The 60,948-nt window shown below is 37.8% G+C and overlaps 1 protein-coding gene across 1 annotated transcript; it reads right to left on the bottom strand.

Annotated features, from left to right (window-relative positions):
* Nucleotides 1-711: 711 nt before the first annotated feature.
* LOC130014268 (heparanase-like) lies at nucleotides 712-13,827 on the bottom strand. The gene is made up of 2 exons (XM_056103246.1): nucleotides 12,741-13,827; nucleotides 712-716 (listed from the first exon to the last, which is right to left on the bottom strand). The coding sequence occupies exons 1-2, from the start codon at nucleotides 13,825-13,827 to the stop codon at nucleotides 712-714; spliced, it is 1,092 nt and encodes a 363-aa protein (XP_055959221.1).
* Nucleotides 13,828-60,948: the final 47,121 nt, after the last annotated feature.

Raw genomic sequence — 60,948 nt, 5'->3', positions numbered from 1 at the left:
TACTAACATTAGTGTATAAATGTCGCAATAATGCAGCTCATCAATACTTATCTGAACTCTTATATGACTACAACCCTATTAGATCACTTCGCTCTCAAAATAAACAGTCACTAGTTGTTCCAAGATATAATTTGAAGTCATATGGGTATAGGTCTTTCAGTTCAGCTGGTCCTAGATTATGGAACGAACTTCCACAACAGATCAAGAATCAACAAACTTTTAATCAATTTAAATCCGCACTAAAGACTTTCCTGTTTCAACAGTTTTACCAGTAGAGCCATTACAAAAAGCGTTTTGAGCATGTGTCAACATGGAGAAGACGCTATATAAAACTTCATTATTATTATTATTATTATTAAACAAATACAAAGGTATAACACGCAGAACTATTCAAAGATAGAAAACGTTAGCTCAGAAGCAAATGTTTATAAGTATATATGGTATGTGCAAGTATAATGTATCTATCTGCGCTGTTTCAGTCGAGAATTACAATAATATATGATCCGTGTTAGAAACTTTAGCGCAGAAACAAATAGATATATTCCAAACACGGTCTATAAAAAAAGTATAATTGTACTGTATACGAACGCTGTTCCGTGTTAGATGAAAACCGGTATTAATGATATTGTATTTACAGAATGTCAGCTAGTCCAGGGTGTATAATTATTATGTCGTTAAGAAAAGCCAGGAGTTTATCCTAAAAATAAATAATTATACTGTAATCAATCACAAGATTTTCTCTAATCATTCCATTAATTACAAATCCTTGTCTTTAGACGAAGTCTAGCAATTAGCTGTTGGATCGTCCCATGTTGAGTTGCTGTAAAAGAGAAGAGAAGAAAGTTTACTTGACCAAAGGCAAGAGGGAGAGAGAGAGAGGGGGGGGGGCAATAATTTGATTGTGTGTAGGGGTCTCTAGCAATGGGGGGAAACCGGAGGACCCAGAAGAAAACCGACATGGTTGGACAAGTGACCCTACTTCTTACACGTAAAAGCGGGAAACCGAAACCACGCCACTTGGGTCAATGACAGACGTTTCGATCACACGATCTTTAAGATGTATTATGTACCAACTCAATTTGTCTACTCTATTTTTTCTGGCTTATATTACTGATGCTATATAAATTATTACTGAGATATTCATTTACATGACAAGCCTTTAATCAACTCTCTAGATCACCGGATGGCCAAGACATTAAATGGATTAGAACAACAGTGCTATTTGATAATTTTACGTTAAAATCGATAGGCGGGGCTTTATTTATTATCGTAGCAAGAATACTTAAAACTTGAGACTATTTATGTTGATTAATGAAAGTAATTTAACATAAATGTTCAATATTATCTACTTTTGAACTATTATATTAAGAAAGACAAACCCTCTAACTAAATCTTACATCATGTATTGTTAAACTAATATGCTTTGAATATTGAATCTCTTTAAATAATATAAGGCGGGCCACGGTGGCTAAGTGGGTAAGACGCTGACTCGCTAGCCTGGAGGTCAGGTGTTCGATCCTTGCATTGGTCCAGAAAGGTCATCCAGATTTTCCGGCGGGGGTCCCCTTTGACAGTTGGAATTCGATATAAGAGTAGACCGTAGTGCCGCCGTCTGGACAAAATTCCCTTATAGCACAATATATGGCGTATGCCCGTCTTCATTATCCCAGTTCGGAGCAGAACAGTAGGACGTTAAACCCCATTTCATTTCATTTCAAATAATAAAAGTCCAAAAATGGCTCAATTCCGTTCAGTATTTACAAAGATGTGGACATTTCCACAAAACATGACGTCGCCACTTATTAGTGTTAGCAATAATCTTTTGACGGACTTCTTATCAATCCGACTGGATTCAAACCCGAAGATTATCCACCATTAGATTTGTTGGTTCCCTTTTTTTAAATTAAATGTTAGATAATTAATTTGAGGACATCTTAGGATGGATTGGATAGTAAAAATATAAATGATTTCCGAGAAATGCAAATGGCGGTCAGCGGCTTTCTGAAAATAGCCAAATATCATTTGCTTTGGAGATATAAGATGTATGAAAATTGTTTTGACTTTTTGACCGGACAAGTTCTTACAAGTATGACTGTAATATCTTAATTATGATAAAATGATTATTGGGGTGTCCATACTGATCCAGCTCACGCTAAATATCTTCATAGTAATCTCGGGACAGCAGAAAACAATTTCTTATCGCGCAAAGAATAAGTGGTTCGTCCTTGAACCAACCCCACGAGAAATCATCTAATGAGTATACAACGATGTCACGAGATTATCGGAGCATTAAACAGCTATCCCAGCATCAGAGAGCGAACACAGAACTCCTTAATAACAGATTACTATGTGATATTAAATAAACACTACAAATCTCTTTATGGAATAACTCACATGTAATTAATGTCAACCTTCAACATTCGCCAGTATTTTAGAAACCAGAAATAAAATGGGATTTAACGTGAAATGAAATGGGGTTTAACGTCCTACTGTTCTACTCCTACTGGGAAAATGAAGACGGGCTATGAGGGAAATTCTAGCCGGGTAGCGACACTATAGCCTACTCTTATAACGAATTCCAACTGCCAAGGGATCTTGTACGTGCACGCCATTGTTAACACGGATCCTCGACTTTTCGTCCCATCCTAATGACTAGACTGTTGTCCTTGTCATGCACTCCGTTCTGAAACACTGACGAGGGGGAACCACGTCGGAAAATCCCTATGAACTTTCTCGGCCAATGCAGGGATCGAACACGCGACCTCCAGGCTAGCGAGCCAACGTCTTACCAACAGTGGCTCGGGGAGGGGGGGGGGGGTTAACGTACTACCGGCTAATGAAGATGGACATCATACTATACAGTGTGCCATGACGGAAATCTTACCCGGACAGTGGTACTACGGCTTACTTTTATATCGAATTCCAACTGTCAAAGGTTCTTTTACGTGGACACCAATGTGTACACCGGACCTGTAATTTAGAGCGAATCTTATTCTATTCTTAAACCATTATTTATTAATATACCTTTAATATAATATATAAATCTGAAAAAGCTTTTATCTGTGGTAAAAGGGTATAAACTTTCTGAAATGATACATTAGTGAAACCAAAAATTACAGTCGAGTCGAACTCAAAGATTTTTAATAAGATTCGACATTATTATTTTTTTTATAATAGCTCAGCGACTGTCGAGCAACTTCATTCCCTCCGGTAAATTGTAGACTATAATATAATGGGCACTTGACCAGTACTGATGGTGATCTTGGTAGATATCTGCCATAATGCTGTAATAGAACTAAGCTCAGCTCATCGACGCATACGTACGCGACGGAAAAATCTGCCCAAACTCTAAAACTACTTTGACGCAACTTATCACATACGGATACGTGATACGGATGTGAAAATTCGGCTTGGCAAAAGTCTCTATTGAGTCCACGATCTGGGGCCTGTTTCACGAAATTTTAACTAAGATCAAATCCAAATTTTAGTAATTTGATTGGATAATATTAGATTGATTTTAGTGCTTAGCCAATCAAAATTGAAGTATCTACTAAATCTGGATTTTATCTTTAGTTAAGATTTCGAGAAACAGGCCCCAGGTACGTGCAGATAAGTTCGAGTATGTTTCGATACGATCAATACGATTGCTACTATCGGCTTCCATACATAGGATCACCACGATTACTCCACGATTAAAACCACGATTTCAATCGTAGCGCGAATCGTGATAATGGGAACCTGACATTAGGCACAAACTCACGAGTTGATATAACACATTACGTTGCTGATGGTGCGTAGTTATATGGTTACGTGTTCAATAGTGCCTGTACTGTGGTGCACGGTCATTCGAATTCCTGCTGCCAGGGTGCACAGTGGTTTGGGAAATGAACGATCAATCTAACCTTAAAACCATTCCATTTCCTTAGCCTATTGTGGTTTCTATACGCAATTAACACAAGTCGAATCCACAGCTTTTTAGAGGATTTACAAAAACACGCCTTTGTCTATGTTTTCAATCCGCCTCTAGTATCTTGTCTAGAACATTAATTAGATTGGTGGAGACTGATTTTAAGATTTATCTGAGAGGACGGAAAGGTCGGAATGTAGGGTCTTATGTCTTCAGACAGAGCCTTGGGCAACCCAGTGAAGCCAACTTAACGACACAAGTATATAATGCACGATGAAATAACTCGATCACCTCATAGATAGAGTGATAAATTAAAATATATACATATACATGTATATCATGTTATCAATGAATAATAACTACGTCAAAAAAACTTTCCTAAAGCAATCTTAAAGGGATATCGCCAGACAGTACAGTTTTGGTTAATGTCATATTTCCTACGTAGTGGTAAAGGGCATACACAGGGCATATACATGTATATCATGTTATTAATGAATAATAACTACGTCAAAAAAACTTTCCTAAAGCAATCTTAAAGGGTTATCGCCAGACAGTACATTTTTGGTTAATGTCATATTTCCTGCGTAGTGGTAAAGGGCATGCACAGCCCATAAGCAATTGTTACGAATACAGTTGTGGGCAATTGTGGGTGTGTCCATTGGTAAAATGTTGGCCTGTTGACCAATTAAAATAGTCAATAGAACGCTTATCGTTGTTACGTTGTGGTTCAATTAACCCTACATCATAATAACCATCCCCGAGTAGTGTATTTCAATCAGCCGGCCAAAGAAATTATGAAATGAAATGGGGTTTAACGTCCTATTGTTCTGCTCCGAACTGGGCTAATGAAGACGGGCATACGCCATACAGTGTGCTATGAGGGAAATTTTGCCCGGACAGCGGCACTACGGCCTACTCTTATATCGAATTCCAACTGTCAATGGATCTTTTACGTCCGAAATGCTAGACAGCTGTCCTTGTCAGGCCCTCCGTCCTGCATCACTGACAAGGGGGGAACCACGCCGGAAAATCTGGACGAACTTTCTCGGCCAATGCAGGGATCGAACACCCGACCTCCAGGCTAGCAAAAAGAAATTATGAGATTAGAAACGCCACATAGACCCGGGTGAACTCCTACATGTCATTTCGAAACAAACTTATGGTACAATTTTATTTCCTTAATTCTCTGATAGGGTCATTAGCAGTGTGACGCAACCGCAAGACCCGTACAAACCCACGATGTTGGGCATTCGACCATACTCCTTGTCACGAAGAAGCGTGGGATCGAAACCCTTCCACTTCCTGAATTATCTTATAGTAAGTGCAGGGGGACTGCACCACACAAAATTTACACAAAAAACAAATACACGGACAAGACATCATACTCAGAAAAAAAACAAACAAGCAAACAATTCAATAGGGTTATTAGCAATATGAGGTAACCGGAAGACCCGTGAGGTAACCGCATGAGACCATACTCCTTGTCACGCACTAGCGTGGGATCGAAACCATGCCACTTGACAATGACAGACGTAGACCTCTCGACCACCCAACGCAATTTCCGTGTAAAAGCTTCCCATATCCCATTGTAGAAACGTGATACCATCGGTGCTTGATAGAACTACCTTGATCATACTAGCTTGAGCTATCTCCGCCGCCCCAATACGTGTTGCAGTAGAAGAGGGGGCTGGAGTAACCAAGACTAGTTACTTCCGAGTAAATAGATAACTGGGAGGCAAATACATATAATACCCGTGGTCGAATCCATCTCTTGAAAACAAGGAACACGATTTTGAAGTAATAACGGATTTAGTAAACATTTCCTTTCTATTAAGTTAATTGAATTTGAAGTTGAAAAACATGCCATCCTGTAGACTGTTTCAAGAAATTTGGCAATTTTCATTATCATCTTTCCTTCAAGGATCACGCTATTGGTTGATAGTAATTTATTAAGGAAATCCACAAACATGTTTTCCTTCTTCACATGGCATCTACACATGGTAGGCAATTTACAAAACTAATTTTAAATTGTTCAATTTTTTTCTTTTGAGATTGATTTGAAAACTAAACAACTGGTTATTTTTTACAGATGAGAACGACTATATATTTAGATTAAGGAAGACGTGGCACCACGTACCACTGTATGATTGTATGATTTATGTGCGCAGACAAAAGAGAGAGATAGAGACAGAGACAGAGACAAAGAGAGAGAGAGAGAGGGGGGGGGGTACGGGGAGGGCAGAGAGGTGGGTGTTTGGGTATATGAGCAGCGGGAGGACAAACACCAAAACACACTAACATTACATAACCCAAACCCATTAACATTATATTACCCCAAAACACACTAATATTATATAACCGCAAAACAGCCTAATATTGTATAACCGCAAAACACCCTAGTATTATTTTACCCCTAACACACTAATATTATATAGCCCTATAACACACTAATATTATATAGCCACCCACTAATATTTTACTAATAATTCACTCGTTAAGAACTACAACAATTCAAATAAAATTAAGCATGTCCCCAAGGAATATCTAGTTCGTGTTTAGGAATTAACTATTCTGACCCACTGTGGCCATTCTATCAATTATAGACAGACTGTTTGACCTGATTTATCACTAATTAGACAAACACTTGGCAACTCAGACACAACCACTAAAATATATGTAATAGGGTTTAACGTCCTACTTAATGCAGTAACCAATTGTGCACGAGCAGCGAATTCCAACTATCAAATGATGTTTTACGTGCTCGCCTTGTGCTACCCTGTATGGCATAATATGCCCGTCTTCGTTTTGCCGGTTGGCGCAGAAAACACCATTTCGTGTGAAAGTAGGGCTTGTCAGCCCCCCTCCCACCACTAATATTTCGGCCTACAATCACTAAGATTAACCTAATATTGTTTGCTGGCTGCGAGAGTCAAATAGCATTGGCGTTATCAAGAAATTATGGTATGATACAACCAACAAATTATCGTACTGATGTATATTAGAATTACATATTGTGGTAAGGGACAACGAACGAAGATAGAAGAATTTTAAATAAAATAATTTCTTGAATGTGTTGTGATATGAAAAATAGTCATGGACACTTGACATGCTCTGAGAGTATTTTCACAGATGAAGAACTTATCGCCCCAACAGAACCATTGAGCTGCACATTCGACACGCAATAGCGCCATACACGTGGGAGAGGTTCATTGTCAAATTTGACACTTCAAGGAAGGGTTGATGAAAACTGCAGTTTGCTGGTTTATCCTATCCATGTTTGCTTTCCTATCGGTTCTTGCATAAGATTTACTGTTTGGCGTATCTGTGCTTTAGTGTGTTAAGTTTAATTTGATCGGGAGACGTGTTCGTTGACGTCAACGTCAACCGACAACACTGCAAGAATTGGCCGTGGCACTGCAAGAGGAGTGGGTCAGATTGCCCCAAATCGTGATTGGACGGTTGATTAGGAGCATGCCACGGCGAATTGCTGAATGTTTGAGGATTGGTGGAAAAATTACTCATAATTAAGACAAAAATCAAAAACGTCCATTTTCACATTTGACGGTGTATCTCTTTGCGGGTGAAATGGGGCCGTCAGATAAGCCGCCCATATGAACTGTTTATATGTAGGCAATTGGCCGGTTATTAACATACACTGGTTTACCTCTAATAAAAACAGCAATGCATTTCCGTAGTTTTGTATTATTTCTGAATACCCCCTACTTTTTTTTTGAAGAGTACGTTTCACATGTACATCAATTAATAAATATCTGTATAATTTTCACGGGATTTTGTGTTTTTCTAAGAGTTAGCCGGTTGAAGGGTTATTATTTTGATTAAAGTATGTTACAACCCTAATCCGACTGTGACATGTTCTTGGCGTGTTGTTCAGGTATCAGTATATAATAGTCTGTCTAATAACATACTTGATTTAAGCTCCTTATAGAATATTAAAACAAATAGCACACAACACGAACAATCGATACGAGAAATAAATATAATGTTGACGCAGGTAAATGTTAAGTCCTTTTATCTACATGTATTGTAAACACATCACATATTTTCAACGGTCTTCATTCAGATATGACATGGACACGTGATTTCAGTCCAAAATATTCAGATGATTTCAGTCCGAGATGCTCAGTCAGATGGTTTCAGTCCAAAATATTCAGAAGATTTCAGTCCGAGATGCTCAGACAGATGATTTCAGTCCAAGATGTCCAAATGATTTCGGTCCGGGATGCTCTGATGATTTCAGTCCAAAATGTTCACATGATTTCAGTCCGAGATGCTCAGATAGATGATTTCAGTCCAAAATTATTTCAGTACGAGATGCTCAGACAGATGATTTCAGTCCAAAATGATTTCAGTCTGAGATGCTCAGATGAATTCAGGCAGATATGTTCATGTCCAAATGACCCAAAAGACTTCAATTAGTGGTCTTCATGTGATTCCAATCAGTCACGCTTAGTTGTTTTCAGAAAGTATTGTCCATAAGTTCTTCACAGAGCAATCCAGCGTATAGTTTTCTGAGCAGAGGGCATCAGTAAATGATGTTTTTTGTATATGTCATTTATATTGCGCTACATTAAATTAAAATCTGTTTTATGTGCTTCCGGGGATCCTACTAGTAGTTTAAGAATAATATTCTCTAATTAAAGATTGTACACAAAAGTTGGGAAAATGTCCACATATCTCACAGCAATTTGTAGATCGGCAGCATACAGTGGGTGGGGGGGGGGGTATTTTTTCCAATTTTCTCAAGAATTTCATTACAGTTAATGGACGGATAATTGGTCTTCTATTAGAATAACGTAAATATTTTGTTAATACACACGCGATCTGATACATAAATTAATGTTTAACACAGTACCAGTTTTAAAAATAAGAATGCCAATCCAGTTTTACCGGTAGAAATGTCATATCCACTGTTGTGGACTATAACATTTCAACTATTGTGGAACATCTCACATTTAAACTTGACATATTGGTCAGGCATCTGCCTTAATTCCAGTTAATAAGAATCTGGACATCAGACTGACCAATTGATAATTACACTGGTCAGTGACAAGATTTACAGACGTTTATCTTTAAATATTTAATTTGGCCAATCTGCGGACAACTAGTCGCCGTCTGAATATCCCCGGTCAGATTATTGGTTGACCTTTCCGTAGCTAAATCAACAAGTACGGCTAATAATTAAGTCCGATGAAATAAAATGGGGTTTACTTCTCTGCACTACCTCGATTAATAACACCGGGCATTGACAGTGGTGCTGCGACCTACTCTCCTTTCGATTTTCAACTATCTTTAACATGTTGCTAGTGTTATACACAGTGTTCTCGGGATGTGATCCCAACCGTAAGACTAGACGTCTGTCGTCACCATGACTCCACTAGAGGACCCGGAGAAAACCCACGAGGTTGTACGGGCGACCCTACCCCTTGTCGCCACGCCACTTTACTCAACAACAGACCTTATGATCCAACGCGCACGCGTTAACCATTCGACTACCCAACCCTCTCAAATCCGATGAAGTGGAATTTGTATCTTATAAACAAAACCCATAAGATAAACTATAAAATTTGCAACAAGTATCAACCCAAGTGAAGTATACAAACAAAAAAAACCCAATAAAAACGGTTAGCTATGTGAACGCCCCAAAAAGCATACCCTCTCCTTCTTGTACAACACCAATCAATACTATATCTCAAGTGGCATCGGGTGTTCAAGAAAGACTAGCATATGGTGTCTTTTGTATACAATCGAGGACATTTCTCGCGTGTGTCCGTGTGTTAATTTTACTGATTTTCCAGTCGTATTTCATGTTGTGTTTAGACTGTCCACTTATATCTAAAAGTCAGAAATATCTTACCCCCGGCTCTCCTTTAAAGGAGAAGTTTCACTATATTCTAACAATAGAATATAAAATGGGTCATAGCTACTTAAAAATGTCCTAGAGACCCCCTTAAAATGAAACAGTAAATTAAAATAGTATGAAGATAGTGTGCCGGAAATTAAAACACTTTATAATGCAGTTTTATGTTATTAGCTTTTTAATACCCCAAATAATAAAATCCTGTCACGTGTACTTGATGGATCAGAACAAGATAAACAGCGATGGTGGCGTCTGAATGGTGGATGTTAGCTATGGAAGCTTATAGGGGTCAATTATACCGCGATATTAATATGGTGATATGCCAAGATATTGTAATTGTTGAAATGATTTTAACCCTGAAAAGGTCGTTTTTGCTGAGTTAATGGAATCAATGCATCATGTGTGCCGTTATTTCGTTCTAAATGTGCACGTTTGCGTTAAGATATTTTTATTCTGAAGCATTCCTTTTCGATATAGTATAATTATGTCGATTTAGCGCACGGTGATAATGGAATATGTTGCCAAACGTGCACATTTAAAAGGAAACGGCAACATACAACATAGCGCGTTAGTAAAATTAACTCGCCAAAACAGTCTTTAGAGTGATAAAATCATCGCAACAATCACAATATTTAGACATATTGCCATATTGATGTCGTGATATCTTTCGCACTATGTTAGCGGCCATTCGAATTCGTCGCCGTGACGGGTTATGAAGTTGACAAGTCGCGGCACGATGAGTCAAGAATACTGCTGACATAGCTGACCCGAAAAAACGACAAAATGAAGGTGACTATTTTAGGTAATTTTCTCGGTTGTCGGGTTGATTTTGTCGAAGATTTTCTCGACTTGTCGTTACGTATAGAAGCCTATTGAGGCTATTTCATAATCTTGACTTCTCGAGGACGAGAAGCCAACCCAACCAGTGTCAAACATTTACCATAGGTCAGATCAACTCACGGACAATCCTCAATGATATTATTTGATCGCCACAGAGATAACAACAGAACGCACATTTCAAATGCATAATTCCCAATACTTAAATGTATCAGATTCGTCGTTTCATGAGAACCGTGGCGGATTATTTTACGCCACCATCTTTCAAACATATACCATAGGTCAGATCAACTCACGGACAATCCCCAATAATATAAATATTAGGCTTTTGTGTCTCCAAAGAGATTTCGTACCCAATACCATCAGGCCAATGCCTAACTATGGTTTCATTAAAAGGTTTTTAATACAAACGAGTACATCAGATTCCTTAAAGGTTATATAGTAACATACATTTAGCACTGTTTATAGCCACAATAACGGCTTATAAAAGTACACGCGTTCAATCATTTATTTTAGACCTCTATCGTTTTCTAATGATCCAACTATTCATATACGTTACTCGATCGAAGTCCTGTTAAAAGATATAAGGCGAACACGCCGGGCCTTTCGTCAATCTGACTAAATAAGGCCCAAAATAAAATTAAATATCTGTGTTTACGGTTATCCGATGGACCCTTATTTTTGGGAACTATAATCGCCGGCCATAAATTGGTTAACCCTTTTCACAGGTCCATTAAATTTCTGCAGACAAATTTCAACACTGACATTTCGGCATTACGAACAGTCTGACTAGGTGGTATTTGCCAGAACCCTAATCAGTAATTAAAGGACAATATTGGTGTTAGCCATTATCACATATGTGATAGAACTCGTTAAACACGTTCCAAATATAATTTTAACACAATGATCATTGCTACGGAAGTGACAGAAAAAATGGAAAGTCAGACATATCCTTCTATATATAACTGACTGAAGTAACGAACGATAATAGATACACGGTCGAATTTCTGCTCACTGATAATTCCTTCGAAGACGAAAAGTTGTTATATGATTGTCACAAGATAAGAGAAAACGATAAAAATAGAAAAGGTCCGTGCATTACCATGATTTTATTAAGTATAGAATGAATAAAAACAAGTGAATGTATGGGCCTTTTCTATTTTTGTCGTTTTTATCTAGTGACAGTCAAATATGTTTGTGAATTGTCTCACAGTCTCATAGACTATTTAATCCTACCGACGTTGAAAATGTAAAATGTTCTAAATCAGTATATTCACATGGAGTAAATATAAGTTATAGATATATATTGTTAATAATTACTGAAGTGACATGTTTAAATAAAACCCTAGCTTTTATTTAACATTTAGAGTGGTTTCTCGTCGAAAACATAAAGATACATGTAAATTATTAAAGATACATATTATGTAAGACACCAATCAGCCTATTGAACGCCCTTTTAGGGTGTAATTTAAATTATTATTTAGATATGCATTCACATTACAAGCCAATAACTATACTCTCTAGCTCAGAAATTGTCAGTATATTCATTTTTGATTATTTTTAAATTATTTTAGCCATAACTACCAGCTCGTTATCTAAATCTTACATAATGCATCTTTAAGATATTAACTTATTATTTCAGTTACTTAATCTTATCCCACAAACCCCCACAAGGCAAGGAAAGATAACCCGTCCGAGGGATCTTATTACTGTGATTATGTAACCACGAGGCAAGGAAAGATAACCCGTCCGACTGATCTTATTACTGTGATCATGCAACCACAAGCTTTGTTGATCGTTTTGTTTTTCCTTAATGAATAATATATTGTACAATTATATTTTTACTTCATTTTATTCCTTTTAAAAAATAGAATACGAGTAGACAAGATTTCATTGTCTACATACATTGAGTTTTATTCGCATTAGGAAGAACTATAAACCCCAAGTTATATCCACCGAGAGTTATTGATCCTGAATGGGGGACAGAGGGAAGTTGGGGTAACCGATCATCACTCGTCATCTGTATCAGATTACCATTGAGTTTCGCATACTGCGATGTTAGACCCTCTTCATCACCAGGTGAAAACAGATATAGATGTTGTGTGGTGTCAGTAATACCAGTAATATCCAGAGTTACTGCGTCACTTCCGAGATTTAAGATATAAACAGTTACACTTCCTCTCTCATACCCCATCGTGCTGGGAATTTTTGTACAATGGGCGTACATTCTAATATTACGATCTGAGCTCTGCGTTACGTTAAACACGTTACCACCAACCAGCCTTTTGTACAACACAGATATCCAGTAATCAGTATTGGGATCAAAGTCAGATGGACCAAGCAATGCGCCGTTGCCACTAAAAGTTTGCCTTAAGACTCCCTTAACACCATAACGAGCACAGACGCCCAATTTGTCCAACCACATAAAACTGGCCACATATGCAGAGCCGATATTATCTGGTCCGGCGCTCCATGTTGTGGATGTTTCGCCCAGCCACACAGGTTTACCGGGTGCGGTTTTACCAATCGCTGCTACTGATTCTATAATCTGTGGTGCCAATGAATCGAGTATCGACGGATCTTTGAATTTATCAACGGTTGCTGCCGATCCACCCATGTAGTAGTGATGAAACGTAACGACATCTACTGCGATTACTCCACCAGCTTCAAGAAACTCGTCCGTAAAACTCACGACTAACCCAGCCACATCAGGTCCGATGACGAGAGATGACGACAAGCTAGGAATAGACTTCAGTATCTTCCTCAAACTAAGAAAATCCACAGCAGATTGTTGGGCATTGACGTGAAACTGTGGAGAAATGTTTAGTTCATTTCCCAATTCAAATCCATACAATTTGTATCCCTTTTCCGCTGTATACTTGAGCAGTTCCATGGCGTTGGTCGTATCCCACTGACCATTAACGCGTGGAGCTATGTTCAGATCAAATATCAAATCCCAACCAGTGCTATTTGCGAAGATGTTAATTTTATCCCAGTCACCGGCAGACATAGTAAAGTTGTAATGATCGCCATAATTCTGCTTGCTTGATGATTGTTCGGTGTTATTTCTCGTAAAGATGACGTAATCAGCATCTGTTCCACCAACCCTTATAATGCACGGCGTTAAACCACGAGCTAACGTTAAGAGTTTGGGAGATGTAAAGCTGTAGTTGTTCCAGTGATGTTTGATACCGCCGGAATCCATTGTAACACCTAAAAATCTGGGATCTATTTTTTGTACAACCGCCACATTGCTTAGATTGATATTTACATCCAAATAAACATCGTTAATCAACAAAGTGGATAAACAGACAATATGGTAACCTATATGCATCATGATCATATAAAACAGGTCGTTCAATCATACACAGCAAATATAGATCAGTGTTGTTTAAAAATAAAGACTTTGATAACGTTATCAAAATGTAGATTATTCTTACGTTTAACACTTGTCAATCATATCTTTGTTACATATTAGACCAAGGCCGATGTGAAATCATGATTAAATAATTATAACTTTAAAAGTAATCTTATTTCTGATATAAATGGTGTCTTTTGAAACGTCACAAGAACTGGTGACGTCATGAATAAAATTCCCTATAACCATGTAGTTATGTATTGCTTCAGTCTTTTTCTAATACATGTAGACTCGCTTAGTACAATAAACTGAGTAATCTGATTGCGTTATTGTAATAAAAGCCAACGTGTGACTAGACTGAATAACCTGAGACGTATGGGTTTGGGGGTGGGGTGGGGGCGATGGTTTAACGTATGCGTTTTAAATCATAGGGTTTGTCATTGAGCCAAGTGACGCGATTTCACGCTTGCGGGAAAATCTTATCGAAATCCCGGAGTATATGAATACGAATACGGAGTAAGAAGTTCAATACATTATGTAGTTCATTTGTATTTATCAGGTGGATGCAAAATGCACTCTCTCCCGAATTTCGACGGTTTCTATTGACAAATGAAATTATATCTCGTTGAGTCGTCGTACATAACCAGAACTACAGGCGAATTTGAAACCATAAGACGGACCCTTGCACTAACGCCAACAGTAAGGACATTGATTTTAATAAATCTATTTTCAAATACAATGAGTCTGATAACAAATTATTATATAAAACACATATCGTCATCATCTATCCCATGGTCGACAGAATACATCAAAAACTAGCAACAACACAAAGTAATAATAAAGATCCGACACGAATTAGGAATATAAAATATAACACAAATTAGGAAAATGTAAACGTGTCCTTCATAAAATTTAGTCTGTGGACTAATAACGTCCAAAATGTTTGTTGACCAATCAATGACCAATAATGGCTGTGGACAAAATGAGAACAAATGAAGTTCAAACGGATTGTGACCAATAAAGTTCGTAATGGTTGCATGTGGACAAATTAAATTCAAAATGTTCGTGAACCACTAAAGTTCATTGGTTGTGGACACATACAATTCACAATGGTTGTGAACTAATATGATGGTAAAGGGCAAATATGGCCAAAAGGTTCACTCTTTGTGGAGCAAGAAAATTCAAATTGTTCGTGTACCAATAGAAATCAAAATAGTTGTGGTCAAATAAAGTTCATTGGATAGCATGGCTCAATAGCTTAGAAGAGAGAGGATCGGTAAGTTAAGGGGTGGCCTGAAGCGCAAGATTGATAAGTGTTTTAGAGGTCTTTAGCATTTATATTGTAACATTATTGACCAGTGGTATCAATACACACAAAGATATAAAAGCTTATTACTACCGTTGTTTGATATGCAGGAAATGATCTGGCGTGTTGGTCTAAAAGACTTCTTTTGAGAGGTATACAAATTTGTCGAGAGAAAGGGTGTGGTATTGAAGTACTATTTTATTGACCCACAGTACCAATATAATCAATACCTGACCTATTCTTATACAATGTACATTAATAACAGCGTATAGCCGATCTTTTACGCAAACAATTTGGGTACCAGTAAAAGGTCAGGCCATGGAGTGCTAAAAAGTGTAAGTTGTTTATTGTTTAAGACGGGTTCTTAATTGGCGGGGGGGGGGGGAGGGGCGTAATATCCATTTGACATAAACTAGGTCATTTCGGGACTATTATATTATTTAATTCTATTTCAATGATTTCCTCCCGCGTAGGGTTTTTTAGTGGGATGAAACCGGAGGATCCGGAGAAAACCAAAGAACAGGCCACCCTACTCCTTGTTACGTACACGCTGGAAAACGAAACCATGCCACTTGACATAATGATATAAAGCCTAAAAGCTCACACATTAAGTACAAACTAGGAATATGAAATACAATACAAACTAGATACATAAAATACAATATACAAACTAGGAACATAAAATACAAAACAAACTAGGAATATAAAATACAATATACAAATAGGGAATATAAAATACAACATATAAATAGGGAATATAATACAACATACAAACTAGGAATAAAAAATACAATATACAAACAAGGAATACAATATATAGACTAGGAATATAAAATACAATACACAGACATAAGATACAATATACAAACTAGGAAAATAAAATAAAATATATAGACTAGGAATATAAAATACAATACACAGACATAAGATACAATATACAAACCAGGAAAATAAAATACAATACAAACCAAGAACATTAAAAGCAATACACAAACTGGAAATATAAAATACAACATACAAATAGGGAATATAAAATACAACATACAAACTAGGAATAAAAATACAATATACAAACAAGGAATACAATATATAGACTAGGAATATAAAATACAATACACAGACATAAGATACACTATACAAACTAGGAAAATAAAATACAATACAAACCAAGAACATTAAATGCAATACACAAACTGGGAATATAAACTACAATATACAAACTAGGAATATAAACTACAATATACAAACTAGGAATATAAAATACAATATACAAACTAGGAATATAAAATACAATACACAAACTAGTAACATAAGGTACAATATACAGACTAGGAATATGAAATATAATACAAACTAGAGACATAAAATAAAATATACAAACTAGGAATATTAAATACAATTTATATACAAGGAACATCAAATATAATACACAAACTAGGCGCATACAATAAAATACACAAACTAGGAACACAAGATACAATATACAAACTAGGAACATAAGATACAATACACAAATTAGGAACATAAAATACAATACAAACCAGGAACATAAAATACAATATACAAACTAGGAATATAAAATATAACATAGAAACTAGGAACATAAAATACAATACACAAACTAGTAACATAAGGTACAATATACAAACTAGGAACATAAAATACAATACAGACCAGGAACATAAAATACAATATGCAAACTAGGAATATAAAATGCAAGAACATTAAATACAATACACAAACTAGGAATATAAAATACAATATACAAACTAGGAATATAAAATTCAGTATAAAACTAGGACCTTCAAATTCAACAGAAGCTAGGAAAACTAGCAACAACACAATGTAATAATATAAGATCCGACACGCATTAGGAATATCAAATATAACACAAATTAGGAAAACAAATATAAAACAGACTAGGAATATAAAATAAAAATACAACACAAAGGTTAATCAGATTTGTGGGAAAATATAACGTTTGGGATTTTTGTTCATCATGGACAAACTAGCTATCAATTTTTCATATTTGTACTGTGGTTATTCATGTATTCACCATGAATAGCACGAGGGTGGTGTTCCGGAAATTAAAAACACTTTGTATGCAGTTTGTATTATTAGCCTGTGTGCTGCACTTAAATATGAATATCCTGTCACGTGTTCAGCCAGATCGGTTACTGTTTCTTGTTTAATAAAATACAAGCTTAACATCTGGTTTAAAATGCGAAAGAAATGCAAGGAAAAGAAATGATTATATCTTTTAGAATAGTAAATAATATAACAGAAACTTTCAGTTTTTAAATGAGTTAATATGTGGAAACTGTGTGTACAAAAACATCCAAGAGGACAAAATTAATCAACTTGTTCATATATTGATAAAGGACACACTTAGTCATTTGCGAATAAATATCTTAGGTTCATTTAGGCGACGGAAACCGATTAGATCCCTTTTCAGTATCCTGCAAAAGTCGAAGTGTCCCCATACCCTTTCCCGATATGAAAAAAACCCAACCCAATCTTTTCTTCAATACAGTAGACAAACAAAACGTGCTGGTACCCAAAACGTGACACCCGTTGCGGACCGCACACCCCAAACCCGCCACACTCGAACCCCTATTTCCTTTTAGCGGCGCTACTGGAGACCCGCTTTAATTGCAACATATGTTGTGATGTTCTCGATCAACTCATTCAGATCGAAGTCCAAACACAGGGGAAGTATTTTAATAAACTTTATGACCATTTCCAGGAACAAGAAAGAACAATTAAGAGCGTATTATGAGATATTTAGATAAGTTGAATGACTAAATAAGATAGTAATCTACATAACGTTGACACAAAAGTTGATGTTTGGATGAAGATTATGTGAACAAGAGAAGTAACTTACCGCTACATCCACCTACCGACCATTGATAAACGACATCAGTTAGCCATTAATGGTCTTCAGTTGCCATTAAGAGAGAACACAACCCTTAACCTTCGAACATAGATTAAATTTTCTCGATAAACATCGTTTACGATCGAACACAGGGCCGGATTAATTTAGGGGAACAGAATTAGTTTAGGGGATGTAGTTCATGGACCTCTGCCATGAGTACAGCCTTTGTGAATGAATGCTAAATTAATGTAACTGTACTCTCAATTATCTACTTAAAAACGTTTCACTTAATAAACTGTCAGACAAGGAAAAGCGCCCAACCATGTTCATTTGTGTGCACGTAAAAGAACCCTTGGCTCTTTGAAATCGTAGACAGAAACGCAACTGGTCGGACAAGACTCCCCATAGCAGTCCGTTTATATTAGCCCAGTTGGTGCAGAAAATGAAATGAAATGAAATAAAATGGGGTTTAACGTTCTACTTGGGCTAATGAAGACGGGCTTACGCCATACAGTGTGCTATGAGGTAAATTTTGCCCGGACAGCGACGCTACGGCCTACTCTTGTATCGAATTCCCACTGCCAGGAGATCTTTTACCTGCACGCCAAGGGGAGACCACGCCGGAAAATCCCGACGACCATTCTCGGCCAACACCGGATTCAAGCCCGTGACCGCTAGACTAGCGAGCCAGCGTCTTACGCATTGAGTCACCGTGACTCCACTTGCGGAAGAGAATACGTTAAACCACGTGTCATTTCATTCCATTAAGAAATCCACGCCATAAAAGGAATTCGTAGACAAAAAAAACACTGCTGACCGAGCTACATGTAGATTCCCATCATAGCACCCAGTGTGATGTATGCCCGCCTTCATCAACCGACTTGTGGGGGGAAGGGGTGGATGGCCGAATGGATGGCGCTGTATCATAAGGTCTGTCATTGAGTCAACAGGCGTGGTATCGATCCTCCGGTTGAGCGTGACAAGAAGTTGGGTCGCCTGTCCAACCTCGTGGGTTTTTCTCCGGGTCCTCCCACTGCTACAGACCCCTACGCGCAAGCGAATAATTGAAATAAAACTGAACCATATGTTAGTCCCGAAATGACCTAGTTTGTGTCCAGTGGACGTTAAACTCTCTCTCTCTCTCTCTCTCTCTCTCTCTCGTTCATCAACCGACTTGAAATGGTATAGTGTGACAGCCACTTTCTATGTATATATTATCACCAGATCGATTGTTGCATCTATAATTAGAAGAGCGATTAGTAACCTGTTGTAGAGGTCGATCATATAGTTCTATTATTGCCATATAAAGCCATTAGTCATATTATTACTCTATACGCATTAACTTACTGATACCCAGAGGGGAAGTGAATTAATTTGTGAATTGATTACGTTGTAATCGTATACAGGATCAATTTGATTGTATACTAATCGGAAAGTACAAGGGCGCCGCGGTGGCTCAGTCAGTACTACGCTGGTTGGCTAACCCGGTTCGAACATGACGTGGTTTCTGAGTGTCGTGGTGCGGGTGACCTGGTAAGACACAACGTCTAGTCGTATAGAGAAAGAGAGAGAGAGAGAGAGAGAGAGAGAGAGAGAGAGTTGGGTTTAACGACCACTCGACATAAACTAGGTCATTTCGGGACTAACATATGGTTTTATTTTTGTTTTATTTCAATAATTCGCTTGCGCGTAGGGGTCTTTAGCAGTGGGAGGAAACCGGAGGACCCGGAGAAAACCCATGAGGTTGGACAGACGACCCTACTCCTTGTCACGTACAACCGGGGATTCGAAACCACGCCAGTTGACTCAATGACAGACTTATGATACAGCGCGCGCGTGCTAACCATCCGGCCATTCTCCCCCCCCCCCCCTAGTCATTTACAGGGAACAAGAAACAGAAGTCGATTCAGTCGTTTTTAAGCACAAATTTAGCAGTTTTAAATTTATCTATTTTTTTTGTAAAAGTATTTTATATTGCATTTTTATCTAAGATATATTTGTTTGTAAATATTAATAATCCAGTATGTTTGTTATTGAGATATTAATTATGCCATATTTGTTTTTTTAAATATTAATATTCCAATTTTGTTTATATTTTCAATATTTAACATTTATGCAAGAGCTAAATCTGCCTATTGCAGGTCTTTCTTTAGACCTGAAATGTTATCTTAATTATTAATTAAACATTACTTAAAGATACATTATGGGAGATTCGGTAACGAGTTGGCAGTTCTCACTATAATAGTTAAAAACTAGATAAGGTAGAAGGCAGTTTGGTGAAAATTTCATTCAAATTGATCCACTATCTAAGCGACTGAAATTCCCATAAGCCTCGGTCATCATTACTAAAGTCAGTACGATAAAAAGCATAGTCTCGATTATCCATTTAATCGTTTAATGAGAAGGAAAGTTATGCAGTAAATCGGCTTACAATCCACTAAAGATCGCAGGCTAGCGCAGCCATCTAGAGTTGATTATCGCCTGGATAGGTTAATTAATGTCTAATTAATAATTTAAATAACATTTCAGGCCTAAAGAAAGACCTGAAATAGGCAGATTCAGCTCTTGCATAATGCATGTTTAACTTAGTTAACTCTCGATGTCATCGATAGCCTGCGATATTTACTGGATTAGAATCCGATCTGCTGTTCAGCGGTCATTCATGATTAAATCAAAAAATAGATAATCGAGACTATGTTTTTTATCGTACCGACTTTAGTAATGATGATCGAGGCTAGGCCCAAAATTCAATCGCTAAATTCTTGGTTCAGAATGGATCAATTTGACTGAAATTTTCATCAAATTCCCTTTACATAATCTAGCTTAATCTCCCATAATGTATCTTTAATATTTCAATATATTTGTTTTTACATAATTTCAATATTTTTCATATTGTTCATATATACTGTTCAAAAAAAGTAGGGGATATTCAGAAACAATACAAAAATGCGAAAATGCACTGCTGTTTTTATTAGAGGTAACCAGTGTATGTTAATAACAGGCCAATTGTCTACACATGAACATAAACAGTTCATATGGGCGGCTTATCTGACGGCCCCATTTCACTCGCAAAGTGATACACTGTCAGAAGTGAAAATTTGATTTTTGTCTTAATAATGAGTAATTGCTCAACCAATCCTCAGACATTCAGCAATTCGTCGTGGCATGGTCCTAATCAACCGTCCAATCACGATTTGGGGCAATCTGACCCACTCCTCTTGCAGTGTCACGGCCAATTCTTGCAGTCTTGTCGGTTGACGCTGACGTCGACGAACACATCAAATTAAACGTAACACACTATAGCAAAGATACGCTAAACAGTAAATATTATGCAAAAACCGATAGGAAAGCAAACATGGATAGATAAACCAGCACGCGTCAGTTTTCATCAACCCTTCATTGAAGTGTCAAATTTGACAATGACCCCCCCCCCCCCCCGCGTGTATGGCGCTATTTCGTGTCGCATGTGCAGCTCAGTGGTTCTGTTGGGGCGATAAGTTCTTCATCTGTGAACATACTCTCAAAGCATGTCAAATGTCCATGACTGTTTATCATATCGCAACCTGCACAGGTATTTGCATTTCAGTATCCCCTACTTTTTTTGAAGAGTATATATGATATATATTCAAATACTTTCCTACGTTGATTTTATATTAATATTTCGATACTTTTGATATTAAGCTAGTATCTATGGTTGTTATATTTGTATGCAAATCGCGACATTGGAACATTTAAAATACAACATAATAAGCAACCATTAATGTAACGACTGGGGAATATATGATCTGATTTGTTGCTGGTAAATTTGTATCGTTGAAGATTTGGAGTAATGGATTAGTTAGTTACCAGGTAAGTTGAGTGGCAAGGGATAGCAATCTTGACTAGAATATAACCAATTTCGACAACTGGCATGTGTAGAGACGAATAGCGATATTTTTCAAACAGAATCGTCAATTGTAAGAGGTAATACCCGCCAGACTGACACGGAAAGTGTATATTATAATCTTTCGGATGGAACTCAAAACAAAGATCCACCCGTTTAAACTAACCGATTTGTTTCCTTGAATATATTTTCAGTTAAGAGAACGTTTGACTGTGAGCATTATATCTGTATTTTAGAAGTAAAATTACCCCTTTCATCGGATGTAATACGTTTACATTGTTTGTGCGATGATAATGTTACGCCTACAGATAAAGCCAGTGACAAGAGTGTTCCTGTGTCGACATGGCGTGATGTCCAGGGACATGGCGTGATCTCCGGGTACATGGATCTCACCCCATCGATAATAAATATATTTTGCCTAGCTTGAGTTCACAGAAACAAAAGCTGGCGTAATAGATGTCACACATTATTCTAACATAAAAACAGGCGTATCGGATGTATTAGAACGAGAACTAGAACTGTTTGTGAACTTTGAACTCTATCGAAGCATTGGTCGACGTTTTCTACTGCAATTTGTACATACCATAGATAATTAAACATCCGTGAATTACATGACATATTTTACAAAATAATATATCAAAGTAACAAAGTCGATACGTTTTATTTTGTTACCTAAATTTAGTTGTCTACCCCCTTTAAAAGTTGTGATTCGCTATTATTCTAAAAGTTACCAACCTTTAATTTCAAAAGACTGGCTTGAATTTTTCTTCACCAATGATACTTTAAAAAGCTGTATTTCGCTATTATTGTGAGGGTTACCAACCTTAAATTTCAAAATTCTGACTATGAATTTCTTTTTCACCAATTATACTTTTAAAAGCTGTATTTCGCTTGTTATTGTGACGGTTATCAACCTTTAACTACAAATGTCTGGCTTGGAATTTTGTTCACCAATGATACATGAGAATGATGTTATCAATGACAGTTATTGGAGGTCTTCATAACTCTGACGATCTACATAGACGTGTTTGATGACCACGTGTGCCTGTAGGTATGGTAAGATAAAACGAACTAGAAAGGCAAAAACATCTAATTTGAGGAGAAAATTGAATTCCTTGAAGAATTAAATATTCCCAAGGCTACACGGCCAGGTGTTAGATTGGAACAATTTAAGCAATTTACTTGATTTTGATTCTAACAGGAACATGTTGTGGAGCTTTCAATCTGTTTAGGTTGTAGATGGAACAACCAGTCATTAACTGAGTTACACTGCTAATCAATGTCAATTTCCCACTGGACAATCTAGTGAACACCGACTGACCCTTCCTCAACCCAATAATCGTATATTACAATGGAGGTAATAAGATATGGTGCCAAATCAATCGATGGTTGATAAGAGTGAAAAACAACTCATAATTCATGTTCAACCTTATTACTTGTCTCGTGCGGTCAGCCAGGGTATAAATAATTCTTGTATGTTTTTTGTTTTTTCTCCTTATATAACTCACCTTCAAACGCCTGTCCAACCTCGTGGGTTTTCTCCGGGTCCTCCGGTTTCCTCCCACTGCTAAAGACCCCTATGTGCAAGCAAATTATTGAAATAAAATTAAACCATATGTTAGTCCCGAAATGACCTAGTTTGTGTCGAGTGGACGTTAAACCCCATTTTTTTTTCTCTCTCTCTCTCTCTCTCTCTCTCTCTCTCTCTCTCACTCACCTTCAAGGTTGGATAACGCTAGATCGGAGACGGCCCTGCACATTTAGCACATATGACGTCATATGTGGGTTAGGGTGAGGATTAGGACCTGCAGATTTCGCCATAGTCTCGAGATATAAACCGGGCTAGTGCTAAACATAACCCTAACCCTGAACCAACCCTTTAAATTCTTTAAATCCCCACCGGTAGACCTTCCCAATGACAACGGGCATCCGTCATCCAAGAAGAAGAATTTTGTCCGGACTGATTTCGATTTCCAATGTCAATGGGATACCCAATATAGAAATAGGGACCTAGGTTCAAACTTCCTAATATGGAGATGGGCAAGCACATATCCTTGAAAATTAGCTGGTATTATTTCCTTATTTGGACAGATAGATACATTTCGCCACTGTCTATATATTCCACCGTTTAGTTTGATAAACAAGAGGAGGGAATGGTGGTTCCTGATAAAGAAAGGAGGAAATGGTGCAACTCGTCAATCTCTGTATTTTGTTAAAAGATAAATTTATAAATAAATGAATGTATTATCCTTTTCTATAGCATTTCACATCATGTCCTACCTGAAACAAATTGTTTACCTAACTTGCGAGCAATTTGAGATGAATGCCCAAATTCGTAACGCGAATAGAGAATTCAAGGATTTTAATATAAAACTGAGATTTTTTTACCCGCATAGTAAAGCCAGGGGCTAGCAGAATTAATTCAACGTTAAAGAAAGTAGATGTTTAGCCGAAGAACTAATTAATTTGATCAGAAATGGCGCCTGTATACAGCGATTACAAATCATGAAGGCTATAAGTCACTAAATCACGTCTTAATCTAACGATTGGCATAAGCTATTCTTTTTGGCTTTTCTGTGACATCTATTAATCCCTTTACGAAGTCTTGACATTTCCGATCAGTAAAGGTTAATTCCTGTTTAACATTTACACCAGTCTGGACTTCATCAACAAAGAGATAGATATACATAAAACACGATATACTGTAACATATATTATATTTGATGTATGCCCGGTTTTTGTATGCGTTTATGTATTGATTTTTGTTTTGTTTTGTTTTGTTTTTTTCTTGTGGGTTTGGTCTAGTCGACTAATACGTGCGCTATATATCATAAGGTCTGTCATTGAATCAAGTCGCATGTTTTCTATCATAAGCTGACGCGTTACTAGGCGTAAGGTCGATCACCTACCGAAACTCGTGGGTATTCTCTGGGTCTCCAATTTACATCTCACAAATAAAGACGCCTACATTGCAATTCTTCTATTAAGACAAGTTGTGGGACTGATAATTGTCTTAATAACGAGGCGGCACTTCTACCGAACGGTATCCCAGTATACAGACTCCATAAAATATGGTCGTATACGCGAGGGGCCCGCAATACTGAGGTGGTTGTTGAACGAGATTTCACTGTACTTTACTGATCGGGCTAACACTACATGAACAGCAACAATGGCCAACAATTAAACACTTTAATTTAACCTAAATACAAGAGTGCCTTTAACCACCATAATTGCTCAGTTGTTAATAAACAGAGAAATGAATTAAGAATGATTTAAGTTTTGTTTGCTTAAACTATATGGAAATCGCATTACTTCTGTTTCAATTGCCTGTTCTCTTTAACCAGCACGTTAGCAAGTTGGAACCTTACATGACTGGAAAGACATCTTACGGATGAGTTTCGTACTAGTCAGTGTCTCCGGAAATATTTGTCACCCTTCGTGGACGCGGACGGAAAGCATTAATATGTAGTAACAGTCGTAATAGATATTGATTTTCATTGCAGTGTGATAAGAAACTAAGCTATGACCTAACATATATAAGACTGAAAGGTCGGTATAAAATAAAACCCTTAATGCCAGGTTCACACTGTCGTGACAGAGTGAGAGAGAGAGAGAGAGGGGGGGGGTAGCGTCCACTTCACACAAACTAGGTCATTTTGGAACTAACATATGGTTCAATTTTATTTCAATAATTCGCTTGCGCGTAGCGGGTGGGAGGAAACCGGAGGAGTCGGAGAAAACCCACGATTGTGGACAGGCGACACTACTCGCCAGTTGACTCAATGACAGACTTTATGATACAGCGCGCATGCGGTAACCATTTGGCCATACAATCCTTCCCCTGCCGTGCGATGTGTTACGACTTACGATGGTTTTGCCTATTTATTCAACGATCCTGGTACGTGCAGATACGTTCCGATACGTTTCGATACGATCCACACGATTGCTACGATTGACCTTAATATATTATAAGACCTGATAGGATCACCATGATTATTCCACGATTAAAACCACGATAAATTCATATACCTTGACTCGCGATTATCAAGGAAGAGGTATTGGTGTTTTTTGCTGGTTTATTTTTGAGGTGGATGGGGGCATGGTACACCAAATCCACATAACTGTAGCCCAGTGATATAATGCATGTGCTAGTCAACACATGGCTGTACAGTAAGTTAATACTGATCAGGTTTGAGATAAATGCATAGGTGTTTGGATATGGAACAAACGGGGTCGATACGTCTATATGTTGAAGTACACGTACAACTATCCCTGACTGTTTGAATTCGACGATAAGTATTCGGAAAAGCTCCAATCCGGACACCCTTCCCCCCCCCACACACACACACACCTAGCATTTTACATGTAACCACAGCAACAAAATTAACCATGTGTGGTCTCAAAATGACGGAATTATTTTGTTCACCAGACGTTAAACTCATTGTTTCCCTTTCCAGTAGCCATAATGCTGCAAAGATATGCAAAAAGGTAAACTATTGTTCGAAGTTTAATGATTAATCCCCCACAGAATGTTGACAGGACGTACAGACGAAATTCTGGTTTGGGATGATTTACTATCCTATTTTCCTTCAAAAGGCCCTGCTGTCTCGGAATTATCACCATTGTAAAGTAGATGGCAATTACACCCGTTTTGTATTTTATTAAAGATACATTGTTCAGAAAGTATGTATGTGGTGATAATTTCCAATAAAAATATGGCAAATTTGGTATATATGGAACGTATAGACACCCATTATTATTCGGAAAATACTGGATTACCCGAAACACACCCATGGTGCAAGTACTGGGCAAAAATTTCAAGGTATCACTAACCGGCAACCCGACTGTTGTCTGCCAGCTTATTGCGTGCTATCTTGACTGAGGGAGATGGTGTTATTTCCTGATCAAATAGTTAGGCGGTCCTGGGAACATTGAGGGTTGTCAGCGTACAAATGACTGCAATTAAACGGCGGAAAAAGAAGTTGACATAACATAATTAAGAATCTACTTAGGCCTCAACATGTATGATAAATGGACAGTAAGTAACGAAATAAATGCATTCTGAAAAATGGACCCTCCCTAAATGGATTTAGGTGACTTGAAGGATTTTTTGATAGGATAATTAGTTTGAATATGTTTTTAGTCCAAGCATATAATCAAATCACACAGTTTGTACGCGGAAAAGTATCTTTAAGATCATTAAAGTTGTTTGTCGATCAAACTTGGGTGGGGACAGTCTGGGGTCAATCATTCTTGGATATAATAACAACGCTTCTGTTATTTCCTACTGACCGGAACCCCTCATTAGATCGTTTAAATATGGACGGATATCGTGACAAGGGGTAATTGATTCATACGGATCATTCATGGAAAGTCCACTTACGTCAGAACAAAGGATAGCGTGCAGCAGAAAGGTGGCTATCTGATAAAAAAAAACACAAACTATTATATATCATTATCGTTTTTTTTTCGTTTGAAAGGGGACAGAAGTCTTCGTAAAGTTAATTTGGTTTGAGTGCGGATAATTAACTAATAACTTACATGGTGTGATTAATTTGACTTGTTAGAATGCCTAATTAATTAACTCGATAGCGCGTCCTTGAACAAATAAAAACTTGTTGAAGAAATGGTATTAAACAAGTTTTCTAGATATGATGTTTACAATAATGAACCTTGTTTACATACTGTGCAATATGTTTTCTAATTTATTGGTTTTTGACTTTTACAATATCAAAAGTTGGACGCATTAAAGAATAATTAATATCAATTTTATTTAAAACGTATATGAAGTCTAGAGAAGAATACAGACGTGAAGCGGGTTGCAGAAGTTAGATAAAATGACATCAAAGTTGGAATGAAAAGAAACGAACGAGTAATCTGACAACACCAGATGATGAATAATGTCCTCTATCATTGACAGGCGAGAGAGAGAGCGAAGGGGGGAGGGGGGCGTGATCCCTTTCAGCAAGAACATAAATGTCATACAATTGATTAATATCACACTCAAAATAACCAAAGATCTATTGATTTAAAAAATGCTTTTGTTGTTTATAACTGGCAATGTCAGACTAGACTATTGTGTATCTTGTCCGTGGGTTTGTCCTTTGGGGGTTTGTTTATGTGTGACGCGGGCATCCAGCATTTACCAGTCCTCCCGTTGTTTACTCCCTGCAATTAATTAGTTATAAACCTACAACGGTAAATCTTTTTGATCTTTGGGATATATTCTATGCCCGAAATAACTTGCGGTCTTAAATTCGCGGGCGGCTTTGAATATATACAGGGGAATTTGGGGTTATTCTTCTGAATGTTGTTCTTTAAACCTGTAACAGGTTATTCTTCCAGGGTAGGTTTTTTCCATAAGAAAACATGATATAAGGTTTTTCTTACTGGACTTCTGAGATATAAGCAAGACAAAGTCCTTGACTTCGGTTATGCTGGGGAAGAAAGACTTCAGAAAAAAACCTCGGGTGATTTTTCTGCCGTCTTTCTTTCCCCAGCATAACCCCAGTCTCGTGATTTATACTACACGTACTTAGCGAAAATGTTTATCAAACTGCTTGAAATAAACAAATATGAAAATAAATTCAATAAACATTGATGACTCAAAAGACCTGATTCTAATTTTGCATACAATGTATTTCCAGTTAAATTACATCAAATCTAAAAATATTTTGTTCTTATAATCTGGCCAAAATTTTGAAAGCGCTGGTGTTTAGGTGGTCTGGGCATCCGGCAATCTCCAGTTTAGGTGTCCAATATGTATAAACCCGAATGTATAATTAATTTGGTTGGCCGTGAACTTATTTGCTCATGCAGGTCTAAGGCGAGTTATGATTATTTAAGTGACCATGCCAACACATAGTAATCAGACTGTTCCGGGAATTCAATTATTAATAAATTCATAACACCAGAACTCTCAGTCGGTGGTCCACGAGTGCCTGGAATAACTGTCCTTATAATTACAAACCCCGGCTACTATTTAATTCCCCAGATATGTTTTGGAAATTGTTTTTTTTATTCAGACATTAAAAAAGATAGACAGAGTCGGGAGTTGCATGAGACTCCCGGTGATAATTTAAACAGGGACATTTACGTATTAATCAATTGTCTGCACCGACCGGGATAATGAAAACGGGTATACGTCATACAGTGTGCTATGAAGGAGGAAATTGTGCCCGCGAACAGCAGGGTTACGGCCTACTCTAATTTCCAACTGTCGGTTTTTATGTGTAAACGGGACCTTAGGTTTCTTCCCGCCTGAAATGGGGTTTAACGTTTTGTTTTTCTACACCGATCGGTAACATGAATACATATACTCATCATACAGTGTGTTATGAAGGAAATTGTGCCCGCGGACAGCGGCGTTATGGCCTACACTTTTTCCGAGGCTTTTTTTTTACGTGAACACCTCGGTTATTGTCCCACTTGAACGACTTGCCAGGCCCTCCATCCTGATTTTCTAGTAAATACGTAATTATTTTGTAAATACGTTGAATTTCATCCACAGGCTTATATACCTTCGTTAAGAAGGAGGGACAATGATGGTTAGTTAATTCATACCCTCGTACCTGCAACCTTGACACCAGAGGCAATCGGGAACACAGATTGGAGAGGGGTTCTCCGGTTCTCCAACCCATTGTTTTAAAACAAATGTCTCTGCATGACAGGTAGGTACCAATTTTAGAATATGACTTCACACGTTGAAGTATACTGGACGTGACCTTAAAGGTCATGTCATCATCTTATACTTTGGTAAAAGAAGGCTCTCGGTTTGACATCTAGTTAGAGATGGAAATACCGGATGCAAAATTAATTTTCTAGTCATCCTAGCCCTAATTGAAAAATGAGACATTTGATTAAACGTTTCCAGACGACTCAATAATTACCTATTCAAGTTTCTAACATTCAAATATATTTAATTTTTACCAAATAACAGAAGTAGTAGTAGTAGTAGCAGTAGTAGTAGTATCACAAGGCTTGAAATCAACTAAGTACGACGATTGTATTGTATAATATACTACTTACCGTTATTGCAAGGCCACACCGATTGGATTTCTGTACTCAGGGAACACAGATTAAAAGTCCTGTCTCCAATTTATTCTAGAATAAAAATTAAAAATAATTTGGAAACAAAAAGAATTTGATGCTCTACCCAAATGCATTTAGTTCCAAATGTTTAAGTTTTGAAATTTCGTGGGTTATTTTCTTATCAAGACCAAGAAGAATTACAAATTGTATTGGTTGGACTTTAATACTGATACGGTTTTGCTAGTCCTGTAATCTTCAAGAAATACAGAAATGTATCCAGTGTAAACTTTGGACGGTGTTAAAGGACAATATTGGTGTCAGTCATTATAAAATATGTGATAGAGCTCGTTAAATACATCCCAAATATAATTTTAACACAGAGATCATTGCTACGGGAGATGTGTAACAAGCACGTGAAGAAACGGGAAGTGACGTAAAACATGACAAACAGCAAATTCTATTTTTGAATTGTGAGATACCCTCACACTGTCCCATATAATAACTTTTCAACTTCAACCAAATTATCAGTGAAATGAAATTCGATCGTTTGTCTGTTATCGCTCGTTACTTTATTCAGTTATATAGAAGGACAACTCGTGTTTTTCATGTTTGGCGTCACTTCCCGTTTCTTCACGTGCTTGTTACACGTCTCCTGTAGCAATGATCTCTGTGTTAAAATTATATTTGGAATGTATTTAACCAGTTCTATCACATATGTAATAATGACTGACACCAATATTGTCATATAATAATAGGGTTCGCTATTCTCAAAGAGATAGAGAGAGAGAGATGGGGGTTATCGTCCACTCGACACAAACCAGGTCAATTTTATTTCAATAATTCGTTTGCGCGTAGGGGTCTTTAGCAGTGGGAGGAAACCGAAGGACCCGGAGAAAATCCTGTCATGTACTACCGGGGAATCGAAACCACGCCAGTTGACCCGATGACAGACCTTATGATACAGCGCGCACGTGCTAACCATTCAACCATCCACCCACCCAACCCCTATTCTCAAAGACTGACATTGGAACTTGAATTAGTTTATAGTCAAGAATAGGTTATGTCTTATATAATGAAATAATGCTGAGAATCGTTTCTTAGCATTTTATATAGTTGCAATGAAGCATTGGATTCGGTAGTCATTGTGCAGGTTCATAAATGAAACCCATTTCAGACACCAATGATCAGTGTGGTTGTGTCGAACATTAAAGAAACTATAAATCGCTAATATTTGGGATCTAGAAATGGACACAAATGGGTCGCAACGCATACAATAAAGTAATATGAATGTATATAAAGTAATTTACATTCAATCGTTTCTGTTTTACTGTACTGTCTGCGAAATACGCCTGAAGTCTCAGTCGAATAGCCACCTCTAGGGTCTGCTTATTCCAGTCCACACCTATAGTACTTATTGCGCATGCTCTCCAGATAAGAATATGATGTCACCGTTTGACATGACTTGTGGAATATGTCTAGCCTCGTTCTTCGAGCCCCTTGTTACAAATGGCACAGAAACGCATTATCCGGTACCCGAATCGTGTACCAATGGTAAAATGTTTATTTTGTCTTAAATATTAGATATCAGAAGCCCATCTTTTCCAGGTAAGATCAGAACAGCAATGTTGATTTAAATTGATAAATAATTCGTGTTTTCAATGTGGAAGACTTTGGATGATATTGTGTTAGAGACTTGTAGCTACTTTAAGTCTCAACTTGGTATTTAATCTAAGAGATATTGGTGATAATTGTAAGGCTATTTCCTTCTCAACAAAAAATCTGATTAATTTGGTGAAATGATATATAAACGGTGTAATGATTCAATGACCATGAATAATACAGCACATTTAAACTATTTTTAGACTAATTGCTGCCGATTCTCTTTAAGATGGCGCGGAAATCAATGAAGCACATACGAAAAGAATCCATACCAACTAGAACCCGAGGCTGGTACCAGAAAAAACGATATTTATAGTGGATCACTGCTAAATCTAGACGCGAAAAAAAAACAATTCTTGGACTATGGCGGCTGGATGTCTTTCTCTAGAACATCGCAATAGTAACTCGACTTCAGGCATTCTTGATATGTAGTTATATATAGGCCTACAACTACAAATGAAGATGGCGATCTGTAATTCGGTTTATTCTATACAATAATAGGACACGGGTTGTTGCCTGCTTGTAATTTGTTAAATAAAAGTAAATAATATTATGTAACTTGAATTCAACATGCTATAATACATGTATACCTAAATAAAATACTTAGAAAATATTATTCACTTGTCTAAACGATTTTAAGTAGAACGTCCCGCTGTCCGACAACGACTGAGAGAAAGAAGACGGTCATACGCCATACAGTGTCCCATGTGGAAAATGTTAAGCTGACAGCGTTTTACTCTTATATCGAATTCCAACTGTCAAGGATTCATTTACGTGCACGCGATTTTGGTCTCATCCGAATGATAGGTTGTCCCATATCCGAGTATAAAAAGTTATGGAATACAGGTTGTTCAGTGAGTAACATCTTGGATTTTACCATCTGATTTATGAAAGCTTTACCCCTGGGGTCAATACACGAGATAACAAAGTATCACATTTAACAATAGAGCTGTAGTGGCTCAGTGAGAAAGGTGTTGACTTGCTAACCTGAAGATTGCGGGTTCCATCGCGGTGTTAGCCGAGAAATGTCCTTTTGTCAGGATGCATGACAAAGAGCCTGGCGCCTAATCGTTGGGGTGGGGCGATAAAAATGATACCACGTGTAGACATTGGCGTGCACGGAAGAGAGACCTTTACAGTTGCAATTCGATTACTGCCCGGGCATTATTGACCTCCACCCCCCACCCACCCAAAGAACACTGTCTTCGTTATGGAATACAATGTATTGAATTCATCAAGTACAACGTTTCATCACTTATTCTCTTGTCGTTATGGAATACAAGGTATTAAATTCATCAGGTACAATGTTTCATAACTTATTCTCTTGTAGTTATCACGCACTGTATAAACACAAGGGAATAATTGTTGAATCATGGTTGCTCAGTGTTTGTATAAAGTTTTGTGACCAAAAACCCTAAAGCCGCTTAGAAAAAATAAATTAGCACAAGTCAGCATATATTGAACCTCTGTAGCCGAAACGTCAATTTGCCGAATCAGAGGTCATGGCCACAGAGGTTTGTATTAGCACCAATTAACACTTATTAACCTCTATAACCTGCAACTCTGTGGGCAGAACTGTCGATCTACGTAATCAGAGGTCAAGGCCACTGGGTTTTTTTTTATCAGCACCAATTTACACCGATTACACGTGTGCGCTGAAACGTCGATTTATTAAATCATTATATCATCCACATATCCATTGTTTTTTTCTCACAATTGTTAAATATTAATTAATTTGGTTAATGTTCTCGTTATGTCTCCAATTACTGTCCTGGTCCACAGATCTATTAGACAGTAGTCTACCATCTTATGTAAAGTCCAATTAGAACGGCATTAACATCATACATTATTTGATGAAATTACACGGATAAAATTAGAACATGTCTAATGCCCGCGGCATAATCATCATAATAATTACTGTCGACATAATGGGGGAAAGTAACCATAATCTTATATATGGATTAATTTGTCTTGGTCAATTTTAAATAATAACAAAATATAGATATCTAATGATATCTAATGATGATTATTTTGTCCAAGAACTTCCTTATCGGTAATCTCCTTTTTATTAATCAAGAAGAAAGATAATACTTTTGTTGATCAGTAAAGAGAAACAAAAATCTCATTTTATTTTCCAATGATCCTACTACCAAGCTAACATCCGGTGAGTTCAAATTAAGATTGTATGGAAACTCTGCCAATTTAAGTAAGAAAATCTACATATTGTACCATAATATTGTGTTTCAAAGTGCCGTCCACAGTAATTTCTGATTACGTGCATGCCTGTGATAGCACATATCAATCTGTTCCACAGAGGATTACGAAAGTCTTCTAATATCTCTGTAAAAGATGACTACCTTCAACACGTAACGTCTCATCGCGCGGCGTCAATCATTGGCTCAATGGCGCGTGCATTGTTTACAGAAGACGTTACTTGTTCGGGCGTCTTTTACTCATTTTAATACCCATGTACAATAAGTAGGAAATAATTTAAAGAGGTCAAACGTATTTATTTTTCTAATACATAAAAAGAAATGTTTTGGAATTTAATTTGTCGGAGGAAAAAAGTTAATAATTGTGGCTCATTAAGTCGCATCGATGTCATCCTTATCAGAAATTGTCACGGCCTAGCGAATATTCACTACTGATCAGTGAGCGCGCATACGCGTTCTAAATTCCTATATTATATAGCTTTGAATGTCAAATGTTACTCAATATTTGTAGCATCCACAGTAATGCAATAATTATCAATTGTCAATTTTATCATTAATACTGCAGCAAACAAAATAAATAGCAACGTTAAATTAATTATAAAGAGGTGTTGAGAAAGATTAACTGCACCACTGAATAATGAGGGGATATATCATCGACATTATTGTTAAATACATAGAGCGCTAGACCGAAGGAAACCTGAAATTGTTATCTGCCTAACAATAAACAGGAAAAAAGTGCACTATTTGTGAGTTATTGGGGTAATTTACGAGTAATTTAGTGGACAGTTTTACAGCAATTCAGGTCGGCTAATTACCATTCTGATAGTAAACCCGGTTAGATGTCAGAATAACCTTTTATTTCGCGTGTCGCAGTAAACCAAGTCGTTTCGTGATCGTGTCTTCAAACATATGTTTAATTTCTTTGAAACAAATTTCTCATGATACTAATTGATTGACCGGGTAAAGCCCCAGAGTATAGGGAGAGTGGGGGGAGTTAATGTCCACCTGGCATTAATTTTGTTATCTCGGGACTAACACACGGTTCAAATTGATATCGAAATGAAATGAAATCAAATGGGGTTTAACGTTCTAAACAGTGTGTTATATCGAATTCCAACTGTCAAGGGATCTTTTACATCCATGCCAATGTGTACATGGGACCTCGTCTTTTCGTCCTATCTGAACGACTAGACAACTGTTCTTGTCATGCCTTCCGTCCTGCACCACCGAGAAGGGGAAACCACGCCGGAAAATTCCGATGAATGCTCGGGCGAGACTCAAAACTAAAATGCACGCGTGTACATATTTACACGTAAACAAATCGTTAACAGTTGAAGTAGAAGACGAGCAGTAAATGGAAACGCCACATTGTAAATGTAATGACGTAATAATAGAAATACAATTTACCATATATTTTTCTCAAAATTACAACGGCATGAAACCTATTCCCAGTTCATCGTCCCAGCTAATTCGAGACAATTTAGACAATCGCGGTCCCGTGTACATATTGGCGTGCACGTAAAAGATCCCATGGTAGTTGGAATTCGATATAAGAGTATGCCATAGTGCCGCTGCATGGGCAAAATGTCCCTTATAGCACACTGTATGGCTATGCCCGTCTTCATTAGTCCAATCGGAGCAGAACAGTAAGACGTTCAACCCCATTTCATGCCATTTCATTATTGCATTTAATGTCATTTAAACATACATTATGCAAGAGGTAAATCTGCCTATTGCAGATATTTCTTTAATAATTAACTTATCAAGACCATAATCAACTCTCGATGTCATCGGTAGCCTGCTATATTTACTGGATTAGAACCCGGTCTGCTGCTTCTGATTAAATCCAAAAATGGATAATCGAGACTATGTTTTTTATCGTACCTACTTTAGTAATGATGATCGAGGCTAGGTCCAAAATCCAAAAATGGATAATCGAGACTACGTTTTTTATCGTACCTACTTTAGTAATGATGATCGAGGCTAGGTCCAAAGTTCAATTGCTAAATACTTGGTTCAGGGTAGATAAATTTGACTGAAATTTTCAGCAAATTTCCTTTACATTATCTAGTTTTTAACTATTATAGTGAGAACTACCAACTCTTCATCTAATCTCCCATAATTTATCTTTAAAGATGCATTATGTAAGAGCTACATCGGCCTATTTCAGATCTTTCGTTTGGCCTCAATTGTTCTATAAATCATTAATTAGGCATTTATTCACATACCAAGCCCAAAATCAACTCGTTAGATCATCGGATGGTTGAGATTTGCAACGAATTTAAATAGATCTCATGTTCATAATTTAATTACAAAATGGACAATCGATACTTTGTTTATTATCGTAACAACGATAGCAATGACAATCGAGACTACACTGTTCTTCCAACGATGATATCTCCCCTCAGAATGAAGTAATTTTTAATATATTCTCATTTCATTATCTATATTATAACGAGAACTATCAGCTCTTTATAGAAATCTTACATTTGACAAGTGGAATATTACAGCAGTGCTTTCAAACCACAAACATAATTATTATCAAATTCTGTTTCTGGCAATGCACAATTATTTCTCGAAGACATTTATAATTGACACATATTAAATTTATGTTTCATTTTCAAAAAAATCACCGTAAGATTTTTATACAAAATGTCACGATGCAATCAGTAAGCAAGGAATTTTACTTAAACTTTCTGAAGGTTTTTTTTTATACCATCGACCTTTTCTTTCCTCAATTCAACACTTTTCACGATTAAACTCTTTTGATGACCTTTGAAGACCGTCTTAAATAAGCACCATTTCAGAAACATAAATAGCCTTAAATTGGCAAAATTCACATTCGTCAATCTCCAAAAACTTAAAAAAAAATAAACAAAAAAAAAAAAAGCTAATATTTCTTAATTCGTTTACAATTTATAATCAGCCATCTTTAGAAATCTCTCAGCTGTCAAATCAGCCAACAGTATAGCTCTTCAGGTTTGTTTGGTTTTCATTTTCCTAAGATATTTATAAAAATTGTAGAAAATTAACTCAGGATTTCCACAGAAGATTCTGTTTGCTTAAATTGAATGTTGATCAAGCGCGCATGAAGCTCGACTAATTATTATATTCACGTTGGTCGTTTCATGCGCACCGAATTATTTTATGACGTACATTTAAATAATATCCATTTCCACCTATACATCTTGGTTCTAATCGGATTCATATTGTGTGAGAGTAAAGGTTATTGTGAACTTCAGATTTTAAAAGTTCACTGTTCGAATCCCCGTATGGAGGTGACAAGGAGTAGGGTCGCCTGTCCAACCTCGTGGGTTTTCTCCGGGTCCTCCGGTTTCCTCCCACAGCTAAAGACCCCTACGTGCAAGCGAATTATTGAAATACATTTGAACCATGTGTTAGTCCCGAAATGCCCTAATTTGTGTCGAGTGGACGTTAAACTCATCACTCTCTCTACCTCTCTCTCTCAATCGCTCTCTCTCTCTCTTAAAAGTTCGCTGACCAATGTGTTTATGGATATAAAAGACAAGATCCGATTTATTTTCGTAGCTTCGTTTTTTGTTCTGAAATAACCGGAAACGACGTTTAGCGCCAGGAGGGACATTTTGTCCAAATATAGATGTTATGGTATGGCTTACTCGTTAAAACGCATGTCAATGTGTTACACCGGAAGCTTTACCCGCCTGACCCGCCAGTTTGGCAGATAAATCCCGGGAAACTTTCTTACCCACACAGGGAGGAAACCCGGGACTGTCTGGTAGTGCGCCACCACCCGTAGCCACCGGACCCCCATGGCTTCCAATATCATTTTACACGAATCTTGTGTTATTCTGATTTATTTACAACGAATTGGCGCCTCGTGAATGGGTTTGTTCTCGTGGTTCACGGAAATCATTGTCTTATTATTAATGTTAAGGGGAATTCTATCTCATTTATGGAGAGCAGGTTTAGCCTATTGGAAAGATGATAGTCAAGTTAGCTCTTAGCTCCATCCACTTAGCTCTTATTAGCACCAGTTAGCACCTATTTACATTTGACCCCAGTGTCCTTAACCTAGATGGCTTATATACGTTTGTGCATCAATACGGGTGAAACTATGGTGGTGAATTGACTGTAGATCAGAACTATTTGATTAATTACCGTCTAGCCATTTACCTTGAATCGAGAAATAATTTAAAACTCTTAAGTAGTATGACAAATTAGCAAATGAAATAGATTATTGTGCACACTAATTCAATAGTTACATCTGGAGGTTCCGTGTTCGAACCCGATGTTCATCAGGATTTTCTGGCGTGGTGACAATAAGTATATTCGCGTGCCTAACCTCGTGGGTTTACATTTGGTTGCCCGGCTCTCCTCTTCTGATCAAGACCCTTACTCGGACGGATGTGTACTCTAAGTTGGGGATCACGGTGGCTAAGTGGGTAAGACGCTGGCTCGCTAGTCTGGAGGTCCAGAGTTCGATCCCTGCATTGGCGTGGCTCCCCCTTGTCAGTGATGCAGGAAATAGGGCCTGGCAAGGACAGCTATCTAGTCGTTCGGATAGGACGAAAAACCGAGGTCCCGTGTACACATTGGCGTGCACGTACAAAATCCACTGACAGTTGATATTCGATATAAGAGTAGGCCGTAGTGCCGCTATCCGGGCAAACCCTCACAGCACACCGTATGGCGTATGTCCGTCTTCATTAGACCAGTTCCGAGCAAAACAGTAGGACCTTAAACCCCATTTCATTTCATTTCATTTTCGTGTTAAGCGACCTATTTGAGATTAACGGTAACCGTCCTTGCTGACTTTAGCCATCCAGCTCGACCACCATAGATGATAGATGAGAATGCATGGCACCAAACAAATTCAGTGGGCGTATAAAACGATAACCCTTCATATTCTGACTTTATCATGTCGACACAAGACCAATAAATTTTATGCCTTTGAAAAGTATTAAATGTGTAAGCCGTTATTATCAGTACGTGAATGTCACGGATTGGAATTCCCATAAAATTTCCTCTTGTTAAACGGGAGTATAAATCTTCATCGCCCGCCATTTTATTACGTGATGTTGGACGACAAGCTATAAATTCTCCGCCATATAAATTCCATTTACATGATCAGATTTATAAATGTATTTGGAAGGATGGGAAATACCATTACGGCGCCATAAATCCTCTCCTCACGACCACCAAATAGCACCGTGTTCAAAGAAATCGGTAAAGATTAAAGTTTTCAGAGTGCTGCCATCTTGAAATTGCTTGTTAAGTAACATGAACCTAACCCGTTGCAGAGAATGGATTTGCGTAGATTTTATGGGCACATTTAGTTTGCTTTTTTATAGGATATAATTCCCTTTTGTATAGGATATAATTCCCTTACTTCCCTTTTGTATAGAATATAATTCCCTTTTGTATAGGATATAATTCCCTTTTGTATAGGATATAATTCCCTTTTGTATATAATTCCCTTTTGTATAGGATATAATTCCCTTTTGTATAGGATATAATTCCATTTTTAGTCTCTCACTCCCACATATCAACCGAAACACCTACCATGAGCGTCGATTTGCAGCATAAAGGCCATTGATATGAAGTTTTTTATATGATTAGACAATTGTGATTGTGCAGCACCAGTAAACATACACGATATCAGTAATTTAGTCGTATACGAGGCAGGCCATTCCTACCTTTTCTAGGATACAGGATTCGGTTTACCACCCCCACTTCCACCGGCCATATTAGTACGCCTCCGTGTGCCTGTCCACAAACTACTAAAAAGTGCTGTCATTTTGTTTTTAGGATTGGAATTTAAATGCCCTTTCAGAATGCATACTTACAATCAGAATAATAATATATTAGCTCTATGAACCCCTGAAATCGGAAGTGTTAGCAAGTGTTACAAAAGGAAAAGTGCGACACGTGGATGATATTGTTACCATCGCTTACACATGTAATGAAATATATGGGAGCTTAACTTCTTACTTTTTCTACACAAACCGGGACAATTAAGACGGGTATACCCCATGTGATATGAGCGAAATTTGCCTGGATAATGGTATACATGGTACCCCGGCCGGCATTTTATCCCATGAAACCTATCCTTGCCAGGGTTTAAGTCCTGTATCACTGGGTACTAAGTATAGAGACTAACATACAAAATCTTGAAGAACTTACTAGAGCATAACACTGGGATCAAACCCATAACTTGTATAGATAGCGCGTGTGATAGACCCTTCAACTACACAATACCCTTAACGTGTAATACACTCCTCAACCACCCAACACCCTTAACTGGTATAGATATCGCGTGTGATAGACCCCTCAACCAACTTTAACAGGTATAGATAACGAGTGTGATAGACCACGCAACCACCTTTAACTTGTATAGATAGCCCGTGTGATACACTCCTCAACCACCCAACACCCTTAACGTGTAGATATAGCCCGTGTGATACACTCCTCAACCACCCAACACCTTTAACTTGCATAGATAGCCCGTGTGCTAGACCCCGCAACCAGCCAACGCCTCTAAGAAGGAAGATAATCTGGATGAACTTGTAGCTTTGTAAGTCGATGTGTTGACACAATCTTTATAATTGCCAAATACCATCTGGATGATTCCCAAAATAAAACAAGATAAATACTCCCGGCACGATACACAATCTCGGCTCCTTTCTTTCCAATGAGCAAAAATCCAATAAAGTTCTGAGACAGAGCCAAATGAAACGCGGTCGCCATTTTGGCAACTTATTTTGGGCGTGGTGTAATTACGTGTTGTAGAATAAGAGAAGCACGCCATCACGTGAATCGATTGACAAGGCCGAACAGATTAATTTTATAGGGTGCTTTTCGTTACGTTGTAGAAATTGCATAGTTGGCGGGGTGTGTGTGGGGGGGGGGGGGGCAGGGGAGCTCAGTGAGTTAGCCGCTGGTTCGCTATTCAGGTCTCCCGGTGTTGGCCGAGAAAATCAGAGTTCCCGTGCACACACGGGGGTATACGTAGATTAACCGTTGGCAGTTGGAATTTGAAAGAAGAGTAGACCGTTGCTCTGCTGTGAAGGCATAGAACACTGCAGTCGGAGCAGAAACGTGGGACGTTAAACACCAATTCATTTCATTTATTTTGGGCCTAACACATACTATTACATCCGATTATTTTCTAAGGCGCCGTCCTCTTAGTGGTAGATTATTTTGAGACTAACATAACACACTGTAATAATATCATTATGACCAAGTGTTGATTTTGGGTTTGGATAGAGTGAATTTGAAAGCTTACAATCAAGGCGAATCTAGTTTGTCCAATGACATACAAGTAAAGGAGGTGGAAACGTCAATGTCACGTCTCTCTTGTAAGAAAAAAAATACCGGAGCAATTGAAGTATCAAGAAGTGTCATCAACCTCGATCGTCAATTTTTAGGGGTGGCGCATGCAAGGCTGACAAATTAATGTATGTCTAGTCCCTCGGATGAGATTCAAAACTTAAAATGCACGCGTGTACATATTGGCACGCAAACGAATAATTGAAAGTTGGAGTAGTCGACAAGCAGTAAATGGAAACACCACAGTCTTGGCAAATTATCGCATTGTACATGTAATCATTGAAATACAATTTACAAGATGTTTGTCTCAAAATTCCAGCGACATGAAACCCCTTTCCAGTTCATCGTCCCAGCTAATTCGAGACAATTTAGACAAGTGTCTACGGTTAATGAATTTCGAAGCATCACAGATATAATGCGATGGCGGAGTCGTCATTGTTGTTTATTGCTTCATGCGCAGAGGAGAATAAAAAACTTAAAGATCTAAATGACGAAGATATTTACAAAGAGGAAAAAGTGGTGTAGCCACTCACACATATTGATAGGCTTTTCGTGTCGAAGAAGGCTATTTCTGTTCCTCAGTAAATAACACAAAGTATGGAAGAAACTTTGATTTGATAGCCAACGACGCCTTGTGTGAAGTGCGACAAGAATATTGACAATGATAATACTCAACAGCAATTCACTCTCGTGTTTGCTACATTTCAAACAGGATAAAAACTGCAGATTCTGCAAATGAACAAATTAGTAGAAATGAAGTCTCCTTTCAAGAATGTCAGTAAATCAGCATTCATATGATGTTTCTCGTGTTCGATTATTCCAGTAATGAGGAAAAAGAAAAGTAATGGGATGCAGTGTAACGTCCTTTGGTTCTGCATCAATCCGAGAGAGAGAGAGAGAGAGAGAGAGAGAGAGAGAGAAATGGAGTTTAACGTCCACTCGACACAAACTAGGTCATTTCGGGACTAGACTAACATATGGTTTAATTTTATTTCAATAATTCGCTTGCGCGTAGGGGTCTTTAGCAGTGGGAGGAAAACAAAGGACCCGGAGAAAACCTACGAGGTTGGACAGGCGACCCTACTCCTTGTCACGTACAACCGGGGATTCGAAACCAAGCCAGTTTACTCAATGACAGACTTTATGAAACAGCGTGCACACGCTAACCATTCAGCCATCCACCCCCCCCCCCCCTGCATCAATACGACTAACACACACCATGTAATATGCTATATAGTAGAGGGGGGGGGAGAGAATTTTGCCCGCACAGCGCCGTTTCCCCTTAGTCTTCGTCGAATGTCAATTATACCGGGAGCTCGGTTTTTCGTTCCACCCGAACGACTAGACACAGTTCCTCGCTATGTTCTCCGTCCTGCACCACTCACAAGGGGAATCCACACTGGAAAATCTCAAAGAAATGTATCGCCAAACAGCCCAATCCAAAAAAGGATCGCCTCGTTAATTAGTAATCATTGTGGATTGGCATATCCGTGACCCCGTATTGTCCTGGATAGTGTTTCGCGTCCCCTCGAGACTTCATTTGGTTCGTCTTGAGACTAACACGCCATTAGCATTGTTATATGTGCGGTAGGGCACGAGATATTCTGGTTGGGGCATGTTTTCTTAACAGGAAACCGGTGATGGTAAGGACAGCTGTCTAGTCTTTCGGATGAGACGTAAACACGAGGCCCTGTGTACAGATTGGCGCGCACGGTAAAATATCCCTTGGCTGAAATTCGATATAAGAGTAGGTCACGCCGCCGCTGTCCGGGTAAAATTTCCCTCATAGCACATTGTATGGCGTATTTTCGTCTTCACTAGCCCAGTCGGAGCAGAGCAGTAGGACGTTAAACCCCATTTTTTAATTTCATTTCATATTTCAATAAGGCTAAGGTTTGCCCATACCCTACACTACAATGTCGTCGACGTAAACGACAAATCATTATCTTGGAACCAATATATTTTTAACAATACCAAAAAACAGACATGTTATAACAATATCGTGATGATGACAACAAAACTTAAGAAATAAAAACTGTTGGATGGTTGGTAAATGTCCGGGATCGAGCAATTTTAATAACAATAGTTTTACACGTCAAATAATTTGATAAAATATCTCAGGGGATAAACAGTGCTAACAGAAAACGTGAGTGCATTATAGTCACTTCACCGATTAATATATATATATATGTTACGTCTAATCATTTTGGAATCCTGAAAGAACTTCCTGATCAGCGAATCTTTTCATTGGTTGAAAATTAGTATTTTAAAGTTTGACCAGTCAACCCGGTAATGCTAAAATACATGATAACAAAATCTATTTTAGATATAAATCAATGTTATTAATACTATTTTATACAGCCAGCAGGAAATGAGAAAAATTTATTTTAGGCAAATTAATATAAATTGCTAATATAATATCCCGCATAGCACATGGTATGGCGTGTGTCCGTTTTCATCAGGGCTTAACATAACTTTTGATAAAGTGTATTCGACGATGAGTCTTCTTTAGTCAGCTTTGCGCAGCAGGACGCCATATTCAAGTCCCAGTTATAGTCTCTATTTAGCTTTATGAAATAAACACTTTCTGTTATAATTAATAGGACTTTTTGCTATAATCTTCAACACTTTCTGTTATAATTAATAGGACTTTTTGCTATAATCCTCAACACTTTCTGTTATAATTAATAGGACTTTTTGCTATAATCCTCAACACTTTCTGTTATCATTAATAGGACTTTTTGCTATAATCCTCAACACTTTCTGTTCGAATTGGTAGGACTTCTTGATATAATCCTCAACACTTTCTGTTCTAATTAATAGGACTTTTTGCTATAATCCTCAACACTTTCTGTTCGAAATGGTAGGACTTTTTGCTATAATCCTCAACACTTTCTGTTCGAATTGGTAGGACTTCTTTTGATATAATCCTCAACACTTTCTGTTCCAATTGGTAGGACTTCTTGATATAATCCTCAACACTTTCTGTTCTAATTGGTAAGACTTCTTGCTATAAATGGATAGCACTTCTTGCCAGAAACCTTAGCACTTTCTGTTCTAATTGGTAGGACTTCTTGCTATAAATGGATAGTACTTCTTGCTATAAAACTTGGCACTTCTTGTTATAAATGGATGGTTAGATCTATTTAATAAAGTTATTTTCAAGTTTTGTCAAAGGTCAGGAGATCTAAACAGGGCTAGCGCTAATCCCAACCCAACCCTAACTCCAACCCTGGACCTAGCCCTAACGCTTACCCTATGCCTACAATCTCGCCAACAATGACGTGCCCTAACCTTATTTACATCTTAGCGACCTTGACGAAAATTAACAAATAGATCTAGCCTAAATGGATAGCACTTATTATTATAAATGAAAAGCACTTCTTGCTATCAAAGGATATCACTTCTTGCTGAGAGAGAGAAGTGGAGTTTAATGTCCACTCGACACGACTAGGTCATTTGGGGACTAGCACATGGTTTAATTTTATTTCAATAATTCGCTTGCGCGTTGGGGTCTTTAGCAATTGGAGGAAACCGGAGAACCTGGAGAAACCCCACGAGGTTGGACAGGCGACCCTACTCCTTGTCACGTACAATCGGGGAATCGTAACCACGCCAGTTGACTCAATAAGAGACCTTATGATACAGTGCGCACGTGCTAACCATTCGGCCATACAACCCCCTATAAACCTTAGCACTTCTTGCAATAACTGGATAGCATTTATTATTATAAATATCCGCACTTCCTGATATCAGTTGATAGTAGTATGTGTGAGTTATTTGTATTTTACGTCCGCTTCCACCGAGATGATATCGTGGACATGATAGTAGTAAGAATGACCCGATTTATATAGCAAAACATTTTCCCAATGACTTTAAAATGTCAATTCACCACGCGTTGCAATACAGCAATGCATTGTAATGTTAACCGATAAAGCTTTACGAGATTCACCATAGAAGCATGAGAAGTATGATGAATAAATTAGGAATATAACTAAACAATATAGTTAAAGAAAATTAAAATGACAGAATTGTAGAAACACGTTATCAATTTTCTTAACTTCGTATTAATAAAAGGTATACAAAGGCAACATATATGACTGACTTATAAATCAATAAGCTATAACGATACAAATCTGTATATAATACAGTGTTTCTTTTTGAAAATGTCGTTTCAAACCCCCACTATGTATATTTAGGTTTTTTGTTTTTAGTCAGCTGTCTGGTTGTGTTATAATTGTGATATTATATCGATATAAAGGTAATAACAAGACTATAATATATTGATGTTTTTTTTATAAAGATTGTTATAAATAAGCATATGACTAATAGTCAACTGTGGCTAGTAATAACATATATATATATACTATTCAAAAAAAGTAGGGGATATTTGATTTTGGGGGCATAATACTAAAATATGCAAATGACTACGAAAAAAGTCACTATAGAACCTAACAGAAGAAACATTTCCAGTTACATGTGACGCCCAAACGCACCAATAGCTACCGCATGGAATGCAGGTGATGCTTGGGATCATCATGGGGGTCCACCCAAGATTTGCACGACTCTGACTTTGAATATTACAGTCATTGTGGCATTGAATTCCAGGGTGGAAACATCAGTTTAATTGTTTTAGTGACCAGAAAACAAATTTTGATATGCGTCGGCTTACCCAAAATGAAAGGTTACGTGCCCTTGGCATGCTACAGATCGGCACAACACAGGCGGTTGTGGCGCGGACGATGAATGTTTCTCAGTCTGTCATAAGCAGGCTATGGTCCAGATACCGTGATACACAATCTGTACAGGACAGACCACGCTCAGGTCGACCAAGGGCGACAACTCAAGCCCAGGATCGATTTATCCGTACCTTGGCCTTGAGAAATCGTCTTCAAACAGACACTGGTGTGAGAGTGAGTGGCCAGACGATTCGGAATCGACTGCATAGGGGTAACCTTCGCGCCCGACGTCCTCGCGTGATCCCTTGTTTGAGAGATCATCACAGTCAGGCAAGACGTCGTTGGTGTAGGGATCGTCAACACTGGGATAATCGACGCTGGAGCAATGTGATGTTTTCAGATGAGTCAAGGTTCACTGTTGATTTTTTGGACAGACGTAGGAGGGTGTGGCGTCGTCGAAACGAGCGCTTCCAAGACGTTAACGTCATCAGACATGATCGATTTCGGGGTGGTTCTGTTATGGTGTGGGGAGGCATCACTGTTGCTGGACGAACGGCTTTACATGTTGTTGCAGGGCGTGTTACAGGCCAGTACTACCGGGACAACATCTTGGCAGTCCATGTTGTGCCGTTCGCACGACGTCATGGCCGCCGTTTCATCTTCCAGGATGACAACGCAAGATGTCACAGGGCCAGGATCGTTACAGGTTACCTCCAACAACAGAACATCACCACATTACCTTGGCCAGCACTGAGTCCCGACCTCTCCCCCATCGAGCATGTCTGGGACATGCTTGGACAGAGGTTACGTCAACGTCAACAACGTCCTGCCAATGTCCAAGAACTTGCTGCTGCGTTGCAACAGGAATGGGACAATCTGGACCAAAATGACCTTAGACGTCTCATTAGGAGTATGCCACGTCGGATCAATGCTTGTTTGGCAAACAGAGGAGGATTTACCCGTTACTGACTTGGTTGTGATGCTGTGGTAACTTTGCTGTTTGACCCCGGGTATCATTTTACCCTTATAATGGTCAGTCTGTGCCTTACTTAGTCTAACGATCATTTGGAATAAATCGATGAATGTGAACTTCATTTCATTTTGTCATTTGTTTCTTCGTCAGTTTCATTAGGTGACTTTAATAACACTTAAAAATCAAATATCCCCTACTTTTTTTGAATAGTATATATATATATACAGCTGACCACTTAGCTTTCACTCAAGTACAATAAACATGTCAGCAGATTTTCGCTTGGGCTTAAGAGAGAGAGAGAGAGAGAGAGAGAGTGAGTGAGAGAGAGATATGGGTTTTAACGTCCACTTGACACAAACTATGTCATTTCGGGACTAACATGGTTTATTTTTTATTTTATTTTATTTCAATAATTCGCTTACGCGTAAGGGTCTTTAGCAGTGGGAGGAAACCGGAGGACCCGGAGATGCCCACGAGGTTAGACAGCCGACCCTACTCCTTGTCACGTACAACTGGGGATTCGAAACCACGCCATTTGACCCAATGACAGGCCTTATGATACAGCGCGCGCGTGCTAACCATTCGGCCATCCAAAGCTTAATAGAAAGTGCAGGGGGACCGCAGTACAACCTACGGACGGGACACAATATACACAGACACTCAAACACTCTGACTGGGTTAATCAAGACTGACATACGCCATTGAGTGTGCTATGAGGAAAATTGTGCCAGGGTAGCGGCACTATGACCTACTCTTATATCGAATTCCAACTGTCAATGGACCTTTTACGTGCACGCCAATGTGTACACGGGACCTCGGTTTTTCCTCCCATTCGAACGACTTGACAGCTGTGAGTGTCAGGCCATCCGCCCCGCAACAAGTGAATGGATCCGGGGGCTAGTCGTAAGCGTTCAATGCGCTGGGCCTACATTCCCGGTCTGTAATGATGCAAGCTTCACTCAAAATGAAAAACAAAACAACGATTTAGAAGAAAGATGCAATAATGTCGTGTCCTGAATGGCGTTGCTTGATGGCGATAGTAAGTGAAAAAAATAACAATAAGGCCAATAATTCGGAAAGTATTTCGGAAAATGATTAAAATTAAAAAAGTATAGTGAGTAAACCGGATCAAAGCCCGATAAGTTTTCCAATTTCGTCCTTATCGCCATCCTAAACACACCTGATCCAACGAATGCGCGGCTTTCTGGTGGCTTTAATCCTAACCATTTAGCTACTATTTAACCCCATTGGTCGTTCGAACAGTGTAATAATATCGATGGTGTGATTTGTGCTACATGTATGAATACTTACATAATCGTTGTAAGGGTTTCAAAGAATCTTTAACCTAATACCGAGCAAAAAATCTCGAGAAAGGGAGAAATGTAATAAGATTAATTAGTAGAACTAATAATTGGGTTTACATACATGTATTGTAGAGAAGTTATATCTCACGCACTTAAATGAATGAGTGATGGGGTTGACACATAAAAAGATTTATAAAACCAATACATAGCTGGTTCTATGTGAAAACAAAATATCACCAGGGTCGCCTGTCCAACCTCGAATTAATGACATCAAATTGTACCATATGTTAGTCCCGAAATGACCTAGTTTTTTTTTATCGAGTGGGCGTACGTTAAACGCTCTCTCTCTCTCTCTCTCTCTCTCTCATTTCATTTACTTAGTGGCAATTTACTAAGTTTACGATCTTAAGATAGGGACGCCTCATTGTGGTATGTATTGTTGTCTGGTATAGTGATTGGTATAACTATAGAGGGGTGATCCGATCTGAACACCTGTTCCAGATAATATTTTTTATTATTTGACAAAGCTTTTACACAGTTAACCGCGGTCACTTTTCAACATTTTACACCTTAAGCTTAATAAGAAAATCAGTATTGTGTATTAAAATGACAAAGCAACCTCAGAAGATCTATATTTAATTCATTTAGCGGTAGTTTACCTGGGCCCTGTTTCTCAAAATCTTAACTTAGATAAAATCTAAATTTTAGTAGATACTTCAATTTTGATTGATTAAGCACTAAAATCAATCTAATATTATCCAATCAAATTAATAAAATTTGGATTTTATCTGGACCTTTACGTTGCACCTTTGATTGTGGGATCGGTAGGTGGTAATTTATTGTATTCGGAAAACGAGCGGATGGTATATTTATAAATATAGGTGTGAATAAAATATATTGATTCACCTTGCTGAGAGTTATTTTAGATCAACAGGTAAAATCAGGCGTTAAAGTTGATATACTTTCTACGAGCTTGCTTTGTCGACCAACTGGAACCCAGGATCTCATTGCTAGTGAGTCAACGCCTTAAACAGCGTGTACCATACACTGATGACTTTCTCGGCCGATGCAGGGATCGAACACGCTACCTCCAGGCTAGCCAGCTAGCGCCTTACCTGCTTAGCCACCGTGGCTCCTCCCATTTTAAGGGGGTCTACTCTACTGTACTGTAATTGTACTCCAATACTAGACGTGTGTAAATGGAAATATGTCGGTTCCGTGTAAATTAAGTTTTAACCTAACTTGGAGACTAATATTAATTGATAGCTCTATTTGAAATGTTGTGTTGCAGTGGCGGTCCTTGGTTGTAACACAGCCCTCACCCCACCCACCTGTTTGCACCAGCTCCCAGCGAATCCACCCCTGCCATTTCTATTTGCAACAAACACATTCAAAACACAGCAAGATACATTTCAAAATATAAATTGAATTGTGTCAGGCGTCTTGAGCCCTTCTATTATACCTATGACTAGCACCTTTTTTTAATGATGTAGAGCAACATTGCACATACACAAAATTTAAGAAGCACCGGCCTCCAAGGCTGATCAGGAGTTTGGGTTGATTTATTGGGTGACTCTGTGTAATGTAATAGATGGTTCAACAGGGTAATAAAATATAAAGTAACTCATCCTCACGTCTTTACATACATAAAATCAATGATGGGGAATTGGGTCGTTCTCGAACCAACATCAGACAGTGTAGAATTTATAGCCCTTTCAATAACACTTTTCTTTACCCAAATTCTTCGAGCAATGTGTATCTAAGCAACGTCAGGAAAGATTCCATATTTACCAGCCAGACGAGAGAAAAAGTGGGTTTTTGATTGTATGTAACAATGATTTAGTGTCTTGAAGATACTATGGAAATATATTTCAGAGCTTGGCGAGAACGGTTTTAAAGTAGCTAAATCGCTAATATTTGGCACCTACAAATTGACACAAATGGGTCGTAACGCATATAATAATGTAATAGCTAGGAATATATATAAACTGATTTACATTCTATTGTTTCCGTTTATACTCTAATTTCAAATCAGTTATGTTCGACGAAATATTTCCGGAGTCTCAATCGAATGGCAATCTCTAGCTTCAAGTTATTCCAGTCTACACCGACAGTATTTATTGTGCATGATCTCAAGATAAGAATATGTCGTCACCGTTTGAAATGACTTATGTCCAGCTTCGATTCCCTTGTTACAAATGGCGCTGAAACGCATCATGGTACACGATTCGTGTACCACTGGTAAAATGTTTATTTGGATATCAGAAGCCCACCTTTTCCCGTTAATATCATAACATCAATGTTGATTTAAATTGAAAAAGAATTTATGTTTTCAATATCAAAGACTTTGGATGATATTGAGTTAGAGACTTAGCTACTTTGAATAATATCCAAAAAAAACCCAAAATATTAGTCTTGTAAAACATATGTTTCCATGTATTCTGAATTCCATTTAGGGCAAACGCGATCTATTTACATAATAGGCATTGCATGAACAATATGTTCGAACTCACATGGGAATATAAATGCCGCCAAAAACATTATTTCTTATGAGTTTAATCCTTGAGTGGCAGCTAGCGATTGGGCACAATAAAATTAATACAATAAAAAAAACAAAAAAGAAAACACCACACAAAACAATCTACATGCAAATTATCACCGGTTGTGATTGATTATGATAAGAGAACAACTTTTCGGAACATCTTGCTATATGTTTACAAACGAGTGGTTGTTTTCGATATGAATTGTGTTGTGTTGTTTTTTTTATCTGATGAGTTATTCCAAGCAAATATCGGATATTTTTGTTGTTAAATATACTCTTTGGAAGAATAGATAAAGAGCTGGCAATTCTCACTATAATAGTTAAAATCTAGATAACTTAAAGGGAATTTGCTGAAAATTTCAGTCAATTTGATCCACTCTGAACCGAGAATTTAGCGATTGAATTTTAGGCGTAGCCTCGGTCATCATTACTAAAGTCGGTACGATAAAAAAAAAACATAGTCTCCATTATCCATTTTTTTATTTAATCATCAATGAGCGATGAGCAGCAGATATGATTCTAATCCAGTAAATATAGCAGGTACCGATGACATCGAGAGTTGATTATGGTCTGGATAAGTTAATTAATGTCTAATTAATAATTTAAACATTTCAGGCCTAAAGAAAGACCCACAATAGGCAGATTTAGCTCTTGCATAATGTATGTTTAAGCTTCTCGTATGTACACCAGCAGAGTGACAATCACATTCGTTTAAAAATATTAAAGTACTAAAAATGGGTCATCGTTAGTTATGTGTGATCAGGTGTTCCAGAAAGAGTAAGCAGGTCATGTCTTCTCTATGACATCCGTCTCAATAGTTTCCTTATGATTTTTTAGCCCGGCTTCTCTTTATCAGTGATGAAGGATGCAGGGAACAGCGTTTAGTCCTTCGGATGAAACGAAAGCCCCGTTTATACGTTCACACGCACATGGGTGACAATGTCCCTCAAACCACCCGGCACTGCACTTTTCCGCCTTCCGGGATGGTGCCGAAAGGTTGGACGTTAAATCCCAGTTCTTTTCATTTCCCTTAAGAAATATCGCCAGCGATATTAATACATTTTTATTGTACTTTGTTTAAAACAACTGCGCTCGTGCTGAGGTTGTATTCGACGTCGTAGCAAACCAGGTCCATTGCGCTCGAGGCAGTATAGAGCGCCTAGTGCCACTTAGAATTTAACGAAAGCATTCAGTTCTTAGAGAACAATACAACGAGAAAAAACTTATTTCATATTATCTGTATTATGTACATAATGATGCAGCCAGAAATTATGTAGAGAACGTGTAAAATGATGAATGGGTATATGTTAGCGTTACCATGCAACGTGTAAGTACTGCTCATATACAAATGGCTGAACACAGCTTTGCAATCTGCAATAAATATTAAACATGACTGGACCATTCAGCTTATTATGCAATATGAATCTTTAACGGTCGATACATTATACATCATTCCACTCTGGTTTCCGACTTAGAATTGTTTACGTGAAAAGTGGCATTTGCTCGAAACATGTATTTACTCACCTTACTATCTGATCGATATTACTATAATATTTTTTTAAAAGATTTTTTTTTTATCATCTTATATTTTCTGTGTCTAGTCATCGTCCTCTGTAATTTATCATAAGAGCAATGTGTCAGATTGAAATGGTCACGGAGATCGGTAAAATAATGTCTGAGAAAGAAAAAATAAAGATCGTTTCGCCTACTCTAGTTGGTCGTGTTTAAAGAAGAGGCAGATAAAAGAACTGTGGATTTCTTTCTTTCTCTGGTCATATCACATTCAATGTTTACCTTGAGTAAACTCAGTATTAATGAATACCGCGGACGTTGAATGGCAATCGGCACAAATAATCCACGCTGTTCCCATCCTTAACAGTAACCGGTTTGAGTTGTATATTATACAGCCACAGACGGTTTCTTGGCTCTTATAATGACAATTATCTCCTTTTCAATATTTTATAATGTCATGTTATTTAGATCAGTGGTTTCCAACCTTTTCTAGGATGCAACCCCATTCCAAAAAACAGTATCTGATCGCGACCCCTCGAGGAACAAAATCACCCGGGTAAATCATCAACATCCCAATGTAGATAAAGTGGGAATCCCCTAAAACTCGTTTCACTTTCCTGATCAAAATGTTGTAATGAGAGACTGATGAAACAAATCGTCGGAATGAGAGAAGAATGAATTGAAATAAAATGGGGTTTAACGTCCTACTGTTCTGCTCCCACTGGGCTAATGAAGACGGACGTATGTCGTACAGTGTGCTATGAGGGAAATTTTGCCCGGGCAGCGGCACTATGGCCTACTCTTATATGGAATTACAACTGTCAAGGTATCTTTTACTTACACGCCAATGTATACACGGGTCATCGGTTTATTGTACCATGCGAACGACTAGACAACTGTCCTTGTCAGGCCCTCCGTCCTGCACCACTGACAAGGGGGAAGGAGAGGAAAGACGATTAACAACGTGGCAAGAGGTGTATAGATCTGAGATTTATATGCTTTTCATCAAAACAGCAAGTTTCAGAGTAGTCCGTGACGACCCCACGAACATGTTAGGAACCCAGAAATTAGATGGTTGTGTGTATCTGTGATAATATCACCCTCCCACTGGATATTTCCACCATCATCGTACGTCATTAAAATTCAGAATGGTGTGACATGCCTAACCTCGTGGGTTTTCTCCAGGCTCTCGGTTTCCCCCACCTCATCAGAACCTGGCACCCTGCCTAACCTCGTGGGTTTTCTCCAGGCTCTCGGTTTCCCCTACCTCATCAGAGCCTGGCGCCCAAGCGAATTATTGTAATAAACATATACCATGTAGATACGTTTAAGCCATCAAAACCTGTCCGGTATGGTTATATTTTGAATCTCGATAACTGATCAATATTACACGAGGACATCCTCGTTCGTGGGTTTTCTCCGGGTCTTCCGATTTCCTTCCACTGCTAAAGACCCCTACCCGCAACATAATCATTACAATTTAAACATGTTAGTTCCGAAATGATCTAGTTGGTGTCGAGTGGACGTTAAACCCCCTTTGTCTGTGTTAAATCTGACTTGGAGGATAGTATTTGCTATTGCTTGATGAAATCCCGAAAAGACCTGGCCCCGAGTTCACAAAGCATTCTCAGACTTAAGTTGAGAATTTGCTCAACTTTCAATCACTGTTTATGAGAAATATCTTTGATCCAGAAACACAAAACTTTGCACATAGTTTCTTATTGATATATCTGATACATTAAAACAACAAAATTATTATAAAGGGCTATATTTTAGTTAAAATAAGGCAAACAAGTTTAAGTAAATTCTCAACTTAAGTCTGAGAATGTTTTGTGAACACGGGGCCTGGCCTCAAGTTCACAAAGCATTCTCAGACTTAAGTTAAGAATTTACTCAACTTTGAATCACTGTTTATGAGAAATATCGTTGATCCAGAAACACAAAACTTTGCACATAGTTTCTTATTGATGTATTTGATACATTAAAACAACAATAGTTTTATAAAGGGTTATATTTTAGTTAAAATAAGGCGAACAATTTTGAGTAAATTCTTAACTTAAGTCTGAGAATGCTTTGTGAACTCGGGGCCCGGAAAATTAACCTGATTTCTCTCTCCAGTTCCAGAAAATCGATTGTATATTAAACCAGTAATGTCGGATTCCCATAAGCAGATTTATATGACACATTAGTGCATTGTTATTCTAAGTTCTTTTTTCTGGAATTTTAATTTAAAGTGGATTTAATTCCTTCTAGAATTCGTAACGACAGATATAAATTTTATAATATTGGAAATTAACTTAATGGAGATTCAGATGCATGTCTGGTAATAATGGACATAAACTGTGATTTGCAAGATATACCACTTGGGAAGGATTATTGATGTGAAATTCGTTCATCACCATTGTGACAACTCTATGACTATTAGTTAGATATTCCCCTCATTTACATTTTGTAATTTTCAATCTTAGAATGAAATAAAAATAGATCTTTTCTCGGTGATTATGTTGTAATGTTTTTATTCTCTGGGGCGTGTTGAACTAGCACAAATATATGTAGATTTCTGTCTGAAATTCATCCAAAATTACATCAAAAAGGCGCACGAAAAAATATTATTGGAATTTAAGAAAAGGACTTCAATTTGTACTGTAGGCAAGCGTTCGACATATCAATGACACAAGATATGTAAATTTTTAACTCTTCAAATCTTGGTAATAAAAACAACTCCTCTTACTTTGAAAAGACCGTCTTCCAATTTGAATAATAGAAATACTCTCATGGCAACGAGGGCATTTCCTGGATCGAATCAAACAGTACACTTCTTCAAGTAAACTGAATCTAGCCTCAAGGATCTCGCATTGCAGATTCCAGATTTCTTTTATGAAATTAATCGAGCGATTCATACTGAAAGGAAATTTCTTTTGCTGGTATTTGTTTATTCCTTTAAAAAAAAACGATAAAAAGATGGGGTCCATATTAAATGATGTTAAAAGAGAAATGAAATAGAACTGATAGCCAGAAAAAAAAATAATAATGTGGTGGTCGAACTTCGTGTAAATCTGCATGAAACCTGCCCGTGGAAATAAAATATACATAATTCAATTCCCGTCTACTTGAAATTGGTCATAACTACATACAATGCTGGAAAACTGTTAGGCTGAGTATAGAGAGAGAGAGAGAGAGGGAGGGGGTAGAGAGAGAGAGAGAAAGAGAGAGAGAGAGAGAGGGTGGAGAGAGTTAAGAATTTGGCAGAACATGTGGAGATAATGGGTTGATCTAAACTATTTTTTTTAAACTTAATTGATGTAATTTAAAGATTCAGACAGCTTGCGTCAGCAAAAGGATTGCAATAAAAATATTTAATGATACCTCTGGGGTTTGAAATGTTTGGGAAATTGAAATATTCTCAAGGTTGTGACATTATGTACCCTTTGACCCCATTTTGTTATTATTATGCTACTTTATTATTATTATGCTATTATAGCGCACAACTTCCACGACTACGTGCTCACGTGCGCTTTACAAAATATGGTACAGAAATTAATTCTGCAAATAACACATACATGTAAACGTTGAATTCAACTTAAAATCATATAAGTTTCATTAATGCATAAACTATCATTACTATGCACAGATTACAATGATGTTTCGAGGAACAAGTGCGTTTTCATTTTGTTTTTAAATAGCACCAACTATGAACAGATTCTACATTTTGAGGTAATGTGTTCCAGAGACGGGGGAGCTTGAACAAAAAGTGAGCAATTACCAAATGAACATACGTTTGCAGTATAAACAATACTATAAATATGGGTATCGAAAAAAACCCAGCAGGTATGGTGGCTGATTGGTATCAGGTCGTGATGTCGTTGTGTAACCCTTCATAAGGCGATAACTCGATATCACGACATTATAACACGACACCACGACAACCCGACATAAAAAAGTCGTAATGTCGCGTAAAACTGTCGTATTGTCGTGTTAAAATGTCATGATGTCGGGTTGTCGACCATCTTCCTCCCAACATACAGTTTGATTATGTACACTGGTCCTGGTGACCCTGGTGTTGGTCAAGTAAGTTCCCGGGGATTTTTCAGCGTCGTTACTCCCCTTCGGTACTGCAGGACGAAGAGTCTGGGAAAGAACAGTGTCCAGTTGTGCAGATGGGACAAAAACACACGCCCCTGTGTACACATTGGCGTGTATATAAAAAAACCCTTCACATAAATGAAATGAAATGGGGTTCTGCTCAGACTGGGCTAAATAAGACGGGATACATCAACAGATAACTGGCGTGGGTTGTACTTCGTCTTTAAAATTCTTGCTAAGGTAGCTGATGCTGATAAGAAAAACAATAAAATAAACGATCAAGCTATTTATCCGAGGTGCTCTGATCGCAAATTACTTCTGGTCTGTTTTTCTGTTGCTCTTTGAGTAGACGATTTACTTCCTTTTGTCGTGGACGATTCATTCACCATAAAATTCACCACACATAATGGCCAACAATTGTCAAACATGAAATCAGAGAAATGACCTTTCACGGCATCCAATATATTTTATAAATTGATGAACACTCCAGTTAGTTCCTATGGCATCTGTCCTGGAGTCGTACAAATTTCACAATAAATCTGTCCCAGTGCTTATTTATCACCGTATTGAAAGACTCGGATATCACATCGAGGATAATTTAGGGAGAATTGTTATTCTAATCGCGGCATGGCGGCTTTTAATGGAGATTTTTTTCGGGGGCCAAATTAGATCTTGCTAACATTTCGAATGGAATAAATTGCTGTAATACGGTTTAAATTGCCCAGTACATCAGAAATAAAAGTTATAATTTCATCTCATTAATAAACAGTTGTATGATCTGGAGCATTCGTGTCGAAATCTACATCAGCAATTTTAGCCCCGTGACAGAATATTAGCATGTCTTGTCTGGGATCTATTGTTGGGTCGTTTAGATGGGTACAGAGAGAGAGAGACAGAGAGAGAGAGAGAGAGAGAGGGAGGGGAGAGAAAGAGGGTTTAACGTTTAGTGGACAAACAATAGGGCATGATAAAATAAAGTGCAGTTTTAATTTAATATTTCGCTTGCGTTTAGGTGTGTCTAGCAGTTGGGGGAAACGGAAACCGGGGAACAAGGAGAAACGGTACGAAGTTGGTCAGATGCCTATACTCTTTGTCACGTATAAGCATGGGATAGAAACCACAATGCCAGACCATATTACACAAAGTGCATGCGTTATACCAATCCCCGACATCGGTTTTTGTCGTATATAAAGATTATTTCAGCAAAATTTGATTGGATAATTGTGTGCCCCCCCCCCCCCAAGTTAACATTTCTACATCAGGATACCGAGTTCAGTACAAGAATCGGTTACCCGAAAACGCAAATAAAACTTTCTTGATCTTAAAAAAATAGTTAATTGAATTCGCACTCGGATAAGAGATAAGATGTTAACCTTATTCAGTAGATGACGCAACGGTCTTATATAACCGTAATTGGATTTTACACCTTAATTGAGGAGCATGAAATCCTTTAAGACGTTTGATCTCCGCATGCTTGAGAGTAACCGTTTATAAATTGTCGGTAATCTACGCCAACCTTCGGTAGTTTACGGTAGTTTAATGAAAATTTTTGGATCGATGGCGATACGTGATAAGCATGAATAACAACGTTTTACGATGAAATGTTTCCGTCTGAGTAGCTCACTCGAAACAATCTCTTTAAAACTTTAGAAGATAGACAGTAAACGGTTCCACTCCTTATCCACTGTTCTACACACTAATTACATTAAGATACAAGTAGAAAGTGAAAGTAGACAACAATAATAATTTGAAAATAGAATCAGTGAAGGGTTTAATGTAATTACTGTATTGACGTTTAATACACACAGACAATCTGATTTCTATAGTCAACAACCGGTCATTGTATTTATCATCTGTATCACTTGTCACAAACCACGATAAAAGATTTGAGAAGAAAATTCTATAATCTGTCCATCAATTTTTTTTTTCTGGTCGTTATCCTTTGTTTGCTGCGGTGTGTGAGTAGCAGACACATCCTAGTCAAATTCCCTCATTGCGCAAGATGATGGAACTGACCCACGTTTCCCAGGTCACGTCTATTCTGAAGTCTACACATGATTGTGATAACGCCGACTTAGATTTAAAAAAAGCGGCTGAGCGAGTATGTCGCTTAAAAGGGAAAACCGGTTCGTTCTCAGTGTTGGTCGAGAAATTTCTTCTGGATTGTCCAGCTTGTTCTCCCCTTGTCAATGATGCAATTGGGAGTTCTGGAAAGCTTTTTTTTAATTGATCAGATGAGACGAAAAAACATTGCCCCACGCGTGTAGATCATTGGCAGCACCTTCAATTCTTCCCCCTAACAACCAGCATGGTGTATACCGTTCATTACCCGGTTGGCGCAACGAATAATTCGGGCAACCCTGTCAGAGCAGTCAGTATGGCGTATACCGTTCAATAGCTCGGTTGGTGCGGAAAAGCACGGCCTTAACATCCGTTTCATTTCATCAAACTTAAACACCGCGTTTTCATATTTTATCAATTAATTTAGCTTCACTGTTACTTCTTTTAGTTCAATCAGCTTTTCTGAAGATACGTGTATTTATTATTAGCAGGATGATCAAGATCCATAGCACTGTTAGGGAGTTTTTATCACTCAATGTCCTATTTCAAAGCTTATGGGACTTTCCAAATGGGATAGAAAATAAGAAATTGTTACAGGCGTTTTGAAAAGACAAAGAATTATCAATGGGAAAACTGAAATAGTTAAACAAATATATTTTGCCAAAAATATTATATCCATCAAGAAAACCTTCTACAGCAATTTACACATATTAACGTATCCGCCATTCTGTAGTAAACTTGTAAGACACTCCTCTGGTATTACCTGGCGAGATTATAGATATATGAACGCCAGACTTATTTCTTGACAACGCTACGTAAACAGCATACTCCCCGCAGTGTTTCGTTTGATTAGAGCTAATCCCACTTAACTGCTTTAATGAAAGCAAATTTCTGCTCCAAATTATGACTGATCAATAGTCCGTTTAACAACCAATAGCTAACTGCGTAACAATTTTATTACGCTTTGAACAAAGCTCCAAATTGGACCAGATATGTTCACATAACGTTTCGTCATGACTCACGATTTTATTATGCCTAATTAACCAGTGCATAGCAGAACATTGAAGAAAAACTAACAGTGTGACAAACGAGGCTATCAATACGAATACAATGTAAACAATACTGTATGGAGACGAACAATACTTTCACCGTTTTTAATACCTTAAATCACTGTCCAAAGTTTTACAGAAGACCTCAGATTAAACGAAGGGCTGTCACGTTGCTGTACTTGGCATAGATTTGATACACTCCCTCAAAAGCTCAAGTATCAGAAGCCAACCCAGCAATGGGCAGATGGATTTCTCGGGCCATTGCTAGGAATATGCTTAAACAGGTAGTTCGTTGTTATAAAGTCTTTATATTTATTCATTATCTCCTGTCCGTGTTAGTTTAGCCAGTGCGGTACAGTGCTATACAATCCCATTTCATTTCATATCATTCATGCATTATCTAGTAGTTAACCCGTTTCAACCATGCTTATCCCAAGCGTTTGCTGATAATTCACAATCTATCATACTGGCTGTGACGTCGTGATGGGAACAGTCATCCATCGTTAACAAACAATTAACGTGCTATACAAGCACTGCGGATATGTGAATTACTGTAATCAGGATATACTGTATAATGATGTTTGTAAAGAAATTAATTTGTGTTTGTTGAGTAATCATCTCGCCCCCCCCCCCCAACCTCTCTCTCTCTCTTGACATTTTCAGATAATATCAAGTTAAATACAAAACAAAGAAACTCATTATAGATAAAATCATTCATGGAGACATGACTGTCCACTTTTAGATATCTTTAATCAAGAATTAATAAAACCTTCCACAGCGACATAAAATAACCATACCTTGTTTAGCTAAATATGGTATGCTAACAAGCTATAAATAGTTACTACAGTACGGATATAGAAGTAATAAGGATATATATGGAACAGCAGGCATTGATTATTTTTAAAAACAGTCAAGCATCTGGCTGAAAAGTCTGTGTCGTGTCAAAAATATCACAATGACAATGAAAACAATATTTTAATCCGATTACATTTTATACTGAACATGCCTTCACTGGTATATATGCCTTGGAAGTTCAGAGAGTAGGGCACTGACTCTCACTAACCATGCCAGGAATTCGATACTGGCGTTGGCTGAAAGGGGTCCATAGGATTTTGTCGTCGGGTTTCCTCATGTCGATAGTTAAGGACGGAGGGTCTGGCAAGGGAAAGGTAATGAAATCGTTGGCGTGCTCACTAAAGAACGCTCGAAAGTATGAATTCCAAGGGTAAAATTTCCGACGTGGCTCCCGCGTGGCATATGACTTCAATATCCCAGTTGGTGTAGAACATTTATACGTTAAATCGCATTTCATTTATAATATTCCTAAATCTAAGTTCACTATTTAATTCCTTCAATTTATAATTATGTATATTTAGGTAATTAAAGTTAGTTTCACAGGCATATCTGTATTTCTATGTTTACATTCGTATTGTCCGGGTAGAGTGGGGTGGCGTTGTATGCGGTCAGCGGATTCTTATGCGGCTCCA

The sequence above is a fragment of the Patella vulgata genome, chromosome 9 (genome assembly GCF_932274485.2).
Source record: "Patella vulgata chromosome 9, xgPatVulg1.2, whole genome shotgun sequence".
Classification (NCBI taxonomy): Eukaryota; Metazoa; Mollusca; class Gastropoda; family Patellidae; genus Patella; species Patella vulgata.
This window is presented reverse-complemented; position numbering and strand designations above follow the sequence as displayed.

Excerpts from the sequence above, each read along its gene's own strand:
- LOC130014268 (XM_056103246.1), bottom strand. The coding sequence starts at position 13,827 with ATGGATTCCGGCGGTATCAAACATCACTGGAACAACTACAGCTTTACA.